The sequence below is a fragment of the Coenobita brevimanus genome, chromosome 106 (genome assembly GCF_032717465.1).
Source record: "Coenobita brevimanus isolate Jiangsu-jjx chromosome 106, ASM3271746v2, whole genome shotgun sequence".
Classification (NCBI taxonomy): domain Eukaryota; kingdom Metazoa; phylum Arthropoda; class Malacostraca; order Decapoda; family Coenobitidae; genus Coenobita; species Coenobita brevimanus.
Window position 1 is genome coordinate 563,606 of NC_137059.1, and position 72,089 is coordinate 635,694.

Sequence of the window (72,089 nt, forward strand, 5' to 3'; positions counted from 1 at the left end):
ATCTGAAAAGTTTGGGAAACAGAAGGTGTAACTCTAGGATATGTACAGTTCAAGAATCCCACTCTTCTTTGTTTTACTATACATGGTTTTTCAAATGACAAAGACCCATAACCCCTTTTCAGTTTAGCTGATGGCCGTGTTGTCAAACTGGAGGATAAATTTGACTAGTAACTAAGAAGACTCATTCCTACCTCATAATTTAGGCTTATCAGATTTCAAGTACCCACAACTTACTGCATGTATTCATTATCAGTTCCATAAGGCGAAAATTGGCTATAGTTTGCCAACACAGAATGCATAAATAACATACAGTATATGAGAATATCAACATGCTATAGCTATACAAAAACAAACTGGTCAGAAGAACATGCCTCAATCCCATATTTTCTTTTCTATTTTATTTTTCCCATCTCCAGATGGTTTTATTATTATTAGGAGAGCTTTTAAACTGGGTTGGCTATAACTTTAATTAAAACCTTCAGTATTAAAGCTCTTTCCTAAGATGAATAAAACTGTTTGCAGACAGAAAAAAAATACGAAAATACAGGTTTGGGTACAATGGAACTAACCTGCCACAGAGGAGCGTTGAGCTGGTGTATAACGACGACCACTTGGTGTAGCCGAGCAAATGCCACGATGCAGTCATTGCCGGCATATGTCCCAAGTTCGGCAAGGTTGCTCACTGCCAAAGAAATGTTTGTGATATATTATGGATCATGGTATAAAATTTCTAATAGTACAGTATAACCAAGTAAATGAATAGGAGAAAGTGAAGTGTAGAAGCTGATGAAGCTATGGAAATGACCAGGGATCAAATTAGTTGGCTGGGCTGACTGTGATTTTTGGCAGGTGTGAAAACCTGTGAAAAGAAGCCATGATTCCAATCCATCATCATCCAATCCTATGTTACCCCATGAGGAACGTAGCAGCCCAGGGCTAGGCAAGTTGGTCCTGACATTTAAGATGAGAGTGACCAGTCTCACTCATCCCTGAGTGGCATTACATGAGCAATAAACCCCAACCATCCCTTGGATATAAACCTTCACCAGCTCAATCTGACTGGAGCGCAATAATTACCCACTAAACCACCAGGCGCCAAAATTTGGCTATATGGTTACCACCAAGCGTAGTAAATGGTTTCCTGGTGTACAAAAAATCATATGGCAGATGTGTGAATTATTGTAAGGCTCATTTCACTGAGTATAATGCTGATAAGCCTACACTAGCTCCCCACTTCTGTACTTTCTCTTTCCTCGTCCTTGGATCCTATCTCACCCTATCCTTTGATGGGAAAAGAAAGTCAGAATGATGGTGACAATGATGATGATGACATCCAACACCACTGCACAACTGTTAAGCTACAGAAAGGTCATAACATACAGGAACTCCTGGGAGTCTCACAAAATAAATATGGTATATCACATGACAACTGGTTAAGCAAACTCACGGTGCCTCTCGAAGGGTACATCATCTTCTACAAATGGCTCAAAGTCGTTGCGGTGCTGCCTCATGTATGCCACCACATCCTGACGGTGCTTCTGGTGGGTGTTGGGGGTACCATCCAATTGGTCTCCCAGTGCACGGAATAAACAGTTCCTGTAGGGGAATTGACGTAGTGGTTATTATGATCTAAGTACAGATATAACTACCAGTACTGAAAATTGAATTGTGCATATGTTACACAAGGGAATACTTTATCAGTGTGCAATTTGTATGTAATAGGTACTGAAGAGGGACACCAAAAGCTCCACAAACTGGGTAGAGTCCTTCAACAATGATAACCCTATCCCTCGAAGGAGGATTGTGGACTGCTGGAGAACAACTTCAGCCTGTGGTCCACAGGGTTCACATTCAAGATAAACCTGGGACTACAACTATTACTACTACTAGCTACTTCATACCCATCTCCTGGAATGAGCCTAAGTGTCAGCCCCATGGCCACCAACTGCTGCTTGAGGGACACGAAGTTCGGATCCTGTGCACCCTGGCCAGCGTTGGCAGCCTTCCTCGCTGCACGCTGAGCATTGCGGATAGCACGCTCTTCCCTTTTTCGCGCCATCTATGGAAGTAATGCAAGAAAATCAAGTTATCCTCCCTGTCACATTAACTTGGCCCAGTTCTCTGTCCTTTTGTGGCTTATTTCAAGTAGCTCAGTAACAAAATAAGACACTATAACAGCTCTACATACCTTACATGACAACTTTTCAATACTAACATTTTCTGTCTATCTAGCCTATGTATCTATTGTCAGAAGCATTGATCACGTAAGTGGTGACCACAAACAAACTTCCTCTACACTGTTCTATCCACTGCCATTTGGCTGCCCTCCCTCCCAATTTACATACCCCTCTCTCACATAGCCGTATCTCTCCACTCCATCCCTCCTTCTCATCCTTGGTCTCTTCCACCTCCTGTCTCCCTGTGCCTTACTCACATACATTCTTCTTGAGTGTCTCATTCTTCATCCTCTCCACATGGCCAAACTGAGATGTGGGCACCATCCAGCCCTCTTAAGTTACCAGAAGAGGCTGGATGACTCCATCACTGATGCCTGTCCAGAATGCAACACAGAACCCCATACTATTAGGAACATTTCGGAAGACTGCATTGTACACAATCACCTACGCCAACAACACAACATTCACTCCTTGAGAGCTCTGTGGAAAAGCCTGGTCTCAGCCGTGGACATCCGTAAGGACTTGGGGCTGTTTGGCCAGACTGCCTAGGGAACAACAGCTACTACTACTACTACTACCATCCTGAAGTATTTCTCCTAAAACTCTCAATCACATCTACATCAACAAAACAATGCTTCTTTACCTCTTCATTTGTCTGTTTGTCTCTCCACACAAGAGTTTAGGTGTTCAAACAATATTCTAAACACTTACCGGTGCCATTAACTGTATTGAAAACATTATTATGAATCTTAACAGTCATCAATACAAGTACAATACTGTACTTTTTCATGGGGTTACCATACAACATATCACTTGTTTATGACAAAACACAGTCAGTATTCTTTTCAAATGCACATTATGACCCTCGCACATACCAGGTATTCTTGGGTCATCTGAGTTATACAGTTCATTTCAGATACCGATATCACCAAAAACCTGAACTTTCCACAATACAGTATCTTTCATGCAATACGAGGTGTCTGATATCATCTGTCCTTACACAGTGAATGCATATTTCAAGACAAAGTTTATTTGTTGACAATGTTTTTCTCAAAGTTGTTATGAATCAACTTTCCAAAATACTTCATTTTCCAAAAACCCTTTTGCACCAAGCATTTTGAATTTGAGAGTTTTTACTGTAAACCTGCATGTACAGTACCGGGTGGAGTATTTTTTAATCGCATGTACACAATGTTTCTTAACTCCGAAACTATGGTACTGTATTTTAATTTCTCACCTTTCTAATGGTCCACAAAAAACACCAGTTTATCAAATTTATCTTAAGCCTGCTTTACTCCTTTGATAAGATTGGGAACATGATAAAGTATAATTGTGCCTAAAGTATGTCAAATATCTTTCATAGTTTAACTTACACAGGTAGTACTATAACCCTTGCCATGCTGCAGATCTTAGCCTATATGAGGCACAATGAAGGTGAGCATTGGCGAAGCTGCAAGCCTCATATGAGATGCATTTTAACATTGGTTATACAAAAAAAAGAAAAAACAGAAAAAAAAATACACAGGAGATGAAAACTACACCACATCATAATGAACCAGCCCAGCAGGGGTTAAATTATGTTCCAGGTTTTGTACCATGATGTAAAAATATCAGTATGCAATTTCATTTTCATCTGACAACCAAGTTTTTCTCCTACATTTAGGTTCATCTGAGAATACATCTATGTTCATTTGAATGTTTTCTCCTTAATTTGGGCATTTACTGAGGTTCATATGGTTCAAAGGTAATTATACAGGTTTGTTTGGGTTTTATTATTTTTAATCCTTTGTCTGGATATTTATTTAGGTACATTTGGGCTCTTCTTCATCTGACAATCTATTAAGGCTCATCTACATGTTTCCTCCATTTGGAAATTTATTGAGAATCATCTGGGTGCTTTCTCCTTCAGTTGGGTTCTCATTTAGGATTGTTTGTTTATTCTTCTTCATTAGGGTTCTTCTCAGTCATAAATAAAAGTCTATCTATCTATTGCTATACACCTTAATCCCGTAAGGGGTGTCTACAAACAAATCGCTTTCATGTCGCCCTGTCCCCTGCCACTTCACCACCACCCTCCCCCCAGCTCACACCCCCCTCTCTCATAAACGTAAACAAAAGTACCAGGTTGTGTTAAAAGAACATATTCCTCTCCCTTTCAAGAAAGTATAAAGCAGTTGCCAAAAAAAAAAAACTTTCTGGAGAGTAAGTTGCAGTTTACAGATTAACTAAAAACATATATACTGTTGATTTTTGGAAAAAGTAATACTTGTCATGCATTAAGTGTGAAGACAGTAGACATTGATGCTGTGGGAAATAATGCTTACTGGTGTCTTTGTTCATGCACTTGTTAGTTTTGTTGAGTACATATTCACAAAACAATTATTAAATTACACTTTCCCCGCCTTATGTCTTTATTAAATACAAATATCATTTAGCAACCTGGAAATGTTACCTCACTGAAACTTACCCATACCACAGTTCATCTCAATTTTTGGGAATACTTGTACAATTGTTCTCTATTTCCACACAATGAACTGAACTAAAACCGTAAAACTTCCCATCCACAGCCATTAGAAAAAGATTTCTCGGTTTTCCTCGAGTTATTTTTACTCCATCATCAATGACCTTTACAACGTCTCCATGGTCTCAAAACTGCAGGAATCTCATTTACTCACCTATTTCAGGATAATTACGGCGTCTAGTTGATAGCCTGACGGAATTAGAGGGCCACACACTCCTGCAGGCAAGGCAGTGGTGGAGTTTCCTCTTATTCACCCACGAAGAACCACGGACATCAGCTGACGGAGGCCCAGTGGGTTCGTATACCAATTTAATGGCCACTCCTCTACTCCACCCCTTATTTCCAGTCTTCTTCGTTCATGACACACTTGATGAACACTTTATGGTACTCTAGCTCGAAGAAGGAAGGGGTAAAATTGGTAAACTTTCACTCGAGGGCCAGACAATTGCACCAGGGTCGAACTTGCACAATGTGAGGTTCATAAACAGGAAGTGACGTAATGCATGTAAACATAATCCCCATGTCCGCCCCAATATTTGGCAAAAAATATATACTTGTATATATATACGGACGTCAAGTTTCCAATATCAAATAATAACAGGAATATCTCAAAGCTATACATTTGATTATATAAATGCTACATTTGAGCTAATCTTCATGTCCGTTCTGGTATTTTCCCAGAGAGAATAATAGTGGCTTCTCCAAGGCATGTTACATACAGTGTCTTCTTAGAATAATCTGTAACTTGTATTATGCAATTGATTTACAGGTATACAGGATAATCTTCATGTCCGTCCCAGTGTTTTGCTGAAAAACATATTTTTAGTACCTAAGTTCACCACAGTGTGAGTGTGATATACAAAAGCCACGATCGGCTGGGGTTGGTGGCGCTACCCTGCCCTGAAGTCAGCTACTTGGCGGCTTGGGGTGAGGATAGCTGCTGGCCAAAGAACTACACTGCTTCTTATGTTCACTCTACTTGATTATTCGAAATGTTTCCCTCCCTCATTTTCATAATAATAAATACACCATCTCGCTAATGATGGGTGGGAGACAGACACAGGTTAGAGCTTGAATTATCTTCCTTAACGTTTCGGACGACACAGAATCCGTCTTAGAGAAAATAGAGAGAAAATAAGGACCGGAAGCTGCGACCTGTGCTTTCTCACTCAACATTTCCACTTGTTGCAATTGACTAACTGCCTACTTCTGATGACCATTACTTATTTATTCCTGCTACCTCCATACGTCCTTATTAAATTCTAGGGAGGATCTAATTTAGTCTTACAGGTCAAATTAAGTCAATATTTGACCTACCCAGTGCGATAAACTCTCCTGAGGCGAATAAACTCGTCTGGAGGTAACAAAAATAAAAAGGAAAATCACCGAAACGAAGGCAATATAGCCGAACTTCCTGTAATAACATTTAGAAATCAAGATCACAAAAAAATCAAAGGACCAACAAGCACAGCGAAACTTCCAGCAAGAACACTAAGAAATCAAGAAAACAGAGAAATCAAGAGTACAAACAGGGACCACAGAGACTACCGAATTTCATGTAAGAACACAAATTAAGGCATGGATAAGCAAGAAAATGTTGGACCCGGAAAACTCTGGAAAACGATAGGGAGGTTGCATGAGTTTGGCGTGCATTATTCCAAGGTACATAAAAACAATATAGTTTTGTTCAGAGTAAATTGCATTGCAGTGAGTGAACGCTGTCACGTTATTTTTGTTGCACTCAGCTGAATAATATTGTCTGCTATGTACAAAATCCCTCTCTCTCTCTCTCTCTCTCTCTCTCTCTCTCTCTCTCTCTCTCTCATGTAGCCTACAGTACAGTGGCGTAGCTCTCGACACATGGGAGGACAAGGTAGGGCCAAGTCCCTCCCCCTCCTGCCTTTTTTTGTATGGGGGGGAGGCACAATGCAGCACATTGTTTACAGGGCAAGAAATGGCTCTGCAGTGTTATCAACCAAAATTGGTGGACCATACTTAAACCCCATAATACATGAGTTATACTTCAGCCCCGTAATACTTGAGTTATACTTAGCCCCATAACACTTGCGTTATATATTTCACAGCCTCATAATACTTGAGTTATACTTCAACCCATAATACTTGAGTTATACTTACAACAGCCAGTATCATGAAACAATGGTTATACGAATTTCATATGCCTAACTCTTGCTAGTTGTTAAATTTAGGAGCTCTCACAATGAACATATAAACAAATGAAAATGATGGGAAACGGAAGGGATGAATAGTGGTACATATGGCAAGAGTGTAACTGGAGAAGTGGCACCAATGGGACTGTTGTCGTCAGTCAGCTGACGAAGGTCGAAAGGGAAAGAACATTGCGATATTGGCCGACTAAAAAACTTGAACATTTTGGGTGTGATAAGGTGTGAAAGTGTACGGTAACAGTGATTTTGAAGGAGAACAGTTTATATAATCCCTGCATATTGGAAGAGACGACACAATAGTGAGTTGCAATGGGTGTGACTGTGGAGGTGCCGTGACTTGCGAGTCGGCCTAGTAACTACCAGAGCTGGGGCTTCAGGTGTACTTGGTTGCCCCCCGAGCCCGTCTGTGGGCGGCGGCGCGGGCGGAGGCGGAGGAAATGTGGAGTCTGAGGGCGGTGGTAGAGAGCGCGGTGCAGCACGGGCGGCGAGCACTGCAGCAGGTGCAGCAGCGGCAGGCGTCACTAGCACAGCAGACACACACACGCCCCCAGCACCACGCCAATCACAAGCTGAGCAAGGTAAAGTAATAAATTAGCCTCTCTGTGCATCATTACAACTTCCTGAGATAGGTACGATTACAAGAAAATAAGGATGAAACTACCACACTGGTGCATCAGTACCACCAGTCTAACATTCTCATATTCTTAAGGAAAGTCACTCTAGTACGATATGCAACACATAACTGCTTGTTGATTTTTGGCAACAAAATGTATATTGTGTAAAACAAACTAATTTCCCTGTTTTTTTGGTATGTAAGGAAGCTGCCTGTACCCGTTTGGCAACTTGTTTACTGACGATCCTGCCAACCCAACTTAACTGGAGGTTTTCCCCCCAGACCATACATGATTTTAAGTGCCTGGGATTGCCACTACACCTGATGTTTGAAGACCCAGTTCCTAATAAACCAAAACTTTTACCCTAATCAACCCATGAAAGACCTATTTGAATAGGAAATTTGGAAGACCTGTGCCTGTGTGGTAAAACAAATCTATCTATCTATCTATATACCTAGGCTGCTTCCCCCAAGGAAAGGGAGGTAGCCGAGACAGGACGACTCACTCTCCATTTACTCATCCATTCAAACACATTCATTCGCATCTTAGCCCCAAAGGGGAGAACGGACAGATCCTCACCGCATCACACCGCACAAGGGTCAACTGAGCATAAATACCGGTAAAATAAGGTGTAACACACACATGGTGACAAGCTTAGCAAGTATTCATTTGGTATAGGTGAACAGGTCTATATAGTGATTACACAAACAAAGTATAAGTAGTGAAAAGGCACAAACTGCTTTTCTTTTTGTATTGCATTTTGTCAACCATGAAAGAAGACAGCCTTACTTTGCCCTTTTTTAGGCTAGGTTATTTGGTTTCATCTTGCAAACCCACTCTTGGAATATACTGGTAATTTTTTGCTTCCAGTAAACAGTATTCATCAATATAAATTAATTCTTTATGGCATTTCCTCTGCAAAGTGGTTTGAGATTACAATAGGTACATGTATTGATAAACATGGGGAGGAAAGCCCCTCCTGTTAACTGTCACTTCCAATAGAAAAGAATGTAAAAATTGAACGAATACAGAACATGAGTTTTAGGCCAAGTAACAGTTAAAAGGATGAAAAGCAGATTAAACAAATAGAGCTTTCCTCTCCTCATTGTAAAGGACACATGGCTGTATCATTGACCAGTGGTGAAACTACAGGCAGTTACCTTAGTTTTCACCACAGTGTAGGTGCTGAGGCCTTTGTTACTGCTGTCCTGGCACTCTGATCACTTCATTTACCTACTAACATGGGTTATGGTTGTGCATTTTTAACCTTTTTCTAATAATATAAAAGTTTCCAAAAGAGAAGTGTCATATCTTGACAGCTAACAAAACATTACCAGAGCCACTAGAAATAACAATGATATTTGGAAACAGTACCGGGTATCAGTTATTTGAATTACCCAGTGCAGTATTTGACTTAGCAGAGGTCAGGGTGACTCGGAGGTGATATGTCTATGGCCTCCCCTTGTGGGATTAAGGTGTCAGGCAATAGATAGGTAGATAGATACTGTGTAATGATCTGAGCCTCACTGTAATTCACCAGATTTATGTATTGATTTATTTGTGTATTGACAGTGTGGAAGTGAGAAGCCAGGCGGGGGGGTGCGGCAAAGGACTGGTGGTGGTGCCGGGCCAAGTGTTAGTTCCAGTGTTGTTCCAGGTATGATTTAACAACCACTTTTGGTTTTGTCATTGGACAGAAAAAACGGAAATATTTTTAAAACTGGGTTAACAAAACTCAGGAGAAGCACTAATATTTTTCAGTAATTTCTGAAGCATATGATGGTGATAGAGCAGGTCTGATATTTTTGTAGTATTGCTGATTGCACTCTTTAATGTGGGATGCAGGCTTATCACATCAAAGAATTACAGTTGTTCCATAAATTGCTGTTAGAAATAAGAGGAATGCTTACAGCTATGCACTCCCAGTTTATAGAATGTGTTTCAAAGTTTTTTTCTGATAATTTTCTGGAACTATGTTATTCTTACAGTTTTTAGATTTGCTGCAGCCGCAAACCTCATCCATAGCCCTTTTGTGACTAGTAGCATATTTTTGTATTGTTTCAGTTCAGTAGTGAAGATGGAAAGATGGCAATTTTATGCCAGGTTAGAGTAAAAAGAGTATAGCTCCAAAAAGTATTGCACAGGAAGACTCCAGTGATGTCTAAGTTAATCGGTACAGCACATAATGTCTCAAAAAGATTAAAACTTTATCAACAGAATTATTTTTTTATAGTAACTATTGAGAAATGTCACAAGCACAGAAGACAGTGCATCCTCATAAAAGCAGGCTTACCATCATGGGGCAGAATCATCAGGCATGTTGCAGTGGCAGCCACTTTTTCCATTAGAATTTCTTGCATAAAGGATACAGTGGTATTTTTTGGAGCAAGAGTGCAGGTCAGTCTTACTATATGAATGGATTATGTTCATGAAAAAAAATCAGATAACGATGCACTGTAGCTGTCACTTATTGAAGATAGGTTATGTTCATGAAAAAGCACTCAGCTAATGACGTATCATGTGTAGAAGGTAAGGTATTGGGGGTGAATCAGCCAGGAATATTGCTGGGAGGGATTGTTGCCATAGCCTAAGTTGTTTTGGCTGGGTAGGATAGGTGGATATGGGGGTGTGGGTGTGTTGGTTTGGGGAGAAAGGGTTGGAAGATGTCATGAATGTCACTGGTATGAGAGTACTTTAAGTGATGGGATTATAGTTGTGAAAATTTTGTTTGGTGGGGGTATCAGCATATGCTCCACAGGCAGGCTTGGATGAGATAGAGAAGGATAGATTTTGGGATGGTTTAATACATGTAGTAAGTGGTATTGGGGATGATGAGATTGTAGTATTAGGGGGGGATTTAATTGGTCATGTAGATGAAGCAGCCCAAGGATATGAAGGAGTATATGGGGGATGTGCATATGGTACAAGAATGAGGAAGGTGAAAGGATACTTGAGTTTGGGGAGGCAGTGAACATGATTGCAACACACATTTTAGGAAAAGAGAGAGTAGGTTGATTACATATGAGTCTGGGGGAAATAGCATCCAGATAGACTACTTCCTGGTCAGGAGGGCCAACAGGAGGTTAGTAAGGGATGTTAAAGCTATAGGGAGTGAGGAGTGTGTGCAGCAACACAAGTTATTGGTATGTGACATGGTGCTTAAGGTGAGGGTGATGAAAAAGAGGACCTGTGTACCTAGGATGAAAATATGGAAGTTGAAAAAACAAGCAGTAAGGGATGCCTTCTATAGCGAGATGAGGAAAGTGGTGACCGAACAGGGAGAAGTGGATGGAAGTGTTAATGCACAGCACAGAGCCCTCAAGACCAACCTCTTGAGAGTTACTGATTCAGTATGTGGATGGACAAGAGTCCCACCAAGACATAAAATGACTTGGTGTTGGGATGAGGGTGTAGAAGCTGCAATTAAGGAGAAAAAGAAGGCTTTTCCAGGGATGGAAGAAGGGTGGTAATAAAGAGGAATACTTGGCTGCCAAGCATAGGGCTAGAAAAGAGGTTTACAGGGTGAAGTCTTAGTCTACGAGACTTTCATTTGATAACCTAAATCATGTGGAAGGGAAGAGTATGATCTGACAAATCAGATGAAAAGGGAGAATAGGGATATCATAGGTGAGCAGTGTGTGTAGAATGATGAAGAAAGGGTTGTGGTGAACAGTGGGGATATTAAAGATGCATGGAGAGAGCATTACAGCTGGTTGTTGAATGAGGAGTTTGACTGGGACAGGGAGGGTTTGGAGCCAGCAGATCCAGTGTTTGGACCTTGGCCTTTGATTGACATGGCTACTGTGAATGGCAGGATGCAGGTGGGGAAAGCAGCAGGTGTTTCTGGGTTGACTGCTAAAATGTTGAAAGCCTCAGGAGATATAGGAGTGAGGTTAGTCACTGACGTGATAAATACGATACGAGTGTGTTTTCCCAGATGATTGGCTGAGGAGTGTAATTGTAAATGTGTACAAGGGGAGGGGTGATGCTCTAGAAAGAGGAAATTATAGAGGCGTAAAGCTTTTACACCTGATATTGAAGGTAATAGAGAGAGTACTAGAAAGTATGATTAGAGATGGAGTGAATATTGATGAGATGCAGTTTGAGTTTATGCCAGGCAAAGGGACCACTGATGCCATATTCATTGTTTGACAGCTTCAGGAAAAAATACAGGAAAGAAAAGAGAACACTACTTTGTTTTTGATGATTTGGAGAAGGCCTTTGACAGAGTCCCTAGAGAGGTGGTGAGGTGGGCAATGAGAAAGCTTGGGATTGAGGGGTGGCTGGTTAGGGTCGTTATGGCCATGTATGTGGGTGCTCACACCCGGGTAAGGGTGAATGGAGATTTGAGTGATGAGTTTTCTGTGAATGTTGGTGTGCATCAGGAGTCAGTCTTGTGCCCCTTGTTGTTTATGATGGTACTTGAAGCCCACTCACATGACTTCAGAAATGGACTCCCGTGGGAGATGTTGTATGCTGATGATTTGATGTTGGTTTCAGGAAATGAAAGGGAAGCAGAGGAAAGATTTAGGAAGTGGAGAGATGGTATGGGGCACAAGGGCTTAAAAGTATATGCAGATAAAACAAAAGTGATGGTATCTAGGGCTGGGAGCAATACTGTCAAAGAAGAGGGAGAGTGGTCATGTGTGATTTGTCACAGGCATGGGAAGTAATTCCATCTTGTGCAGTGTTTGTGATAAGTAGGTGCATAAGAGATGTAGTGGTATTAGAGGTAGACTGCAAGATAATGCTGATTTTATGTGTGTGGTGTGTTGGGGAGAGCATGTGGATATTAGCAGGCGTGAAAGGATTGAACTTGCTGGTGAGTCTCTTGAGTGTGTGTGTGGAAGAGCTTTGTTATTTGGGAGACATGTTATATGCTGGAGGTGTGGCAGGAGCTAACTCTGTAGCCAGAGTGAGAAGTGGTTGGAAAAAGTTTAGGGAGTTGTTGCCTCTCTTGACATTGAGAGGGCTCTCTCTTCATGCAAAGGGATCTTTGTATGCAGCATGTTTGGTAGTGAGACCTAGGCAGTAAAGGAAGAGGATATTCACAGGCTCAGACATACAGAAATGGCAATGATTAGGTGGATGTGCAGTGTGTCCTCGAGTGCAAGGCCTTGGGGGGAGGGGGCTAGGTTTATGATGGAAGAGTTTAGAGGTAGGATGGGACTGGAGTGTATTGGTGTTGTGATTAGGAGAGGTAGATTGAGATGGTCTGGGCCTGTGGAGAGGATGGGGGATGATATTTGGGTACAGAAAATGAGAAGTGTTAATGTTGGAGGTAGGGTAGTGAGAGGTAGACCGAAAAAGACATGGGACGAGGCCATTGAGTGTGACCTCAGGATTAAGGGACTAAACAGGGAAGCTGCCAGAGATCGAGCAGCATGGAAAGCTGTCATTAGGTGACCAAGGCCGACACATGTAAGCATGTTGGGGCCTTCAAAAACGAAAATGAAAAACGAATGAACGGTAAGGATTTTAGTGATCACATAACCAAAATTGGCAATGGTATATTGAAAAAATAGGGCTTTATAGCGGATCAAAACAATTGTTTAAGATAAAGTGGAGATTGTGTATAGGAAAAAAAAAAAAGGTGCTAAAATGTTAAGATCATAACGGTCAATCAGATAGCAAGACTGACTTGTACATAATGAAATAGTCATTGAACATACCAAAACTGAGTGCCCATGAAAAAAAAAAAAAAATTGTTTTCAGCCGTCCAGAGTAATGTGGTAACGCGCCTGGTCCAGGGGTTTGTCCGCAAAGTATCCGCACCCCTCTGGACTGAAGCCAGACGCCGTGCCACCAAACGGCTGGTGTTTGGGGAGAGTGCACCATTTTTTGCCCTGGTTGGTGTGACACTGGTGTCAGAATCACAGCAGGGACTGGTTACCAAAGAAGATGAACTGGAGGCACTTTGCTGCAACATAAGGGTGAGTACTGGGTAGTTATTGTCAGTTTGTTTGTTTGTTTTGTATTTAAAGGCTCCAACGTGTTGGTATGCGTTGGTATTGATCACCTAATGGTGGCTCTCCACACTGCCCAGTCTCCTGCAGCTTTTCTGTTCAGGTCCTTTTCCCTGAGGTCACACTCAGTGACCTCATCCCCAAGTCTTTCTAGGTCAGCCTGTTTTCAGCATTTACATCTCTGACCCTCCACACCCAGTTGCCATCCTCCATCCTCTCACAGTTAAATGATGCCATACTTGCTGTTAAGGAATTCCTCATCTGGAGGATGGCCACGGTGCATGATGAAGTTTTATCTGGGCTGGAAGCTTTACCAAGTGCCAAAAGCTGCATATGACTTTCCAACAGTTGCTGGAAAATGTCAGGAAAATCGTATCTCTAATGTGTACAGTACTATGCTGTAATAAGGTTTGTCACAGTATAAGAGTCTCAGCTTGCACTTTAGCATTTTGTACTTACGGCTGAATGTTTCCTGCTTGTGAGTGATGATTATTCAAAAAAAAAGAAAAACTGCAGGAGAGGTAGAATTATATCCTGAATAATCAATACAGCTTGTGATGTCCCCGAATGATTAATCTCCTGTATTATTATCCGAATGTGAATATGGTTGCTAATACTGAGTTGGATATGTCACAAGCAAGCAGTATATGACAACCCAAAGAATGCAGTCTATTAATGTGGGGTTGGGTCAGTGGGCATTTTGCAGTTATTGTTGTCCATGGTGTCATAGTGTTTTGTGTGTAATTCACTTATATACGTACACATTGAGGTTGTTTGGCCGTGTGGAGAGGATGGAGAGTGAGAGACTGATGAGGAGAGTGTATGTGAGTGAGGTGGAGGAGGGGGGGAGATGGAGGGGGAAGCCAAGGATGAGACAGAGAGGGATGGAGTGGAGAGGTATATGAGAGAGGGGTTGTGAGCTGGGAGCAGGGGAGCGAAATAGCGTTGGACAGGGTGACATAGAGGGGATCTGTTTGTGGCCACCCCTTATGGGATTAAAGTGTCTGGCAATATATCTATCTATCTATCCATATACCTAGGCTGCTTTACCCTTTGTCTTTTTCTGTTTTTTCTTGCTCATTGGACCCTCCCTCAACCCATCCTTATAAAAGATTGGGAAAAGGGGTCTGGATGATGATGATGGATCTCCATTATTTGTGTTGTGAGACTACCATGCAAAATAACCAGAGAGAGAGAAAAAAATTATTCTGCCTTTTCTTTTCCATTCTCATTCCTCCTGTATATCTGTGACTTGATCAGATAATCAATGTTTCCCCCTGTATTGCAAAGAAACTGTGCAGTAAGCAGTGTGTGTCTTGCCCCCCCCACCCCACCCCCGTCCACACACAGTCATTGTTTTTGCCTTCCTGCTACCGCGTACTGTACATCCTTCCTCCATGGAATCCTCTCCTTTCCTCCTTCCCTCCCTCCACTCTTCCTTCTCACCCTCCCTCCACTCTTCCCTCCCACCCTCCCTTCACTCTTCCCTCCCTCCCACCATCCATCCATCCACCCAGCCCCTCCCCTCCCCACCCCCCTCAGTCCATCCATCTACTCATCTGTTCCTCCTTCCTACTGTCCCTCCTTGTCATGTGCATTTTTTTTTTTTTTTACCTCCTTTAGGGTTTAAAATTAGACTGAAGCATCCCTCTTCTGACTTTGTCCCAAGATTGTTTACATCTGAAGGTACGTAACAAGAGAGAGAGAAAGAGAAATGGGAGGGATGAACAAAGAAGACTTATTTCACTGGCTGTGCATAAAACATCTTTCTGCCTTGTCATCTCTTTTGTCCCTCCCTTGACCTTCATCTCTCTCTCTCTCTCTCTCTCTCTCTCTCTCTCTCTCTCTCTCTCTCTCACACACACACACACACACACACACACACACACACACACACACACACACACACACAGTAAATCATACAGCACATTTGAGAGAGAGAGAGAATAGCAGGAAAAGGAACCCAGATATGATATAACAGTCACCATTTTCTGGGAAGAGTAATAAATAAGATAGCTCTCTCTCTCTCTCTCTCTCTCTCTCTCTCTCTCTCTCTCTCTCTCTTTCTTTCTCTCTCTCTCTCTCTCTCTCTCTCTCTGTTCCCTCTAAGCCTACAGGGATACCTGCCAGTGCTTACGGTAAACTGGATTGATCTTGCCAAAACCCGTACACACACACACACACACACACGCACGCACACACACACACACACACACACACACACACACACACACACACACACACACACACACACACACACACACACACACACACACACACACACACACACACACACACACACACACACACACACACAGCAGGAAAACTTTACATAAACACAGTAACTATTTTTGTAAACAAATGATATGCTTATCTCTCTCTCTCTCTCTCTCTCTCTCTCTCTCTCTCTCTCTCTCTCTCTCTCTCTCTCTCTCTCACTCACACACACACACACACACACACACACACACACACACACACACACACACACACGTTGTCAGTGCACTCTTGGCAGTGTTTTTGTGCAGCAGTGTGTGAGGTTTTAATATAATCAAGCCCATGAAGAACAAAACTAGTGAGTGTGAGAAAGAGAGAGAGAGAGAGAGTTTCCATGACACTGCAAAGGTAGGTGACGTCCCCAAGAATACATTGACATAATCAGAGAGAGAGAGAGAGGAAATATGCATCTGTTATCTGTTAAAGAGTTCGAGGGTGGTGGCATTATCTTTGCCTAGCGAGATCAAGAAATCTTATCAGCTGTCGTCCTATCGTTATCAGTCACTCTCTCCTTTTTATCTATTAGTCTGTCTGTCTCTCTGTTTATTTGTTGATCTGGCTACTTATTTACCTGTCTATCTATATCTTTTATGTTTATCTGTTGCTTTATCACGTTTGCTATTAATCTAATTTATTTGTACCTGTTTCTGTTTATCTGTCCGCCTACCTGCCTATCTATTTGTCTGTCTAAATATGTATCTCTCCGTCTGTCTTTATCTGTATCTCTCTCTATATATGTATCACTTTCTCTGTCCATTTATCTATTGCTAAACACTACGAGGTGTAAAGGGTGTATTTCAACCCTTTACAATATAAGGATCGGATAGCATATAGGTACATAGACTAGGGTGATGAACAAAGTGATATTTTGAGATCAATTAAATAATGAATAGATAGACCTACAGCACCAGTGGATAGATAAACCATAGATACAGTGTAGATATAGAGGGAGTATGTTAAGGAAAATTAAAGTACAGTAGCAGATAGAAATATGTTGGGATTATAGGTTTAGTAGATAGATTGGTAGATAGATATACTGTAGATATAAGAAATGGTATAGTTTAATGGCATCAGGTAGAGACAAGTTGGCTAGTGAGAACAGGGCTAAAAATATCTGTAGTCACACAGGTGGCAACACACACACACACACACACACACACACACACACACACACACACACTCCACTGGTTAAGGTAATTACAGATGACTCACGTACAAGCTTTCTAGCGAGAGTGAACAGCAAGTAACAAAAATGATATTCCAGGAAATATCTGAAAATGTTACTAGGACAGGATGAAGGGTAACGAGTGTGTGTGTGTGTGTGTGTGTGTGTGTGTGTGTGTGTGTGTGTGTGTGTGTGAGAGAGAGAGTGTGTGTGTGTGTGTGGTTTTGTCTTTGTATGTGTTTTTACCTCACTCTCTCTCTCTCTCTCTCTCTCTCTCTCTCTCTCTCTCACACACACACACACACACACACACACACACACACACACACACACACACACACACACACACACACACACAATCCTAAGACAGTTTTACACAGCTTTCAAGAGACTGGACTCAGTCACCTTGTCTAAATCTCTCATCGTGTCAGAGGTATGCGCTCTAGTGAACATTGTCTCTAGTTTAGGTATTTTCAAGCAGTTTGTGGTGTGGCAGACTTGTGGATGGCAACCTTAGTGTGTATGTTTGTTGACTTGTGGAGAATGAGAGACTGACCTGAAGTGTATGTGTGAGGTGAAGGAAGGGATAAGGAGAGACCAAGGATGAGATAGAGGGATGGAGTGGAGATATGTATGAGTGAGGTGAAGGAAGCGATGGGGAGGAGCCCAAGGATGAGATAGAGGGATGGAGTGGAGATATGTAAGGGAGGGGTGTGTGTGAGATGGAAGCAGGGCAGCCAAATGGCAATAGATAGATAGATAGATAGATAAAATTGGGGAGAGTCAATTGGGTAGTTTCTTTATCATTGACTTTTAGAGATTTTTTTTTTCTGTCCACCTCTGCATTGCCAGATGTCTTAATCCAGTAATGGTTGATCTCAAACAAATTCACTCCACGCTGCCATTTCCTCTGCCATTTAGGCTGCCCTTTGTCCAACTCACACCATCCTCTCCCATATATCTCTCCACTCCATCCCTCCATCTCATCCTTGGTTTCCCCTTCCTCTTCTCCCCCTCCTCTCCTAGTCAGTAATACTGTGATTCTACATCCTTTCCATAGCACTTCTTCATGACTAGCTTCCTTTCCTAGAGTTCATCTGTTACAGCTCAGAATTCAAGATGGACAGATGACAATTTAGTTAGAGGAAAAAAAGGGTATAGTGAAGCCAGACGTTCATATTACAGTCTAAATGTTTACTTTTTGGTGGCCAGCGTTCAGGGTCGCAGGAATCACCGCACTCTTAAGTTATTCTTAGAGTTACTGATCCATTCTGTGTGGTGGTGGGGGTTATGATGATGATGGTGGTGGTAGCATGTGATGATGTAGGTACCGTATGTATGTAGGTACATATGGCAACTATTGCATCGCTAATATGTATGGTACGTATATATGTAGTAACTAACGTGTCACCACGTATGGTGATGTAATTAAATGCATATCGCAAGTTTCACCCGTTGAGATATGCTTGTAGAAAAATTAATGTTAATAAAAGACTGAAAGAGTTCATGGGAGAGAGAAAGAGAGAGAGAGAGAGGGGGGGTGAAAATAATTATCCCCCACCAGCATTGTAACCTTGATGATGATGATGATGATGTTACTGTGAGTTATGATAAGCGTCAGTGTTGTGTAAAATGACACACTAGGCACTGACAGGGTGTTTTTATCAGGATGTCATGCATGCTTGTCAACAGGAGTAACTTACATTATTGTACCATGATCTGATTTTGACAAGGAGTATACAGTCAGTAATAATAATAATAATAATGAGAAGAGAAGAATGATGGTGATGAAACAAATCAGTTATAATTTTTCTTGTTCTACACCTAATGAAGAATACATATAAAGTGTGTATAGTCTAGGAAGCAGGGTAATAACTTCAGCCTGTAGCCCACCAAGTTCACATCCAACAACAACAAGAGGCAAGTTAGAAAATATTTTTCATTTCAGGAAGCAATTTCCCGGGCTGGCTGGCTACACAACCCAGAGTATTGGAAAGAGAAGAGAGTGAGTGAACAGCAACAGGCAACATCACTTGACTTACAGGAAAATGAAGAGGACAACACCCTGTCTCTGTCTCAATTCAAGCTGGGTCCAGTCATTGGCAAGGGTTGTAATGCCGCTGTGTATGCTGCTAGATGGGCATCAGGTGGGTTGCTCTGTATGAGGAGAGAATAAGTATTAAGTGTCATTGTTACTACACATATTATTGGAATCTTATTATTGGACCCAAGTGGCTAATGAGCTTTTTGTTTCTCTATTAAGATTCAGGAGATGGGCTACACTCACCCCCCCTGAAGCGACAGAGGTCCAAGTCCCCTGATGAGCAAGAGGCATCAGTAGCTGAGGAACTTGAGGAAGACGACGAACTCTTTGTCCTAGCTTCTGAGGAACCAGGGGACTTAACATCTGCTGATGACAACCAGCCTGGGGTCTCCAGTGGCCTCGCTGCAGCACAGAGCCTAGAGGCAATTGCACAGACATCAGAGGGGCTAGAAGACATATCCCAGACATTACACACAGCAGCACACAGCCTGGAGGACATCACAAGGCGACTGGGTAACCTCAGGGACTCGGACACTTCAAGCACATCTCCTGAATCAAAAGAGGAACAGAGGAGAGTGACATTCAGGGTGTCGGATAGGAGACGAAAAGATCACTCCACGAACGACTCGACTCAGGACGAAGTTTCAAGAACGCTGTCCCATACCAAACACGAAAATGGTGGGTTGGAATGTCTTTTTCATTTTACTCTTGTCATCTTCAGAGATCTGTATATATTTTAAGGGAGACTTTTCAGACTGGGGGGATTAGATATAGTCATCACCATTGTTGATGTCTGTCCTGCATCATTTGTTCATTTCCTACTCCAACTGCCATATCCACACTCTCACTATCATTCTGAGTCATCCCCATAGCTCATAAGATGGCACCAGATGAGTTTCTGGTGGAGTGCTGTTTACAGTCCATCCTGTATATTTCACCTACAGACAGTGGCAGTGACAGGAGCCTGCAGGAATACCCTCTGGCGATTAAGATGATGTTCAACTATGAGGCGGAGTCCAATGCCCCAGCTATACTGAGGGCCATGTACAAGGAACTTACACCAGCCAGATGTGTACAGATGGATGACGAGCAACTTGCATGGCAGGAGAGGTATTCATAAGGCAGTAATTTGTATTCATAGGGTGGTCCATATATAACACTTCCTTTCCACTTCAAACGATTTCTCAAGTGTTGTGGGAACTGCTCGGCCATCGATATTGGTGTCTGTCAGGTATCATTTTATTAATTTATTCATGTACTCTATTTCCACACCCTTTCCCACACCAGCAGACTGACTGGTCCCACAGCACCATAGGTAATGCCAAGGGAGTAACTAATGGTACAGGCTACCTGGTATTTATTTTTTATTGCAGGATTGATTTTATGCTTCCTCCTCCATGGATTCTAATGAATGTGTCTGCATTACTTCCAGCACAAAATATAACACAAACAGTTCATTAGGCACTCACTGCAATGAAACCCCCACATCACAGTTCACCTCCCATCACCCCATGTATTGCATTATCATCCCAAAGAAATTAAAGTTTCATGCTAATTTTGGTTTGTATAGACAGTTTTACATTGAAGAAGTTAAGTAATTTCACCATCATCTCCAGTGCCTTGCTTATTCCTGGTAACACCTGAACAGGAGATGGCTGTAACAGAAATGCCTCCACGCTATATTATCTTCTCACTCTCTCAGACACTCTTCTTCTTCTTTCATTTCTTTCACCAATATAGAATTTCATACCAATTGTTATTAGTCCTCTACTGATCAAACAGGCCAAGGACTATTGGTTTATTTGGTTACATCAGTACGTCTGTCGGTCCATCCACAGTTTCGTGTCTGCTCTGTAACTTTCACATGTGTGGACAGATTTTGGTATAACTTCACACAGTTGTTCCCCATACCATGACAGAGTCTCTTGCGCAACAACCAGCCATCTACTCCCAAGGTCAAGATCACACAAGGTCAGGTGCTGTCGTACTTAACAACCATACCTACATTTGTGTCTGCTTTGTAACTTCCACGTGCATGGACATATTCTGATATAACTTCACACAGTTGTTCCCCATAACATGACGGTGTGTTGTGCGTAACAGCCAGCCGTCTACTCCTAAGTTCCCGGTCTTTACATACTCATTGTGTAAACAGTATGTGCATATTTATATCATAGCCACATTGCATACACAGTACATATATATGGTTATCATCTAGTGGGGGACTTTATATTATTGGGCAATACTTCATTCACTTGCTTTTACAGGATATGTGGGGAGCTGACACGCCTGCCTCCCCATCCGAACATTGTGGAGATGCCGTTTGTGTTTGTGGATCGAGTACCCCTGCTTGAAGACTCAATGAACCTCTACCCGAATGCTTTACCCTCCAGACTTAACCCCTATGGATATGGCCGTAACATGAGTCTGTTCTGTGTTATGACCAGGTGGGTGAGTGATGGGATAGGTGGAGGGAGGATAGGGCAGGAAGGAGAGAGAGGAGGAGGGAGGGAAAGAAGGGAAGTAGGGAGGAGGAGGGAAGAGAGGAGAAGACAATTTAGTAATGTGCAGTATAAGAAATGAATAATTTAATGATGTTAGTACATTAGTTACTGACTGTAGCAGAGGTAATTATTTCTTCCATTGATAAAGAAAAATTGCAAATTCATATTGCACTGTGTTGTAGGTACGACATGAGTCTGCGAGAGTATCTAAACCAGCACCGTCCATCCGAGCACACATCGCTGCTGCTACTCACTCAGCTACTGGAGGCTCTGCTACACATTAATAGTCATAATGTGGCTCACAGGTATGATGTGATACTTGTTTGTTGGTCACTGTTGTAGTTCTGCATCTTTAGATTACTGTATACAGTATTTCTCATATTTTCACAGTGAACAGCATTACCATATCTGTTTAATTACTCCTTTTGAACAACTCACATCACTGAAACCCAGACAATTTGAAATTATTGTTAAATGCTTCAAAACCTTAACTTACAGTATTTGTACAGCCCGTCTAGTAAAATATTGCTGCATAATAGAGCATTTGTTTTAACCTGAGGAAGATCAATAACCCTTTTCAGTTCAGTTGATGGTCAGTTGTAGTCAGATGGGAGGGTTGAGTTGACTAGTACAATAGCCGAGGAGACTCATTCCTACCTCACAACCGTGACAGTATTTATTTAAGTTGTGGGAGTGGTGTAGTTCCATCAGGTGAAAACAAGTCCACTATACAGTCTTGTTACTGCTTTCAGGGATCTCAAGTCGGACAACATCCTACTGTCTCTGAGTGAGGGTTGGGAGTATCCCCTGCTGGTGGTGACAGACTTTGGGTGTAGTGTTGCTTCAGACTCTGCCACCATCACTGTGCCATTCCCTTCACGTGAAGCCGACCCCAGGCAGGGCAACCCAGCGCTAATGGCTCCAGAGGTTAGTGGATGTGAAGGGAAGAAGATTTAAACATATACAGTTCACCCTCATTACTGTATATGATTGCTCAGTATACCATAATTACTTACATTATATGATCAGTAAAAGTTTTGGATATTTTTCGTTTTACTTTTTTCAGTACGATTGCTGTGATGTCCATATCCCGTGTTATGCAATCTTTTTTCGCACTTTTATGATTGTTACGGTGTTAAATCCATAATATAACTGGTTTTCAAAAACAGGTTCCAGTTGTATAATGAAAACATGCTGTACAAAGATTGCAGTACATTGGGTGCCCAGGGAAGCTTGTGAAAGTGAGACAAGGTTAGAGTAAAAAGAGTATAACTGGTAACATACTTATCTTGGCAGGTAATAACAGCAGTACCAGGCCTGCTACGGTCTGTAAACTTCACACACTCAGACCTTTGGGCAGCAGGCACACTGGCCTTTGAAATTTATGGTCAAGAGAACCCTTTCTGTAGCACCCAACAGGAAGCACTGAGAAAGAAACCAAGGACTCTGGATTCAGCCACATACAAAGAGTCTCAGCTGCCTCGTTTACCCAAGACATTACCTCCAGCCGTCAGACGTCTCATACACGATCTTCTGCGCCGAAACCCAAGAAATGTAGGTTATTTTAGGTATTGAAGGAGGGTGGAAGGGGAGGGGGGAGGTATATGAAAAAGGGTGGTGTGAGTTTGAGGGAGGGCAGCCAGCTGGTGGAGAACAGGGGGACATGGAGATTTGCTTGTAAGTTTGTTTTAATAATTTAAAGAATGTGGTGCATATTTCATGGTAAACACTGTTTAAGGTTGTGAAGATGTGATGAAAGGTATTGGGTAGGTGAGTAAGATATTCCTAAAGACATTGGTAGGGAATGTAACATCATAAACATCATTTATATCTTCATAACATTATTTCTTCATTCATTTGGGATAAGGAGGTGCAGAGTATTATGGTAAATTTATAATTTTTAAAAGTGAATTGTACAGCACAACTAATTTTTGTTTCTGCAGCGGCCAAGTATGACTGTGGCAGCCACACTGTGCCAACTGATATTGTGGGCACCCAGCAAGTGGCTCAGTCGACATGCTCTGACCCTACCCACACACACTGAGGTAAGCCCACCAGTACCATACCCAACTCCTTGAATTATATGGGCCAAATCTTGTTGAAACCCCTTAACTCACTAGATCACCTGGCAACTTTAAAATTGTATGAGGGCAGTGGGACTTGTACAGTACATCACCACACAGCACAAAGACCTGCCTTTGATCTCCATACAAGCACTAAAGAACTCTGCCATGTAGGAGAAAGTACTCAGATGCAGCAGGGGTGGAGATAAAATTATGAGGAAAAAATGGTATCATGAGGTATAAATTAAGTTTCCTCCTACTGCTGAATATGGGTGACTACACTGAGTGACAAGCCAAATGATTTCCTTTACACCAGGAAACCATTTACTATGCTAGGTGGCAACCACATAACCAAATTATGGCACCTGGTGGTTTAGCGGGTAATCAGGGTGGCCCAGTCAGATTGAGCCTGTGTAGGTTTATATCCAAGGGGTGGTTGGGGTTATTGGTCATGTAATGCTGCTCAGGGATAAGTGAGGCTGGTCACTCTCATCTTAAATGTCAGGACCAACTTGCCTAGCCCCTGGCTTCTATGCTTCTCTTGGAGCAACACAGGATTAGATGATGTATGTATGTATACATAAATTGAATGGTTTTACCATGCTCACATCCATGCCATTGGCAGAGAAGCCTCCATAGTTTATCATCATTATCATCCAGACCTCTTTTCCCACCCAAGGATGGGGTGAGGTAAGGTCCAGAGTTCTCCCAGTTTATTATAAAATCTGTCTGTTTTTATCTGATAGGACCAAGCCACTCCCCCTAAATGAATACTAAGTCATGGTTATATAAAATTCATTGAGCCATAGTTTTAAGGAAGGAATTAGTCTCCTTGGTTACTGTATAGTCAAATCATCCCTCCAATCTTGACTACATGTGGCCACCAACTGGGTTGAAAAGGGTTACAGACCTGTGTCAGACTAAATATGCTGTATATGCATGTGACGTTTGCAGATTATGCAGTGGCTCCTGTGTCTTACCACGAAAGTCCTGTGCGAGGCAAGGCTCTCAGGCACAAAGGATGGACACAGTAGAGCAAGTGGGGGCAAGACCAAGAGGCCAGAGGCGAGAGATGCGGGAGTCGGGAGTGGAAACAGAGACCGTCGAGGTGGACAGCTGGAGTATGAGCTGGTCTCTACTTTCCTGAGCAGAATTCACTATTCAGATATTATTCAGGCCATCAGGTGGAATAGAGCTTTTTAAGGAATAACTCATCCATCCTTATACTCTGTCAATTTCATCTTGGCCTAATATTGCCATCTCTGTTTCTTGAATGTTGAGCTAGAATACAAAATTAACACTAGAATATGGTACTAGCCATCTGCTATGGAGAGAACATAGAGCTGTAGTATTGTCTTCTGCCATTGAGCTCTAACAAATGATGAACACTAGAATATATTGCACATCACAGAGAAGTACTGTGGATGGTTGTAGAACTGCAGCAATGCCATATTCTGCCATTGGGCCACATGAAATAAGCTGTGAAATTATGGAAACCTCTGCCAAGTTAAGGTAGACAAACTATAGAAAGAACAAGCTTCTCGTAACTTGTGATGCCTCAGTAAATGATAAGTTGAATTACATAAATTTCAAGGACGCAAACCTGTAATAGTCGTCAGCAGTATTGGTTAGAATGTTATGTTACCGAGGTATTTTTCCCCTCAGTCTAATGATGTATTTTGTCTAGTGGCAAGGTATAGAATGTCATTGGTGTGAGTAGGAGGGAAGACAACCTGATGGGAGGACAGGGTGGCATGGAGGCACTTTTATGGCCAGTCCCTGTAGGGTTAAAGTGTTTGGCTATAAATACATAGATAAATACATTCTTGCTACATACAATTTTGTGACTTGAGTAAGGACCTATTCTGAAAGGGTTAATGAAGGCTGTACCTAATCTCTCCAGTTCAAAATCTCTCCTAAGCTGAATAAAATCATTTAAAGGTAACAAGAATAGAATTGCTTGGACCTGTGGTGAGGCACTTTTACTAAAGTTGTCACTAGATGGTGCCACCTTAAGTGTCAGTTGATGGCAGATATGGATTTTCCATGTCAAATTACCTTCTATGGAACCACTTTTATGTCTTCAAAGGCATCCTTTTAACAAATCCACCAGAAGAAGAAGAACGCTGGCCACTTATTGACCTGTTGGCTATCGCTGCAGATAAAAATATATTATTAGAGTGAAGGGGTTATTGTAGAAGTTCATTATCGTGCTACTGTAGTGGAGCTGTATTAGTCTTAGGAATATGTTTGTTTGCTTTATTTTTGTTACTGCATGAAGCACAAACATGAAATAGCTTGGCATGTACAAGGTGGTCAGTAATGAGCTTTCCACCAGACACTCTTCTGGTAATATCTAGTCTGTTGTGGGGACTGCTCAGGCTGCTGGTGTGGGGGTGGCAGTGGGGCCTAGGCAACGTAGAAATGATGCAGGAGAGACATTGATAATGAGCCGTCCCTGCAACTCACAAGAAATCACCCAGCAGAATGGAAGAGGAGTGTTATAAATGAACCACACTGGATTAGTTTTGGTAAATGAAAACCTTAAACTTGAAGGGCATATATTTCTTAAGATAGAAGTAATGATGTTTGTGTTGTCCTAATACAGTACTCATATTAATATTACAATAGTACTGACAATGTTAAGTATTATTTCAGGATACAGTACCTCAGAATATATTGTGAAAGTATATGAAGTTAAATATTTCAAACCCTCTTTTCAGGATATTTTGTCATTCACATAATCCAAGCACTACCAATGCCAATGAAATGTACTGGTTGCTTCCCTTGGACCAAAATTAAGATTTTTATCATATGAGAAAATACTTAAAATACTGTATTACTGTATAGTTTATCATTGTCAGATAGGATGTATATGTGTAGAAGACCTATTTTTGTAAAGCAGTAATGACAACACATTAATATACCATACAAAGTAGCTGATTTGTGAGATGTTTCCGTCTCTTGATTTGCAGGTTCTGTTAAGACCTTTTATGTTTCTGCCTGTGTTATATACAGATGTGTATTTCATGATATTCCTCAGGTGGATTCAGTACCCTTCACACTGGTAGTTATTTTCATTTTAATCACCTTACTACAGTAACAGACTCATTTAGTCACCATAGGGTGGACCTGTTATTCTCTTTTCATTCTAACTTGGCACAAAATTGCCTTCTCTCCATTTTGAGTGCTGAGTTGTAATGTTTGATTAACACTGGAAAATGATGCTAGTTATGAAGAATTGCTATGGAAAAGATGCACAGCTATAGTAATGTCTTTTCTGCCTCTGAGCTACAAGAAGTAAGCTGCAGAAAGATGAAAATCTTGGCCAGGTTAAGTTAAAAAGACTAGTAAGTGGATTAATGTTGGCTGTATCAAACCCCAAAATTAAAAGCCATCTGAGCTGAATAAAATCATCCTGAGATAGCAGGTATCACACAGGATGTGTCATAAGTCTGAAGTCGTAGGGAGGAACAAGAGACTGAGGAAAGTGAAAAGAAAGACAGGGAGGGGAGTAGGGGTGGATGCAACAGGAAGGAAACAGAGAAGCCGGAGGATATGAGGGACATGAAGGATACACTAAACAATTCTTTGAAGACAAAATTTGAACCAAAATCCCTGTGGTTTTAGACATCAGATAGCCTGCATAACGCTAATGTGGATGAAGGGGTTACGAAAGCTATTCACCTCATTAAAATATTGTCCTTTGATGATGGTGAATTGGAAGCCATGATATGTAGGGTCTGACCTGTACAGTATCATACATACCCAACTTTTTTGTTACTGTGAGGCTAAGTGGTAATATTCTGGAACGGCCTTATTTTGTGATCCTGTGTAGATTATATTAGAGTTATGCATATCTATATATTCATCAGAGAATAAATTTAGGCAATACTTTATTTCCTTTTTAACACCCATAGTATCCTTCGTCATCCAGTCCAGTGTTACCCCATCAGGAGCACAGGACTCCTGAGGCTAGGTTGTGGGCAATCCTCGCATGAGAATTGTTCCAGGCATGATGTAGTGCCAACAGTTTTTACCCTGAATTTTAAAAAATTGGAAGAAGGTTGAGGGGCAGTGACCTTGACCCTAAACCTGTTCCAAAGAAATTTTATAGGAGAGAATCTACTGCCTTTCATACAAATACCAAAAACAAACTAAGAATCTTTATTCACTTCATACATAACATTCCTGGACTTGGTGCTAGTCCTTATTACTTACTTCATACATAACACTGTATAGTACAGTACTGGCTGATCCCCCCCCCCCCCTCCCCAAAAATGAAGGTACAGCCTTAAGCAAAAGTTTACCAATCCTTCCATGCAAGGTATGGCAATGGTAAATGTCACAGGATGGCAATGGTAAGTGTTACAGGAAACATATTTAGGTGACAGCAGCACCCCTTACGGGATTATGGCATCTGGCAATAGATCGATAGTATGATGCACACAACAAGAAAGTATAAGAAGGAAGGATGCTCTCTGATGTTCAAGGAGGAATGAGAAATATGGAAGATCACAATGCTGGCAGGAAATTTGGTAAACTTCCTCATGGGCTGTACTCCACTAATGCATCCCTTGTTTATGCAGTTTCTCAGTTCTCACTACCCTACACCATACACAGTCAAGGTTGAAGAATTTGCCAACTATTCCACTGCATCTACCACACACTTAGGACACACCTACCATTTTCCTCCCTGAAGAATCATATAAAAAACATCACTTATAGGCAGCAAAACATAATGAACCTCTCTCTGTCTAGGAATAGCAGCCATCGGAGAGGTGACTAAATACAGGAGGTGAAATATTAAGTGGAAGCATCATATCAACAAGAATCATCTATGGGTAAAACATTACCAAACTTCTCTCAGCTTAGGACTGTTAGGCAGCAAGGAAAAGTGAGAAGTAGATGAGATGAAACAGTAGGCAAAGGCATAAGGGAATCACATATGGGCACAGCACACCAAACCCCCCACACCTTAACATTTGCCAGCAAAGGAAAGTGAAAATCAAAGTGACTAGAAATCGATCACATCATACAACTGTGTCTCACTAAAACCCTTACTCAGTAATACTGCACCATTCTCTCGTAGCTACCTCTACATGATATTTATCACCTCTAGGACAACTCACAGCTCTCACTGGTAAACTGCACTGGTTTTTAAACAAACAGGAATGAAACTGCATACATTTCCTGATTTAGCAAAACCTAGGGATTAAATACCATAGCTTTCTTAATCCAAGTCTTGTACTCAAGCATCAGTTGCACTAGAAGTTCAATGACGTATTTCCCTTACATAAGTCAGAACATAACTTATGTATACTACAGCTATTTAACATATCTGATTATACTCATGCAAGATACAGTATCAGTTGTACCATATCCTTTAGAAACATTGCAAATTACTTAATAATCTGATGCAATAAACAGTTCTAAATATTTGTCTGTGAGCATATGTCTTAGGTAAAAATTACTTTTTCTACCTCCCTGGTTCCCACAGAATTGAAAAGGTACTGTGATGAAAGACCAAAAAGAAAGAAAGAAAAAAAAAAAGTGATGGCTGTATTCCAGGTGGTCTAGACTTTGTAGCACCTCTTCCCTAGTTAATTAATATGCATATTATACCTTAGCACAGTCTTGTATGATCTTTATATCAATACAGGGATTGAACAAAAAGGCTGCTAGAGATAAAGCAGCATGGACAGCTGCCATTAAGTGACCTGGGCTGACACATGCACACATGCTGGAGCCTTTATAACTGAAACGTGCAGAATACATCACTAAGGAAGAGGTGTTATGAAATCTTCACACCCATTTGGAATACAGGCCTAAGCATGTCCATTAATACCGATATTTGTCAATCAATGTGTGTCTGTCAGCTGGCTTGGCGGTGAAGTAGTCACACTGCTCCTGCGAGTATCGCTCCTTGACAGGGATAATGTTCCGGAATGACCAGTCCTCCCAGTGGTCATTGTAGCGCTTCAGTAACTCTGCAATCGCTGCCTCACCCTCCACCATCTCACTGCAATTGTACATCGTCATCACTCAGTGGTACCATACAAAAAGATTAAAAGGACATCACAATACTGAACGGATTTATCCTACCAATGTTACTCAGCTTTGAAGAAACTTTATGAATTAGACATGTCAACTATAGCCTTCAATAACCTTTCCATTGCAAGACATCTTCTGTAAGTTGAATTTATTTACTAACGATATCCATCCATCCATCATCCTATTTTTTTTTTTTTTTCTTTTAAATCAAGCACTTACAAGCCCAAAACAAGTCTAATTAGCCTTGAAAATTAAGACTGAAGAGAGCAGGTATAAAATTAATTGACATCATCAGATTGAATTATATAAGAATATCCAACCAGTGATGCCGTCAGTGGGGTGGACACCCCAAGTTTCCAGAAGAACACCTTCAAACCCTTCTGAAGAGTAGAGCCCACCCTAAAGGTGGATTTGGCCACCCCATTTTAAAAACCTATCCTATGCCATGCATTTTACCTCACCTTGGTAATTTTCTAGGCAGATGAGGGCAAGTCAGTGTGGTAAAAATAGCAACTCCCCTCAATGCAAACCATCCACCATACTCTGGGTGGATGCAGACGCCATACACCTTCTTCTCAGGTGGCCAGTGTCCCTCCCCTACATCCTTATGCTGGTAGTATCGTACTGCCCCAGACACATGCCCTGCCGTCTGCATGGGAATAGTTATGGTCAGTTGGTCACCTTAACCATACTTGTTGAGTTTTGCATCCCTCTTTGGTCAAAAGCCTGAACCAGGCTGCAAAAAGATGAAAAATTAGGCCAAGTTTAAATGAAAGAACTGCCATAACAAAGAAGACTCATTCCTATCCCATAACTACGGCTCACTAACTTCATGCAACCACAACTTCGTATTCGAGGTGTGGGAGTGGTTCAATTCCATCATGTGAAATGAAAACTGACTATACCTGTACAAGGATGCGTGGCCGCTTGTTGGGGGTCAGCTCAAAGTCGTGTATTATTTCAATGTCAGTGTCTGGGAACTCCTTCTTCATGTGGGACAAACTCTGTACCATGCACTGATCTAGAGGGTCCAGGCTAGTTCTGCCACAGTCCATGGTCCTCACATATGGAATAAACGTCTTCTCGAACATACTAGGTGTGCTGATAATGACGAAGGCCACTGTGTCAGGATGATGTGGCAGGAGGAAGTGCTTGGAAACCTGTTCATTGTACCATCCTAACTTGAAAGGGTGGCACTCAAAACCCAAAGATGTGAGAAGTGAACTGAGACGCTGGTGCATCTTTTGTACCTCCTCCACACTGATGACACTCATGGTGAGATTGGTCCTATTAATAATAATAAAAAAAAAGTTATTAACCCAAATGAAGAATACACATATGTACCCAAGTAATGAAGAAAAACACAGGTACTCAAATGCAGAAAACCCTCTTATGTACCCAAATGAAGGGGGAAAAAAAAAGTATATACCAATACATTCCCAAGAAGAGGAGAAATACACAAATTAGGGGGAAAGAACCCATATGATCCTACTAAAAGGCACAATTAACCTATCTGAATGTTGTTAAGTGTCAAAACTGTTGCACTGAGGTGTATCCAGATCCAAAACAGGTCACATCACATACGATATTAGCCAATATCACCCTGATATGTTGCCTGGCAACTTAGTTTTGGCATGGCCTCTGTGAAAGTAACAAGTGCTCTCCCATCCCTCTGGTTTCTCCAGGAATACAGGACCAGTAACTGTGGTCTATCTATCTATCTATCTATTGCCAGATGCCATAATCCCGTAAAGGGTGGCCATTCAACTCCGAGTTATTTGTTTTACAGGGAGGGGCACTAACCCTCCACCAACCCACTTGTTGACAGGTAGGGAGCACGTATGGATTGGTTTTATGGTTACCACCCAACGTTGTAAATGGTTTTTTGGCTTACAGGAAACCATTTGGCTTACACTCAATGTAAAGCCACCTGTAACAGAAAGAAAAGCAATAAGAAATGACAGGAAAGATGGGAAAAATAGGATGAGAGGTAAAGGTTGGATATGTTTGGTTACAACTGAACTGCTTGGGATGGTTAAGCTGTAGCAGCTTATGATACCTAAAATGGCTTGTAATTCATCTATTTCTGGGGAGGAGGCCATATCTCAAAACTTGATATCTGACGGGAATGAGGGTAAAATCAAACAAATCCTATCAAAAAAAGGGACAAAAATGGCTGATTCATCTCTGTCAACTTTGGTCTGAAAGGAAATTACGAAGTAACAACAGAGGCAGTCATAACAATCATGTTTTTTAAAATGTGCTTTCACTGATTTCCCCCCTAAATGTAGCCTAACTATTGGCACTATAAGGTGGTGAAGTGGCAAACAGATTAAGCAACAATGGAACTAACAGGGATTTTCTCTGTAATATCCTAGTTATATGCAAACAGATTGGGAAAAAAAAAAAATCGCTACTCATGATGAATACTGTACTTCTATAGATTGTTCTCGTTGTTAATGTAGGGATGGCAGGTCCACGTTGGTGAATGGTCTCCCGGCATATTACTACATCATTCACAGCTGTTCTTCCTACCAGTGATGCCAGATGCAGTAGTCTTTGGAGACGAAAAGTGGAAATACATGACTGGTATCTTCATTGTTGTAAAAGTGTACTGAATACACATACAACAAAAGGAGGTGGTGGGTAGTAGCAAATATTGTTTCATACAGTCAGCAGTTTGGTTACTACTTTGCTTGACCCAAAACTGCCATCTATCTTGAATGAATATGTGCTATTCACCAAGTGCTATGGAACGGATAACGTAAAGCCATAGTATTGTCCCTCTACCATCTAGCTACATGAATTAAGGTGCAAAAATTCAATGAAAGATATCAAGTATATTCGCACAGCAGACGACCGTAGCCCTACCACGACCTTTGACTCATCACATGGCCCACTAACTTCATAACGCCTCTTCCATAGAGATTTATTCTGTATATTACACCTTAATATCGTCCCGTATGTTGCTGATGCAAATTATGTTCATATTAAAGCCACATGAGCCGCCAGTAACCTCCGAACGACAGCCCAGCCATTGTTACCAATGCCTACACTTCAAGAACCTGTAAATTCTTGTATGTTAATTATATATTTTTAAATCACATATAATTTGCATAAGTAGCATCTTTGAGGAAAGCAAGGAGTAATTAACAAAACTACGAGGTACGAAGCCAAGCTAATGAAACATGTCAGCAGAGTTGCCATATTGGTCTTCTGTTCGACTGTAGGTCTTGATAATTATATGATTAACATTATTGACTACTGGACCAGCTATTGAATATTAAATAGTTACATCTTTATACGTTCCCATGTAATATATTAAGAGGCTTAAGTCAAATAAATGCTTAAGACAACAGGGTAATGTGGCCGCGGGGGTTACCGAGGGATAACCACTGAGCTCTGCAGGAACAACGTAAACAAACAGACAGCCAGACGAGTAGAGTTTGTGATGGTGTGATCAGTTACCGATTATGAAGGGACACTGGCTAGCAGTTGCATTAGTTTACATAGTTGCCGGATTTTTTCATTAATTGTAAACTGCTGTCTTGAGTTCAGTGACAACTGTTGTCATTCAGTGTGTATATATATTACTTGTCGTAGATCTAGTGTCATCACCACGGCCAGTCTGGAGACCCACCGCTTCCACAGCTCTAACCAACCCTCGGGTATTGGAGCTGGTCAGTGATTGAATTTGATGTAACTCCTGTGGGTTGGGCCGTGTGGAACTGGAGGCTCAACTGGTATGGTTACCAGGAATCTGTCCAGCCTCCTATTGAAAGCTTCTGTGCTGCACCCTGTTAGGTCTCTTGATATCTTGGGAGGCAGTTGAAGAACTTGGGTCCTTGATTATTGAAGTTATTTGCTTGGATTGTCTTTATCTGTTGAGAGACAGCATTTATTGTTTTCTTCTTGTAGGTCTTGCCCATTTTGGGGTGGTATTGGCTCATGATATGATCCCTTCCTCTTGATGATGGGTTTGGCACTGTGCCTTCAAGGATTTTCCAAATGTAGCTATATTATGATATATTGTTCCCTCCCTTCTCTCTTGGGGTATTCTCCGTCTGGTGTCATATTTCTTTTTCTGTGGTTTTGTTTCACACACACGTCTTCATATACTGTCATAAGGAGGTTTAGCATTTACTCAGCTGTTCCGAGGTCATTCAGTATAGTCTAGTTTATCTTTAACGTATCTTCATTCAGTGCTTCCCAGTCTGCCCTGTCACTGTAAAAGTTTAATGTTTTAAGATGCTTTTCTGGTGGTATTTGGGTGATGGAAGATTGAGGTGGTGACCTTGTTTTATTTAACTTAACTTCCACCAGATTTTGGTTAGACATACTTGCTTTAGTTACTAGAACACAATGCAAGGAGTCACTGTTGTTCAGGAAAATTAGATCTAATACATTGTTAAGTCAAGTTAAGCTTGATATACATAATGACATAATTACTGCTTTTCAGACTGGAGTTACTCTTCAAGACTACAGTAGTGACGATAATGTCCCCAAGGATCATGGAAAAGAACAAGTACTGTAGTAACATATGGGATACATTGTATAATACTGCACCTTACTGTGACAACATAGCAATCCTTCACTAAAACCTTAACCAGAGGTGTCTGGGAGCACCTAGCTAAAATGACCAGTTTTCTACAGTCCACCAGGCTCATGTCCGGACAAACCTAGAACCAAGACATCAGCAATAATAACTGTGCTGATATTTCTGTCTTTATATATAAGATCTTATCAACATAAGCTGTATTACTTTAGTGTGTATTGGTAGCTATATGAAAGTGTTAACTTATCCAAAATGTCAAGTCCTACTCATATACATGGCATTGAGCAGGAGATGGACAAAGACTTATTAAGCCAGGATCTCGTAGGGAGAGATATGATATTTGAGAACGAGAATGTTAAAGAAATTGATGCATTGATAAAACATGAACCGGGAGACAGTGATTTAGAGGTAGAAAATGAAAAAAGAGATGATTGCAGCCTAGATGAAGAAGAACATGGCTCCACACAGCATAAAATGGTTCCTAATTGTGAAGACAAAGATGAGGAAGACATGTCATTTAAGGATGAACATATAAATGATTTTGAAGCCACTGATCCTTCTTTTGTATGTGAAGGAGGACGTGGTTCTAGGCAACGCAAAATTGTCCTGAAATGTGAAGACAAAGATGACACAGGTATGGTGTGTAAAGACGAAGCCATATGTGCATCAAAAGACACTGATATCCAGTCATTGTATGAAGAAAAACAGGATTACATACAAAAGGAAAAGGTTACAGAAGCTGAAGACAAACATGAAAATATAGAGACTGGTATGGTGTTTAAAGAAGAGCAAATTTGTGAACATGAAGAAAGAGATACCGCAGAATATGAAGAAAAACGTGATTCCATACAATATAAAATTGTTTCTAACTGTGAAGACAAAGATAGTTGTGTAAAGACAAATTTGATATTGAAGAAAAAGGATATATGTGAACATGAAGAGAGAGATACAGCTCAAGAAGGTGAGGAAAAACTCAAGTCTGTGGATAGGGAGACGGTGGTACAATGTGAAGACAGAACTGAATTATCAGAGTGTGTTACATATAATAGTGTGCAGATAGAGTGTGAAAATAAACTTAACTTTGTAAAAAGGGGAAAATCTGTACGGTGCAAGAATAGAAGATATAAAGGGAGCAGTAAAGAGAGAGACAAACAGAGGTCCAAAGGGAGAGATAAACAACCGGCAATTGAAGACAGGCAAAAGTCTGAAGGGAGAAATAAATCATTGAAAAATGAAGACAAGCAGAAATCTAAAGGGAGAGGTAAACAACTGAAGAGTAAAGACAAGCAATATTCTAAAGGGAGGGTCAAACCACAGCTGAGTGAAGACATACAGAACACTGAAGAGAGAGATGAACCTTTACAGGGTATAGAAAAAAAAAATCCTAAAGGGGGTGGTAAGGTATCACAGTGTGAAGGCAAATGGAAATCTGGAAAGTGTAACAAGCGATCGCAGCGTAAAGGCAAACGTAAATATGTGAGGAAAGGCAAATCTCAGTGTGAGGACAAACAGAAATCTGATGGGAAAACCAAACTCATGCAATGTGAGGAAAAACAGAAATATAAAGGGTGTAAAAACAATAAGAAATCTGTAAAGACCAACATACTTTTGCATAGTGAAGGCAGAAGAATGTGTCTAAGGAGTGATAAATTACTATCATTTAAAGACAAAAAATCTGTAGAGAGTGAAAATCTTTTACTAAGTGAAGAAAAACAATCTACAAGGAGTGATGAAGACAAAGAAATGATAAGGAGTGATGAAAAAATTAAATTGATAGGAAATGATGACAAAAAAACTGTTGGGAGTGATAAAGCCAAAAAATCAATAGGGAGTGATAAAACATTGAAGTGTGAAGACGAGGTATCCATTGAGATCGATGAAGGAGGAGGTGAAGACAAAGCATCTCCTGGTATAGGGAATGAAGACAAGAAAACAGTAGGAAGTGAAGGGAAAAATTCTGTAGGGAATAATGAAGATAGTAATTCAGTAGGGAATGAAGACAAAACACCATTGGGGATTGATGTAGAAAAAAAATCAATGGGAAATGATGAAGACAAAATATCAGTGGGAATTGTTGAAGACAAAATTCCTGTTGGGGGTGCTCAACCAATTCCGTTTGAAAGCAGACTTGAAACTCTAGAAACTGGTAATACAGTGTACAAAGACAGTGCTATGCCTAAGGAATTAAACTATGATCGTAACTCATTCCCTTGCAAGTTGCCAAAGACTAATTCTAGTGACATTATGGGAGGGAACCTTGGATGCCTTGTTAGAGCTCGGAGGGTAGTTTCAGATTCAGTCCAAAATCGTGGTACAAGAGACAGACATCCTCCCACAAGAGAGGCTTTTCACGGTCTTGCTCGCTTGAAAAGAACTCGTGTAACTGCTCCAGTGAAGAAGAAGAAAAGGCTGAGCATAGAGGATGATGGTAGCGCAAACCATGAATGCAGCAGTGAAGTGAATGTAATGCAGAAGAATGTTGAAGAGCCTGAAGCACACAAAAACATTGAATTGAGTGATGTACTTAAGAGCACTGAAGCGAGTGAAGCACAGCAAAGCAACACAGACCAGAACCCCTGCATGGTGGAAGATGGTACTTGTAGTGCTGAATCAGGAAAACAGGTGGGTTGGCCATGTAAGGTTCACGTATGATTTCACTGTGCCAGCTTCAGACTTGGGACATGCTCATCACTTTTCTCCTGGATGCATCATATCAAACAGAGTCATCAGTGGGTGGTGCTGGAGAGGGATGCGTTGGTTTGGTGGCACTGATATTGCTAACCACGCAGCCCCAGTGCCCAGTTATACAAACACCCTTCAGCTCCCTTCCTATCCCCCAGAAGGAGCATGATAGACTGCAAAAGGACAACATGAGCTTACAGTCTACTAGGATCATGTTCAGATTAGCCTGGAGCCACAACAACAAAAACACCAAGACAGATACAATAGGCCTGTGAAGTTTATCACCTTGGACTGACTTCCTATTGTCTTACTGTGAACTTACTCTCAGTATGATCTTATTTTGGTGTTTGCTTATTATAGGTTTCATTCACACTACATACTTGCTGGTGCAGGCTGGAGTTCAGCACCTCTATAACCCATAGCATAGACCTTTGTGCCTGCATCCAGTGGGGCCACTTGTATGAGTGGCAAAACTCCCACTTGCACCAGCAAGTGGTTGGTGTGGATACAGCCTTAGAGTAAATGGATCTTTCAGTTGCCCATGGCTTTGTCTGATTTTGGGAGGGGCATCTCATTAGCTTTTGAGTGTACAGTCAGGCACAAAAGTTTGCCTATAGTTCCACTGCATCTACTTCACACATAGGGCATGTCCATCACTCTTCTCCTTGATGCATCATATCAATAAGAATCATCTATGGACAGAGAAACCTACCAAGCCTTTCTCACTTTAGGTAGCCTATACAGTTTTATTTGACAAAAGAAAGTGAGAGGTAGAGAAAAATAAATAAATAAATAAAAAAACTTGATTACCAGGTAGTTGGGAACCTTAGTTTCCGCTTACCTTCTGTCCTTATCACTGATGGATAGGAAGTTGTAACCAGGGCTTGCACTGAACAAATGTCTGTTACCCATACTGTAGATTTAAAGATAAAGGAAATTATAGTCCTAAGTATGAACTGACTGATAGTTATCTGTGAAGTTGTAAGCATTAACTAATAGATGGATGGATAAAACTGAACTCCTAAAATGAAACTTACGTTTAGTTCCCACAGAACTGCCAGAAGCCAGTCTCCCAGTGGCATCAAGAGAGTCCCAGCCGTAGTCCCCCTAGCCAGCACACCCCTTCACATCCCAACCGCTCATCTCACTGCAGTCACTCGCTTCAGCTTCACAGAACTTCCCCTTTACAAGATGACCCTCCTCAGCACAGCCATTGCCCTTCATTTGGCAGACTTTCCTTACACTGCAGCACCAACAGCTCAGATCACCACATACCCCACAGCCATGGTTCTTCATTTCAGAGCACCTCATATTGTTATACTAGAAGCAGGAGTAGGAGTCCAGGTGGGAATTGTAGCTTTACCCGGAGCAGAAGCAGAAGCGGATCAACCCTCAGAAGCTGTAGCCCAGCCAGGGGGAACAGTCAGAGTATAAGTCCAACTCATTCAGTGAGTCAAAGTCCCACCTACTGTTTACTTCAGGGCAGAAACACCTGGAGTCAAACGTACAATGAAGGCAGGAATAACAGTGAAGGAAGCAGTAGGAGAGACTATTCTCACAGCAATAGCAGGAGTGCTACCATTTCAGGGATTATAAATAGGCATAGCTCCTCCCTCTCAAGTAGTGGAAGTCCTCCTTACAGCAACAATGCAAGCAGAAGCCCTCAGCATATTGGAAAGGCTAGACTGAGTCCCACTTTTACCAAAGAACTCAGTACTGGTATGGGCTCTGTACATACCAGCAACATCAATGCTAGCGTTCAGGACATTAATCTTACTCATGGTACAAATGTAGAGAGTACAGAAGACATGTATGCAGATATTGAAAATGACCTGGACTACTTGCTTGCTGATCTTGACCATGATTTAGATGAGCTGTATGCAGATACTGATAATGACAAGACAGTGCCATCAACTACCACAGCAGAGAAACCTGACCAAGACATATCTACCTCTCGAATCCAAACTCAGCAGTCAAACACCATCTGTACCCAAGAAATGCTTAGGCTAATTAAGGAAGCATTGAAATCACATGAACAAAGTAACAAGGAGAAGGAGAAGCAAGATGAAGCATTGAAGGTACACACAGGAAGTTACAAAGTTCAGGAGGAATCAAAATGTGAAGCACTGAAATCAATCAAAGAAAGTTACAGAGATCATGAAGACTCAGAGGAGGGTGGACCACTGAAGTCATACAAAGAATGGTACAGAGATCATGAAGAATCAAAGAAAAATGATGCATTGAGATCGCACAAACAAAGTTACAGATCAAAGAAAGCTCAACGGATGTTTGAACTTAAGGAGATTGGAAGTGAAGCAGATGACATTTTTGCAAAGTTATATAGCCAGAAGGAAAAGAAATCATTGGAGAATACACCTGTGGAGAGTTTCCTGAGCAAGAAACGGCAAGAAAATAAAGCTGAGACACTCCTTTCTACTCATAATGATCAGCTATTAAAGGAATCCATGACTGCCACATTGTCACCTAATAATCCACTGCCCATCAAGATCTGTGATATCCCCTTACCCATCAATGTCTGTGATATCCCCCTGCCTACTAAAGTCTGTGATATCCCCTTGCCACCAGTGGGGCCAGAAAATCACAAAGAAGATGAAAGCACATCATATAGTGGCAGGTGAGATTATCTTCATCATCATCATCATCTAATCCTGTACTGCCCCATGTGGAGCATAGGAGCCTGGGGCTAGGCAAGTTTGTCCTGACATTTAAGATGAGAGTGACCAGCCTCACTCGTCCCTGAGTGGCATTACGTGAGCAGTAAGCCACAACCATCCATTGGATATAAACCCGCACAGGCTGAATCCGATTGGAGCGCCTTAATTACCCACCAAACCATCAGGCACTGTAATTTGGTCATATGGTTACCACCCAGCATAGTACTGTAAATGGTTTCCTGGTGTACAGGAAACCATTTGGCCTGTCACCCAGTCTAGAGTCACCCGTAGGCATAAGGAAGAGGCAGGTGAGATTATTACTGTTATTATTATTGTTATTATTATTATAGGTAGGTGGGGGACACACCAACCACTCACTCGATGTAGTGCTCATCTTGGGTGACTGCCCTTTCCTCTCATCCTTCCTTCTTTCCCCTTCTGTCTTTCTTTCTTTCGTTCTTTCTTCTTCCCTCTGTCTGTGGGTGACTCTACACTGAGTGACAAACCCAATTGTTTCCTCTACACCAGGAAAGCATTTACTACGCTGGATGGTAACCATATTACCAAATTAGGGGACTTGGTGGTTTAGTGGGTAACTAAGGTGCTCTAACCAGATTGAGCCTGTGTAGGTTTATATCCAAGGGATGGTTGGAGTTCATTGCTCACATAATGCCACTCAGGGATGTGTGAGGCTGGTCACTCTCATCTTAAATGTCAGGACCAAGTTGCCTAGCCCAGGGCTCCTATGCTCCTCAAGGGGAAACACAGGATGAGATGATGATGATGATGATTATTGTTATTACTGTTATTATTAGCTCTCTGAGATGTGTATTTTCCCTTCAGTTAAAAAAAAATAAGGTATAGAGTACTGTACTATAGGAGATACTGTCGTAGCTACAGAATAAATACCATAATTCATCTATATTACAGGCTTATCCATTTATCTTCTTTTGTCCAGTGTTTAGTTTTTATTTTTGCCATACAATTTTATTCAGTTTTGGAGTTTAAGTAACACATAAAACTGTAGGAGGTAGATACAGCCTTCATTAACCCGTTCTTTACAAGACCGTTCTCATAATGAATCAGGTCTTGTGGCTGCATCAAGAACAAAATTAAAATTATATCATGTGGTTGATGGCGTTGATATGCAGGATTACCTTTGATCTGGTACTGATGAGGAGCCTACAGGGGGTGGTGCTGTGTACCCTGGGTGGAACTAAGCAGCTGCAGCCTCCAATTGAGAGCCAGACCTCCTAACATTTACCTGTGCCTCACTTTGGGGAAGGATCCATCTTTGACCCTGGTGAGGTGCTGTCTGCATGTGGAGGCGCTGCATCCCTATACAGTACTTTGTATTTACTGTACTGTATATACAGGATGGCCCCACAGAAGCAGTTGCTTACCTGTGGTTGAAGGGTCTGGCCGGCCAGACAGACCACGGTTGAACAACAACATAACCTCTTCATCCTTCATATCCTTGTGATATCACTACAGTATAGTATGTATGTTTATATTTAGACACCATTGACCATGCTAGTTTGTGTGGAACTTTTAATTATATGGCAGGTCTCCATTTTTTGTTATCTTGAGCCATTTCCCTATTCAGTCCTCTTTCCTGGTGTCCTCTATACAGGACCTCATCCCCAGTCTTCCTTGAACTTCCTGTGTGTTCTTCCCTCCACATTCATGCCTGTGACCCCCCTTCAACCACTCATCCTCTCCATGCCTTTCAACATGTCAAAACCATCTTAACCAAATTTAATAAATTTTCCAGGCGAGAGAGTAGTCATTCATTGGGAGAAGTCAGCAACAGAGAGGGAGGTGTGGCTTGTCCTCTCTTACCAAGTACATCAGCTGCCTGTGAAACTTCATATAAGGTGGGTGAGAAGAGAAAGTTGCTGGCGAAGGGCACACATCATAGTGAACTAATGGAAAAATTCAGGAGAGAGATCTCAGATTCAGACTCCAATTATAGCGATTTTGGTAAAGGAATGGAAGAAGAGAGAGAAGACGTAGAATGTTTAAACAGAAACATTGAGGAGCTCTTGAAGAAGAAAGAGTCTCTCATGAAGGTTATGAATTTGTTGCTGGAACAGAAAAACATAGTGCTAGATCAACAGCACGATTTACTTAAGAATTTTGATGGTAGCCAAGGAAACCTCAAAAACATCCTTGAGCAGAACTCATTTGTTGTTAATGAAGTTGGGAATCAGATTGGAAAAATAAACAGGAAAGTTGAAAAAATTAATAAGAGAATTAAGAACACGCAAAAAATGTCAGGGCAGAAGAGGAAGGATATGTCCGACGTTTCTCATCATGTTGGAGAAGATCGGATGAGTGAGCCTTCACCTGAGAGCGACAAGTATAGAAAACCTTCTCGATACAACCATGCAAGCATGTCATCAGAGAGAGAGAGCTGGTCAAGGTCGCCAAGGAGGAGGAAAAAAGGTAGCTGGCCAAGGTCACCCTGGAGGAGGACAAGAGACAGTTGGTCAAGGTCACCCCATAGGGAAAGAGATAGTTGGTCAAAGTCGCCCAGGAGGAGGAAGAGAGATGGCTGGTCAAGGTCTCCTCGGAGGATGGAAAGAGATAGCTGGTCAAAGTCGCCCTGGAGGAGGGAAAGAGATAGCTGGTCAAGGTCACCCCGACGAAGGGAAAGAGATGGTTGGCCAAGGTCGCCCTGGAGGAGAGAAAGAGATCGTTGGTCAAGGTCACCCCAGAGGAGAGAAAGAGATAGATGGTCAAGGTCGCCAAGGAAAAGGAAAAGAGCCAGTTGGTCAGTGTCACCAAGGAGAAAGGAAAGAGACAGCTGGTCAATGTCTCCAAGAAGGAGGGATAGCGAGAGCTCATCAAGGTCGCCCAGGAGGAGGGGGAGAAATAGTTGGTCAAGGTCACCCAGGAGGAAGGAAAAAGACAACCGGTCAAGGTCTCCCAAGAGGAAGGAAAGAGATAAATGGCCAAGGTCGCTCTGGAGGAAGGAGAGAGACAGCTGGTCAAGGTCTCCCAAGAGGGAATCATTTCATTCTCTGTATAACAAGACATACATGAGAGAGGACCTGTCCACAGAATACACTGAACCACAACAGCTCAGTAGTACAAATTCTTCAAGAGTGTCTGGAAGTACAAAGAAGTCAAGATCTCCAGACCTATATGTTCCCCAAAACAGTACCTTAAAGTATGTGAAGCTTGAGGACATTTCGGAGGAGGAGGAAGAGGAGGAGATCAATTATGTTGAAATGTTAGACTTGCCACTGAGGATTGAGGCTATTGTTAAGGAACAGAATTCCGATCCATCTCTGTCAGCTATGAGAGAGCATGCGGAAAACCAACGTCACTTTCCGTGTGCGAAGAAGGTGTTCAAGTACATCATCATGAATTCAGCGTTGTATCGTCGTGTCACATTCTCCCGTGGGGAAGTACGGGACCAGTTCGTTGTGCCAAGTAAATACCGTTGGCCAGTGTTCAAACTGGCACATGAATCACCCCTAGGGGGACATTTTGACCAGAAGAAATCACTTAATAGAATCCAGGGTTACTTTTACTGGCCGATGATGTCAGAGGATGTCATGAAGATGTATGAGTCATGTGAAATATGCAGAAGAAAACCACCATCAGTTTCCACGTCCCCACTTTCACAGACAGGTGCTGCTGATTTGTTTGCCAGTGTTGGTATGGAGATCTTGGGGCCATTTCACCCCAAGTCAAGTGATGGTTATGCTTACATCTTGGTCCTTTTGGATTTTGAGACTCGCTGGGCAGAGGCAGTCCCACTCAAGAGCATCAAAAGTAGAACAGTGGCAGAAGCTGTAATGGGAATATTTCTGCGCTTGGGAATACCAAGAGAGTTGTTCAGTGATTACACAACTATCATCGCTTTGTCCATGATAGATGAAATACAGAACCTTCTGTCAGGTAGAGGGCTCAGAACAACTGTATACCGGTACCTTCCTTTGTGTGAAGGTTTAGTTGCAAAGTGTATCAATACACTAAAAAAGATGCTGATTAAAATGACGCAGGAAAAGCCTGAGGAGTGGCCACGTTTCATTGCCCCTGTCTTGTATGCATACCAGCAAGCACCTCAGACCAGCTCAGGATTAGCACCAGCAGATACTGTCTTTGAGAATTCAGCTGTGGGGTCCCTTGCAGTCTTGTATGAGCTCTGGGGAGGCAGAGATATTCCCTCCAGTATAAAACACAATTATTCCTTCTTGCTGAATCTGGACCACCACTTGCCAGATACTTGTCTGATTGCTCAAGGACAGCTACCCAGTGCCCCACTAGTTGATAAGAAGTATTCACATGAGCCCAGAACTCTTCAGAGGGGCGATCAGTGTCTTATATTACAGCATGTGAAAGGAAACAAGCTGCAGGTTCAGTGGGAGGGTCCATACTTTGTCGTTGGTGGAGGTAAGGACAGGTTACATTGGCAAGTGGGGAATAATAAGCAGTTTAAGGTGTGCCATATTAACATGCTGCAGAAGTACCACAAACAAGTCACTGATACAGATGTCCTGCATTCTGGCTTGTCTGAGGAGCAGCGTGACTGTTTGTGCACTGTCATAGGGCATTATGTTATCTGCAGAAAACCTGTCAGTTCCTCAGGTTTAGATGGTACTTCTCCAGGTTCAAATCCGTCTTCTTCAGGTTCAGATGCTACCACTTCCATTTCATCTGCTACCTTTGACAGCAAGAGATCTAAACACACATCCAGAGATCCTGTTAATTCCCCAAGTTCTGTTGTTACCTCAGGAGATTCATCTGTTGCCTCTGAGAGCAAGAAGTTGAAACACATCGATAAGGTGAAAAAACCTGGAGAAAAGGAGATTAAGGTAAGAAAATCTGGTAAAAGAGAGCTTACGGTGAAAAAATCAGGGGAAAAAGAGCTGATGGTGAAAAAATCTGAGAATACTGAGATTGAGAAGAAAGGAAATGTAACAAATGATGAGGTGCAGAAATTTGGTAACAGGAAAGTAAATGAGAAAGTCAGTTTAATAATCAGTCAGGTAGTGAGGGAGTTGGAGGAGGGTGAGTCAAAGGAGGGTGAGTTGAAGGAAGGAGAGTTGGAAGAGGGAGAATTGGAGGAAGGAGAGTTGGAGGAAAGAGAGGAGGGAGAGCTGGACGATGAGGTTGAAGAGGGAGAAAGTGCTGAAGAAGGGGAGAAAGAGGAAGAAGGGGGCCTTGGAAAATGAAGAGGAAGAAATTGTTGGAAAAAGGGAAAAGAAATATAAGAGTAGAAAAAGGAAGAAATTGCTAAAGAGGGAAAGGAAGAGAAAGAAAGAGCATGAGAAACAGAAAAGTAGAATAGGTAATGGTAAATGAGTAAGAAAAGGCAAGAAAAAATACAAGTGCTCATGTAAAAGAGGATGAAAAAGGAAGAGAAGCAGAAAAGAAGAAAGGGTGATGTTAACTTTATGAAGAAGAAATAGTATGAGAAACAGGTAGAAAAGATAATGCAAAGGAGGAGGAAAAAGAGAGTGAAGCAGGAAACTAGAAAGAATAATGTTGAAGAGGAAGAAAAAGCAAGAGATACACAAATGTGGAAGAAAAATGCTCAGGAGGAGGAAAAAGGGAAAAGAAACAAAATCTAACAAATGGTACTGTTAATTTGAAAGCAAAGAAATGGACGTACTGTTAACAATTAGTCCAATATTATCCCTTTTGAGGTGTAGGGGTCCAAGGCAAGGTTGCTGTAGTTCAAATCATTTAACCCCTTCACTCAGATGGCTTTTATTCAGGGCTGGATTTAGGCAGGTGCTAAAGATGCTACAGCTTTGGGCCTCACAGCCTGAAAGGACCTCTCAGAATTTGATTTGTTTCATTTGTTTGTTTTTTAAAATTTATGATTACAGTTCGATATGATTTAAGTAATGATTTACCCTAATTTGCCCATTCTGGACGAATTTGTTATCCGTTGTTACAGAGCCTTATATTTTGTTATTAATTGCTAAATAGGGCCTCTACAACTTCCCATAACTTAGGGCCTCACCATGTCTAAATCCACCCCTGATCATATTTTAGTCTTGCCAGAGAGGGACACCTTCCCACAGTGGCAGTCATATAACTGACCTGCTTTTCTGCCTGGTTATACAAGCTTCTGTCACTTACCTGTCACCCCGAAAAGTAGTGAGGTGGACTGCAGGAAATGGGAAATTTCATCCTACAATCCACAGGGTTCACATTCAGATGAACCTGAGGCTGTAGTTCCTGCTACTGGTGCCAATCTTCCCATTTGCAGATGATTTTATTCAGCTTACGAAGGATCCTTAGTAGTGAAGGGATTAATTAATGCTATGTATAACGCTCCAGTTTGAAAAGTCACACCAAAGCTGAATAAGATAGTTTGGAGGCAGCAAGAATAATATATATAAATTTTTTATACACTGTATCTCATTAGATTAATATGGTTCAGGTTAGGTGTTTTGGCCATACACCTGGTGGCCTGATTCGATTGGAAAGCCTCCACCTACCTCTTAGGGATTTAAACCCGTGCATCAGCTGTAGTATGCTTGTTTTTATCTGATGGAACTGGGCCACTCCTGCTTCTTAAATACTGAGCTCAGATTGCATGAAATCTGATGAGCCATACTTATGAGGTAGGAATGAATCTCCATGGTTACTGATCAGACTGACCTTCCAGTTCAGTCTAACTACACTTGCCCATCAACTAAATAGGAAAGGGTTATGGATCTTCATCAGGTTAGAACAAACTCACTATAGCAACCATAATGAATACTAGACCAATAGATAGGTATTACTGTATGTGTAACTGTAATTTCTTTACTTTAATTTGGCCTAAAAGTGCCATCTCTCCATCCTGAATGCTACCTGTAAGTTGTAACAATAGATTAGCACTAATAGATGAAGCTAGTCAGGCAGAAATGCCATGGAAAGGATGTAGAGCTGTAGCATTGTCTTTTTCTGCTATCTTCCAACTTGAAATAATCTGCAAAAAAAGACAAAAATCTGGGCCAAGGTAAAGTGAAAAGAGTATAGGTAACTGCAGCCATAACTACTACAGTATTCTGATTTATACTGTATATTGTGCAAATTTTTCTACGGAGTATTATTTAGTACATGCACTTGGTACTTTCAGTACAACTATAAATATAATACAATACAGATTTGTTTCTTTTACCAGAATTATTATTTTTTTTAATATTGCCTTTTTTTTTTTTTTCATCCTTGGATGAACTGTACACTCAGATACTATTGCATATGTTGCAGTACAGAAACTCTTGACTCACTGTACATGAAGGTAAGGTTATTAAACACACACACACACACACACACACACACACACACACACATGGCAGTAGCTTATTAATGTATGTAGTTAGGTAGCTAAAAGGTCTCTAAGCAGAATTAGCCTCAGACCCGGGTACTCTAGTCTATACCTCCAATGACTTTATAGGGAGGTGTGTTGGTATGTTGGATCTTTCCTGACCCCTCCCAAAGGATTTGCTGTTACCTATCTATCTATCTATCTACTGCCAGACGCCATAATCCCGTACGAGGTGGCCATTTGACTCTGAGTTATTTGTTTTACAGGGAGGGGCACTAACCCTCCACCAACCCACTTGACACGTAGGGAGCACGTATGGTTTGGTTATATGGTTACCACCCAGCGTTGTAAATCGAGAAAACATAGATACAATCTATAGGGTTGTGGAATAAATTACATTCTTGAAGTTGCGAGATAAATGAGGACATAAAGGAGTGTTGTGGTGTTTAAGTGGATGTGATTGAAAGTGTTAAGAGAAATACAGTAGTCTGAGATAGTTTGGCCATGTTGAGAGGATAGAGAATGAGCCACTAGTAGAGTGTATGAGTGAGGTGTACAGTAGACCAAGGATGAGATGGAGGGATGGAGTGTAGAGATATAGTGTATGAGAATGGAGCGGGTGAGTTGGAGGGATGGCACCCATATGGCAGAAGACAAGGCAATTTGGAGGTGACATAATTGTAGGCATCCCATGAGATCACGGCATCTGACAATAAATAGTTAGAAAAAGTCCATGTAGGTTATGACCTGCTGCAGGCAAAATTTTTCAGTGGTTCCCCCAAAATAATCCCCTTAGCTGCCCTCTGCACCTACAACTCTCTTTGGTCCCCAGTGACTATTTTCTCCTGAGAGTTGGTTTGAATACCGTGACTGCATCTTTCAAAATACCCTCCAAGAATAGAGATGGGTAGGGGGTGGGGGAGAAATGGGTATAGGCGAAAAAAATGTATGAGAACATGCAACCGAGTGGTTCAGATGTGAAGTTCGTGAACCCAAAGAACTGCAGGCTGAAGTAGCCGTTTTCCTGCAGTCCACTAGCATTCCTTCGGCGTATAGGGAGTTAGTTAATACAGTTTAGCTGTCCGGTCATCTAGCTGCCACCACATGAAGGCGTCCCTGTCCTTAACCAGAGTGAGTCATGGGACTGCAATATGACGCGTGCCGTTGCTCACCCATCAGTGCCGGGGGCGCCATCTACGCAGGTAAACAATGCTCGCAGCTCGTCTGCTACCACTACGCTTAACCTTGCCTGTGATCAGCTCAATGACCCTTTTTGACGTCACTCACAGGCAATGAAACAATTGTGAGTGCCCATTCCACCCTGTACTATCACACTAAGATATGTAATAAGACATGATGACCCTAGACTTGGCAAACAGGCCGTGTAAACATTAGGAATTTATGGGTGCTTGGAAGTTTGTGAGCAGTTGCGTGTGCATGCAGACCTGAGGTAATGGAAGAATGTGATAACATACTGACACAGGTTACGCAGGAATTTGATAAAACTACATGATAAGGGCCTCTAAATAATTGACTTGGAAGCTTAATTTTGTCAAACGTAAAATAGTTCAGTTAGGGATAGACTAAGGAGTTCATGGGTTGCATCAGCTCTGACTGGCTTGGAGGACCTATTCTGGTGGCTGCTAGATACAGTAGTAACACTCATGGTCAAGACAACACTGCTTTTCTATTCCAGCCAATACCAGATGATTTCATTTAGCTGAGAGTCATGGGAGGTTTAGGGAGGTACTGCAACCAATAAGCTAGTGGTAGCTAACTATTAACAATATAAGTATCCCCTAGTTAGGCTGAATAAATAGTTTGGCATTAACTAGAATAGAATCTTAGTTGTCTCAACCATGAGCAGGTTAATGACACTTATCTTTTCCTGGTGTGGTCACCTAATATTCTCCAGCTAAGTATAGACAGTTGTAGTTGGCTGAGGATGAGTCATAGGATCCTGAGTTTTAGAATATGAGTATATTCTAGCATACAGATTGTTAATGGAGAAATTTAGATCTGTAGTTGAGTTCTTGAGGGAACTTAAAGATTTTCCATTAAACATTTGGACAAACTGGAGGAGTTTCCATTAACAAAAACTGAAAGTTTTATGACAAGGATTGTCTTTCATAATTGCATAATTCATTGAGTGTCAAGTGGGGTTGGTGGAGGATTAGTGCCCCTCCCTGTAAAACAATTAACTCTAAGTCCTTGGCCACCCCGTTTGGGATACATGGCGTCTGGCAATGAATGAAAAAAAATAAAATTGATATCATCCAGTTCTGAAGGAATAACATTTAGCTGTGTTACTAAGAGCACCAAATTAGGTTTGTTAATGCTGCCAGTGACATCCTACAGAGGGCAATAGGTTGATTCAGATACAAAACTCACTGATTCCCAAATAGTTCTGGCCAGTTAGGTTGGTTGTGTTTGGCTAGGTTGTCATGTTAGGTTAGATTAACTCTAGAATATGATGCTGGTCATAAAGAAGTGCTATGGAAAGTATGTAGAGCCAGGGAGATTCACAATGGTTGTGAAGGGGTTAATAATGGCTGTATTCAACACCTCCAGTTCAAAAAACCTGTTGTAAGTTGAATGAAATATAACATTTCAAAACAAGCAAAAATTATACCAGTAATAAAAAGGAAACTTATAGGAAGTATAAAACAAAAATTAGCAAGAATTAAATAAAAATTTTAACAATAAAACAAAAATTATAGCAAGAATAAGAAAAAAAAAAAAAGAGGTTGCTTATTATGATTAATGTATAGTACTGTAAAACACCCTAACTTCGGACATTTTTTAATGTGTTTTAATGAATAACTCTGTGTAAAATGGTACAATTTTTATCCCTGTTGGTGTCATGTGGTAGCCAGGGACAGTAGCTACTGAATCTATATAATAAAAAAAATTAACCACGCTAAACTCGTGTTTTTTATTTTTTTTTTCAAGTGTCCGAAGTTAGGAACAAATTTCCTTACTTCGGACACCTCTTCTAAACTTCGGACATCCAAGTATTTGCCCTTTAAACATGAGAATGGTTAATAGCACCTGTCTGGACACACTGGCCAAACTTTGGACACTTTAAAGTTTTTTTAAAAATGTCAAAAAAAATACTGGGCACTCATGGCCCAAGGTATACATATATAAAGAGAAATATCCAAACATATCTTCTTTTTTGAGCACATTATTTGAGATCACATTAAGATGCATCATATCACATTGTAGTCAGGTAATCTGGCCATAAATATAACTAAGAACTCTTCAGAAACTTTTTCAGATGAAAAAATTATATAAAAAGGCATTGCATATTTTCCAAACTGTAAGGGGAACTGATCTCTTTTTCCTGAACAAAACTTCACTTAATTATCAAGTAGCTACCTCACTGACTCAACAAATGCATACTGAAATAACATAATATAATGTTAAACACTTCTTACTGGTTCCAATGACACCCACACACCCACTAACACGCGCACAAATCAGTAGACACACGCACACTCAGGCACATGTTATGAAGGCACCATGGAATGTATTAACGAGCTACACACTTTAGTCTTATACACACACACACACATACATACACACACACACACACACACACACACACACACACACACACACACACACACACAGAAACAAACATCCCAAATAGGCCTGTGGTTGTAAACACACACACACACACACACACACACACACACACACACACACACACACACACACACACCCCCCTCACTGGCTCAGTGGTAGCGTTTTCGCTTGCCATCTGGTAGACTAGAGTTCGCGCCTCACTCAGGGTGCAAAAAGTTTCACTGACGAAGTGGATGGTTACTGTCCCCATTGAGCAAGGGGACGGGTGTGTGCGTGTGTGAAGGTCACAGCCTTGCCCTTAGATCGGACTATATGAGCTCTCAGCTCCCTTCCGGGAGGGTAAAAGCTGACAATCACGACCATCAAGCGATCCTGACCCACCCGGTGAATTACACACACACACACACACACACACACACACACACACACACACACACACACACACCTATTGTCTGTATTTTTCCAGTAATTTGGCTGTCCGAATTTAGGATTTTTTTTTTTTTAAATACAGAGTTATTCGTTAAAACAGTCATAGCAAGGTGATGCATGTATATATTTTTTTAAATAGTTTACTGCCCAATACTTACAACACTTTTCCACATATAATCCTACTAATTATGTTCTTACAATTGAAACTGTTTGTTCTGTGTGAACAAAGTTTTGCAGGGTTAAAAAATGTCAATTTTTTTACCATTTGATTCATAAATTTTTTTCACCCACACATATTCAAGCTAGTGTAATAAGACTTATACATAATAATCTTTAAAGATTACCCTACCTACCCATATCAATATTTTTTGCAAATATCGCACTCTCTTCCAATAAACTTCAATTATTACATTTTTTTGCAAAACGTCCGAAGTTTGGGCGCTGTCCGAAGTTACGTTGTTTTATGGTACTTAAGTATGGCTCTTAGTTTGTCTCTCTATCTGTTTTCCTTTAGGTCTGTCCCTCTGTCTGTCTGGCACACTTTAGGGTGCCCTCTCTCCAGTTCAACTCACACTTCCTTCATGTATCCCTCTACTCCATCCCTCTGTTTCATCCTTAGTCTCCACCTCTCCATCTTCCTGTCCACCTCACTCACATGTACTCTCCTAGTCAGTTTTTCAATCTTCATCCTCTCACATGCACTTGCCTAGTCAGTTTTTCATTCTGCTTCCTCTCACATGGCATTGATAGATTTAATTAGGTCAGAGAAAGATACAGTATCGTCACTTCCTCTGCTGCTAAATCCCCTGTGCATCACATTGCAAGCCCCATACAGTAGGTTGTCATAGTACCATAAGTAATTTGCACTGATTCTTTTTGGCTAGTAACCTCTCCATTCTAATGATGGCTAGTATTTTCATGTTTTATTCTTGCTAGATGGAGAGAGTGAAGAATAGAAGACTGACTAGCAAAGTTTATGTGAGTGAGTTGGAGGGGGTAGGGGGAGGGGGAGATTGAATGAGGTGGAGGGCATACTGTATTGGTGAAAGAAAAAGAGTAAGAGAGTGAAAGAAGTGCATGAGGATAAGGTAATCTGGAGGAGTTTCTGTTGCAGCCATCCCCTGTTTAAGATTCCTGGGAGAGAGCAGAGCATCGGAGATGGTGATGATGATAGCTAATGAAAGTAATACAGTTATGTGTTTCAGGTTTTTACGGCAGTGAGATGGCGGAGGAGGGTGAAGGGGGTGGTGGGGGTGGGGGTGGGGGTGCGCTGCCTGATATGGTAGCACAGGTCTACTACCGCTATGGTCTCATGGTGGCAAAGCACCCTCGGAAAGTTATACTCCTTGCTGTCGCATCCTTCTTCATTGTATGGTGAGTCAGTGCTTGCACTCTTACTTTTTCTGTCTGTATTTTCTGTGTGTGTGTGTGTGTGTGTGTGTGTGTGTGTGTGTGTGTGTGTGTGTGTGTGTGTGTGTGTGTGTGTGTGTGCACATGCCTTGTAATGCTTTTGTTTATTTATTTGTCCTTGTACAGAATCTTGTAGTAGGTGTTTATACTTTTCAGGGGTATACATAACAGGGGTTGCAACTTTTTTTCATATGAAGGTCAACAGAATGGTTTCAGTTGCCATTGACATTACAGTAGTAAATAAAATGTATAAAGCAGATTTTTATATATGAATTGTAACTTGCAAGATGGAAAGGTGTTGAAGGTTTGAATATGTGGTTTGTTTCAGCAGACACGGCAGATAGTGCTCATCTTTTGTGTTGTAATTTTTCTGTTTGTGTATCGTATTGATGGTTAAGGTATACAAGACCTTATTACTGTACTTTAGTATGGTATAGGTGAGAAAAAAGGTACGGTAATGACAGTGATAGTGATAATGGTGCTGGTAAAGACGATTATTTCATTATTTTCAGCACCCCACTGTGGCATCTGCCCCTGCCTGGATATCTGCCACAGGACTACGTGACATCACTGTCCAACCACAGTGTGCCACCGCCAGCACCAGAGGGCGGCATCAGAATTGACCCATCGCCCACACCAACACCCCTGTGGTATCAGGGGCCTCCTCGTGCATACATACAGCAGGTCAGTTGGTGGTGACAAGTGGCGATGAAGAGGAGGAGAAGGAGACCAAGAATGAGATGGAGGAATGGCATGGAGAGGCATAAAAAGGAGGGGGGGGGTGAGTTGGAAAGAGGGCAGCCAAATGGCAGAGGACAGTGACATGGGGGCAATTTGTTTGTGACCCCCTTTAGTGGTATTAGAGCATCTGACAGTAGATTGATAGATGGATTCACAGGGCGGGGATGATGATGATGATGATTGACAGGGCACACTGATCTCTAGTTCGACATGTGTACTTTGATTTTAGTTGTTTCTGAGGGTGTGAATGGTGAGTGAGAGTATGGCTCATTTAACTGGGCAAACGTTTGATGAGTTTCTTTTTCTATCAGGACATCTCTTTCTCTCTGGACCCTGCCTCATCAAATTGTTGGGTAGGAAAAGAGGTCTGGCTGATGATGTGAACGATGATGTTATTGTTTCTGGATTCTGCTTCACCCTTTCTTTTTGGTAGAATCTTTATCAAGGAAAACATATGTAGCATTTTTTTTTTTTCCAGGTAGGCTTTTTATTAAGGCAAACATTTAAACTTTTTTTTTTTTCTAGATTGTGGTTAAGAGTGGAGTGGTGCCATGGAAAGAAGGGTTAACAGTGAGCGACAGTTACCGAGGCCCACTGTCGTCTGTGTTCCATCTTGCTGAGACTATAAGCAACTACCAGCTTAGCCACAAGTAAGTATTGGGTCTCTCTCTTTGTTTGGGGTGATTTTGGCTACTGTTAACCCTGGGAGGTACTGCCATGAGAGTGAAACTTGGCTCTAAGCTTGGTAACTAAAATTTGGCCCGGTTTTGTGGCCTATTACAGCTTATTTTACGTAACTCGGTGACAAAAAAAGATGATACTATAACTTTACAGCATTTCTATATCAGTTCTTGGTGACTAGCATCATATACTAGTGTTCTCCAATTGATACAACTCAGCTTTCAAGGTGGAGCATATTATGGCTCTCCCAGCAGCTGCAGTGTAATCCTGGATATCGAGAGTCTGTTAATCAAGGGTGTTCATGAGACAGTTGAGGTGTTGGCTGGATGTGATGTATGGATGTATGAGTGGGCCATTATATTGTATCTTATTTATCACATCTCTCTCTCACAGCCATAGTGTAACATTGGGTACTGAGTGTCTGCTGATTGAGGGTGTTGTTAAGAAGGTTGGAGGTGCAGGCCAGGTGCTGCCTCACTACAACTGCCTGATGCTGTCCCCAGCAGACCTCTGGGCACGCAATCAGTATTCCTTCCTCCAGGATCCCCACGTCCTCCTTACCGTTAATTCACTGATGGTACGTACATAACCAAGTCCAGAGTGACACTCACCCTTTGTTACAAATCTTATTGCACATCGTTGATTCCTTTTTTTCTCATCCGTTCCTGGCAACTGTTGGGAAGTAATTAGCTAGTTTGGGTACTTCGATTAGCCTCCAGTCCATAGAAAACATCCATGGCTAACTTCATGCTGAGGATTACTTAAGAGAAACATGGTGTCATTTCATTGAGTGATTATTTTAATGAATTACATTTGATTAATATATGGCTTATGATATCCAGACACTCTCTACCCTTTTCACGTTAACATTACCCAGATTCTCGTCCCTTTGTAGCATATCTTATGTAGATCAGTGCCAGAAAAAGACAGCACTGTGGCTCTGCGTTCTTTTCATAGAGCTTCTTCATGACTGGCACCATATTGCAGTGTTAATGTGTTGTTACAGCTAAGTAATAAAGATGAAGAGATGGTAGCTTTAGGCCAAGTTGAGTAAAAAGGGTATGATTATACAGGTCCACCCTGCTATACGATTCATTGCTATATGACACCCTGCCTGAGCGATATGAAAAAATTAACACCCTTCCCCTTCCATTGATGGCCAGTCTCTGGTTGTCCGATGGGTTTTGTTTTATTGAGTCAATTTTGATGATACACCTCTCCCCCACTATTCAACAGGGATGCATTCCATAAAAAGTGGTTGAATAACGAATTGATTAAATAACAAACCTATTTTTGCCTTAAGATTATTAAGAAATAGGGGGGTTAGATTCCTGACCACCTTCATCATTCAAAGAATATTTAAAAAAGATGGAAAAAAATACCGGTAAATATGAACAAAAGTGATACAGGAATTTGAGCTGTTTTCTTATAGACCTATGTTCTCAAGGAAAACTATTTTAGTGCTACATATATCTCAGATGATTGACATTTGATTTTCAGTCAAAAAAATATTGGAGAACAAACAAAATATACCTACATAGCGATAATAAAAAAAGCCACCTGAACACCTTCGATAGCATGTTTATTGCCTATCCCGCTGACTGGATGTGACGTCACCACACCAAATAAACTCTAATGTATTCAGTTTAAAACCATAAATACCAGTGGAAGCCTAACTGGAAGTGCTTAACCCTAACTGCGGGGCTTTGCCTTCCGGACCCCCCAATGATTATAACCTACCTAATGTAGTGCAAACTAAGATGTGCATTAAGTAAAACTGGTGTCAAAACAGCATCGTGCGTTAAGAGTATTCTTTAATCATTGGTGCAATCATCACCTGACCATGCGATGACGAAACATTCACTCAGGTCGGTGAACACGTGACTGCGCTTGACAGGGGTGATAGTAGGGGTCGTGGATGGAGCCATGGTGGTGCTGTAGTATTCCACGAGGCTAAATACAAATGCAAATGAATGAAAAGGCAACCAATCAGCAGGGCAGAACGTAAGAGAGGCAGCTTAGCCGGTCTGTCTGGCGGCATACGGTTTGAATTGTCGAAAATGGCGAGGATAACCTTTTTAAACAACGAGAAAGGGTATAGATTTATATATGTCAAAACACTGTCTAAAAACGATCAGTCAACAAACAAGGGCTTGGTGTATTTTAGACTCAAAGTTTGTGTTTAGGTTGATTTATAAACTTTTTAGACTTAGATTAATGTGTTTTAGTCATAGATGGGGTGAACACTGTCATTTTTGTTACAGTTTGCTAAGTTTGAGTTTTTCCAGACTTAGTTTTGATGATTTTCAGCTTTTTATTTTTGGGTTTTGGTGGGATAAACTGCTGTTAGGCTTACTCTAGCTTGTTTTAAAGCTATTTGGGGGTTTAGGTGAGCTAGAAACTTGTTTTTAGACTCACTTAGGTGGATTTTGGACTTGGTTGGGGGGGGAGGATAACCATGGCTCCCAAACACATCCCTATACTTGCTATGTTATGGTGTCCCTGTTTAACGATACCCAGGCTCAACAATGGATTTTCCCCAACGCATCTCATTGTTAAAACGGGGACAGCCTGTACTGTATTCCACTTTTCTGTTAACTTTTCAGGCCAGCTATGAAGGTGAAACCAACGTAGCGGACATCCTGTTTGGTGTGCCGTCCAGGGAGATTGGGTTCAGACGCAGCCGCAACCCAGAACGAGTCATTACTTACGCTGTCACACTGGCACTGAAGGAGTATAATGAGGAGTGAGTACTGCAGAGTTTCCTTGACCCTGGTTCCTGCAGCCTGCCATCCTTCTTTTGGGGAATAAGGGAGTTGAATGATATATAACCTGGCAGTGAGGATATGCAGTTGTATTGGTGTCACCACATGAAGGTATACTTCACTATCATTCCTCATAGTATTAGCCTGTAGCACTTTTCTTTCCCTAACTTTACATATCGAATTGTGTGGTAAAAATACCTGATAGTGTGGAACATATTACCAACATACAAGAAGAAACAACTGAATTACAGTAAAGACTGCAGTCCACCTTAATTTTCTGTGCTTTGGTGCTGGAGAAGAACACCTTCATGTGATTGCACCAATGTACCCAGATGGTTTCACTGCCTGGCAATGCAAGCATCCCCCAACTCTCATCCCATACCCTCAAATGAAGGATGGTGGACTGGAGGAGGGCAGCTTTAGCCTGCAATCTGCCAGGTTCACATTTCTGGTGAACATGGGGCTACAATTGCTACGTGTGTGTGTGTGTGTGTGTGTGTGTGTGTGTGTGTGTGTGTGTGTGTGTGTGTGTGTATACCATATATAGATTTGACATATGGAAATCTGAAACAATTTTTGTCATTGCAGGTTTGTAAATGGGTTGGAGAAGGAGCTGGCATCACGTTATCCAGTGCACCAACCAGTCCATCCAGGGAGGGAGGAGATCACACACATCTACTTCCCGTCCCGCCTGTCCTTGTGGGAATTCCTTCTCATCATCTTCTACTGCATCCTCTTTGTCTGCATCTACTTCTCTTTCCTTAGGTTGAAGAACTTTAAGAGTAAATTTGGCATGGCTGTCAGTGTGCAGGCCACATTCATCGCCTCGCTGTGTATGTCTGTCGGTCTGTGTGCGTATTTTGGCCTTCGACCTCTGCACAGTAAGGGGAAGTTTGTATACCCTGTACTAGCTGGCCTTCTGGGGTTTGAAAATAGCATGGCACTTATTCGTTCGGTCTTATCCACACCCCCAGATCTGGACATCAAGATCCGCATGGCCCAGGGACTTGCCAGGGAAGGCTGGACTATTACCAAATACTTCCTGACCATGATAACCATAGTGACAGTATCCTTCTTTCTGTTCATTCCGCTGGTCCAGGAGTTTTGCATTTATGGGAGTGTGGTGCTGCTGTGTGATCTTTATATGCAGCTTATTTTCCTGACCTCAGTTCTTGCCATCGACCTGCATCGCTATGAAGATTCAAAGGACCAGAAAAAGCAGACTGTAGCCAGCATTGGACCTTTTTCCAATTTGTTCAGATACCACAGCCAGAACCTGAATAACGGAATTAGACTCCATGTGAGTAACACTGAACGTGGTGGATCTCTGGTGCCCAATTTGCACCGAAGAAATGCTCCCTCTGAATCCTCTGTTAAGTGTAATGGGCGGGACAGAGTTGCCCACCCTCAGAGTGCACCCCAGAGTGCTGAAAGAATGCCCAAGAGACTGCGTGTGGCCTACTTCTTTGCCCAGAGGAGGATGTTTCAGCGTATGTTTATCTGTGTGTTTGTGGGTTGGATCGCCTTTATGGTGTACAGTTCAGGGCTCATTGACCACTTCTCCGAGTCTGTGAATGATTTACAGAAACCAAGGGACTTGCCGTCAGTCATATTCTCACTCACAAATCGATCCAATTACATGTACGAGTCAGGGATGCCGCCACCAACATCGAGCATTAACCATACACAGGTGTCCAAGTCTGTTTCATCGATGGTCCCACCTCCCTTGGCTGCAGCAAATGCATCAAAGGAATATGATGGACTGAAACAACTGAAACACCGTACACGCTCCATCCTACGCAAACTTCCCCACTCCCACTGGCCTACACTCTTCAGCTACTACAACATCAGCCTCACTGGACACTACCTCAGCATTCTCCCGCCTATTTTGCTGTCCCTGCCCGTCACCCCAGAAGATGCACTCAGTGTCCACAACCCCAGTGATCCCAATGGTAGTCCCTGGTTGCCCGACATATCCCAGTCAGGTAGGGTTCTGCAGATGTTACATTATCTCTACCCTTTGAATAGAGCGATGCATATTTATTTATTTGTCCTCCCTCCAAACAGCTTATTAAGATTACCAGAGTGCTTCTGTATTGGGTGAGTTGGAGGGAGGGCAGCCTGATGGTAGAGGACAGAGTGACATGGATGTGATTTATTTGTGGCCACTCCTTCCAGGATGAAGGCATTCTGGCTATAGACAGATAGATAGACACATAAACGAGTCATCAGAATCTCTGAGGTTGGATTTGAAATGACTGTAAAACATGTCATTGGAATCTCAAAAGGTTAACTATTGCTGTTTTTACTCATATAATTATATTACCTCTCCAGATTCCAAAAGCATGGACGATGAGGCAGTGGGAGAGTCGGCATTTGTGCCATCATCGTCGGGTGAGCTACTGTTGACGGCGGTGCTGGTGATTCCTGCAGTACTGTTTTTAGTGTATGCCACAGTGACACTGTACCACTGTGTGTGCTCCAGGAACTATGCTGAATGGAGGGCCTCATGGTGGGGTGGCAGCCATGACCCTTCACGTGATGAGACTTCACAGGTGAGGAAGATAACTGTATGGGAATGTACAGTAGATACTTGTGTGTGTGTGTGTGTGTGTGTGTGTGTGTGTGTGTGTGTGTGTCAGAGAGAGAAAGAGAGTCCCACTGTACTGTTCCTGGTGTTGGCACTGTATCATTGTGTTTGCTCCAGAAAGTGTGTTGAGTGGAGGGCATTGTGATAGGGTGTGGGACACCACCCTTCAGCAACGAGACTTCACAGGTTAGGAGGAATATTGTTTGGGATTGTTGGGGCACTCACCACCCACTCACTCAGTGTAGCGCTGCTCTTGGGTGAGGAAGACAGGAAAAAAGGGAGGAGAGGGTAACTACCTGAGAGCAGTGAGTGGATGGTGAGTGCCCCCACCTACCATCATGTCAGAATATGGTAATCCTTCAATTATCTGATGTAATAGAGCCAGAGGCATGCACGGATAGTGGATCTGTCTGGATAATGGACTTCTCCCATGAAATCCACCGTAAAAGGCCACTACAGTACATCGTACAACACTTAGTTCTGGTGTTTTACACTATCTGGTGAAGTATACCTATTAACCACAGCCAAGCAATTACCATGGTCAAGTAGACCCATCAACAATAGACAGGCAATCACCACTGCAGGGCCATACCCTGCAGTGACAAAAACCTTGAAAAAATATCCCAGCCGGGTGAAAATTTTCACACGTCCATAATTTCCACCTGGACACAAGCAGTTTGTCTGGATAAAATGGAAAAATGTACAAAAAATGGTTTTGAACAGCCAGATCATAGCGTCCAGATAATGGATTGTTCAGATAATTAACGTCCAGATAATTGAGGGATTGCTGTAATAATGTCCTTCTCTGCCCCAGCCTGGGATCAAACTGATGGCTTTTTGGACAGCAGGTATTTATATATGTATGCAGATATGTGTGTGCATGTGTGCATATGTATGTTCTTTTATTTATTTTGATATGATGTCAAGTGTACATTTGGTTAATAACATGATTATTCTCTGACACATGTCTAGATCATTGGTGACGCACTTCCACTGGTGTTGACGGGGCACCAGCATGATGTTGAGTGCATGTGTACTGATGGGGTGCTGCTGGTGTCATCATGCTTGGCAGGGGTCATACGAGTGTGGGACCCGACCACAGGAGAGTGTGTGGCAAACATTGACAGGCGCAGGTCAGTCCATGTGTGGCTATTTTTGCAGGTGATGTACTTTGTGAGTGTGCAGTCCTTCCTATATGTCATCTTTTTTTTTTTTTTTTCCATGAATTTGTTTTAAATGGCAGACCTTTAACCTCTTGAATCTGATTGATGTAATGTTTATTTACTTATTTATTTATTTTTTGTCGCTAATTGATTTTATTCAACTTGAGAAAGGTATCTTGTACTAAGGGGTTTTGTAATGCTTTATTTAACCTCTCCAGTTTGAGAAAAATGTGCAAAGATGAGTATGGCAGAAATTATTTGAAAAAGGCATTCCAGGGCTCAGTGAGTTAGAAGCAATATCTCATTACCTTAATCTGGACATAATGACAAAGAAAATATAAGAAAAGATTAGTTGCAATGAGAACTTTGTGCATACAGTGCATCTTGGCATACTTCCAACAGCCCCACAAAACCCGATGTTCGCACTGGGTCACCGGACAACGGGGAGGAGCCCCACTCCGATTATGAGTCTGGTTCTCCACGATCGCAGCCTGGCGATTATGCTTACTTTAGGAAGATGGGAGTGGAGGTGGATAGAAGGTAAGGCATGCCAGTGTTGTCGTAAAAGTGCAGATCAACCTTGTTATACAACCAGGTTACATTCATGGAGAACTGATTGGATACTGGGTCAGGGTTTAAAAAACAAATTGCCTGGTGGCAGGTATATCAACACTGCAGACAGTGCTTCAGTGTGGGGGTCTTTGTGATCCTTAATTTGAACCATTGTGTATTTTAAAGCATTTCTAAATCAGTTGTATTATTTATGCATCACATACACAAAGTAAACCTACATACAACAGTACCGTATTATATTGAATAATCCAGTTACTTTGCATTTCCTTTATCATTCACTGGTGCTGTTTATAGTACGGTGTGGTATTAATATGCACAGCCACGGCCTGTATGAGTACGAGAGGGACGACAGTGACTGCGAGAATACCGAGCCATCGATAGAAACCTGCAACAGAAGTAGTCAGCACCGAGGCAGCACCTCCAGCACTAACCTCTTCCACTCCTTCCCTGACCTCAGCCCTGCCATTGACCTCCACTTCCGCAGCCATTCGGCAGAGTCGTACCAGGGAGGCGGGCACTTTACGCACTTTGAGAGGCTATATGAGGAGCACCGGAGGCTCCTGCAGGATGAAGAGCAATATCGGCAGCAGTGCGTTAGGAAGACATCAGATGCCACAGACCAATATCGGCAACAGTGCGTTCGGAAGACATCCGATAGCTTAGAACACAGTGCTAAGATGATGGCACGTTCCCCCTCCTATAGTTCAGAACACAGTGCTAAAGGAATGACCCATTCTCCCTCCTATAGCCAAGAACAGAATGCCAAGATTATGACACGTTCACCCTCATACACAGAGAGCACAGGACTCCCCCAAAGACACACACAGCATATAAGGAACCTTAGTGCTGGTAATATTCCTGTGGGGGCCCTGCAGGGACACAGTGTGGGTGGTGAAGGGGGTGAGGGTGTGGTGGTGAAGGATGATGGTGAGGAAGAGGTGTCGCCCATATGGTGTTTGGAGTGTCAGGATACATTGGTCATCGTTGGGTGCGGATCTGGAAGGGTGGAGGTCTGGGATGTCTATAAAAGTTTGCTCAAGGTGAGTGCATTATTATTATTATTATTATTAATATTATTACTGGTATTAATAATAATGTTTTGTGGCAGGTGTGGGCACTCACCATCCACTCACTGGATGTAGTGCTGCTTTAGGTGTCTGCCCTCTCCTTTCTTCTCTCCTTCCTCTTCTGTCTTTCTTTCCTTCATTCTTTCCTCTTCCTTCTGCCTTTGGTGACTTTACACTCCCTCTTCTGTCTTCCTTTCCTTCATTCTTTCTTTTTCCTTCTGCCTGTGGGTGACTCTACACTGAGTGACAAGCCAAATGGTTTCCTGTACACTAGGAAACCATTTACTATGCTGGGTGGTAACCATATAAACAAATTATGGCACCTGGTGGTTTAGTGAGTAATTACAGCACTCCAATCGGATTGAGTTGGTTTAGGTTTATATCCAAGGGATGGTTGGGGTTTATTGCTCACATAATGCCACTCAGGGATAAGTGAGGCTGGTCACTTTCATCTTAAATGTCAGGACCAACTTGCTTAGCCCCAGGCTCTTACACTCCTCTTGGGGCCACATAGGATTGGATGGTGAATAAAAATGTTATGATTATTTTTATGGAAGAGGAACAAAGGAAGGAAAGGCAAATTTAATATAGAAAAAATATCCAAATATCAGACTACAATTGTCTTCCATTCATTGTTATTTTATTCAATTGTGGTAGGTGGAGGTATTTACCATTTACTCACTTGATGTAGGATAGCCTCAGATGGGAGAGAGGTCAGGATGAAGATTATAGAATATACCATAATCGCTTGTATTTACCTGACAGAACTGGGTCTCTCTCACAACTTAGATACTTTATATTATATTGTGGTTGCTGGAACTTTGACGAGTCATTTTTATGAAGTAGGAGTAATGGGCTCCTACACTCCTTCGTGGGGCAACACTGGATTAGATGACAAATGAAAAAAAGGAATAAGTGTCTTTGGTTACATGTTAAATTGCCCTTCTGCACTGGACCATCAACTGAGCTGAAAAGGGTTAGGGAACATTGTCGAGTTAAATGCACTGTATTAAGTAGAAATTAATCTGGTTATTAGTGAAACTGACTTCTCACTGAGCTGAAAGGGGTGAGGGATCCTCATCAGGTTAATACAAACACAGTGTGACATATGCTATGGCTGGCAGTGTGTTTACGAAGAGGGCGTGAAGTCTGGGGTTACCTCGCTGCGAATGTCTGGGAGTCGGCTGATGGTGGCACGGCTGAATGGTGGTGTTGATATGCTGAGGCTGGAGGCTGCTGATGTTACGTCATACCCCTATCATGAACCATCCCACCACTGCAAGCAAGGTAACTAGTGTATGTGTTATGCAGTAGGTACAAGATACAGTACCGGTATGTTTTATACATGGTTGTAGTTAGTCCCCTACTTTGGTCCATCTGCCTGAGCAGACTCATTGACTGCAGCCAAGCAGACAGATCTATGGTTTAAGCTGATCATAATTCATCTGTTTATTCTTAGATACCTCAGTCCCACAACGATTTACCTTCATGGCACCTTATTCTCCACCATCAAGCTTCCTTGTTTTCAGTTCAGACAAACTTCGCTATTCTAACCTTCCACCCCATCCATCTGTCTCATCCTTCGTTACCTCCTCCACCTCACACATGCTCTCCTAGTCAGTCTCTCATTCTTCATACTCTCCTCATGGCCAGGTATGAAATTCATTTACCCTGACTTAAAACTCAATCACATACACTGTCCTAATCAGTATAGCTATTTCTCCATCCTCTCCTTATTGTCATGTTTGCTGTTCACTTAACCTTGACTCAAACTTGCATTCACATTTCCTCCTAGGTCACAGTCGAGGAGGCAGTCATGACTTGAGCATGTGTGGGTGGGCGACGTTTGGGTATGATGATACCCTGCGTCTGGTGAGGTATGCAGGGGTGAGGGCGCACCAGCAGCCCATCACCATAATGACTGGGGACCATGTACGGCTCGTTACGGGATCACACGACCACACGCTAAAGGTACTGTCATCATCAAAACTTTACTTGATGTAACTTACACTATCGCTTATTTCACCATTTCTACTTCTCACTCTCCTCTGCTGGCGAATACAATATAATAAAAGTGGGAGAGGCTTGGTGAATTTCTTTATCCTAGTAGTTCACCTTGTTGCATTCCACATTCCTCTGCAGGTGGTTTAGGAGAGGCTGGGTATGTTTTTGTACATTAATATTTTGCCACCATTACTCTGCACTTTCCTCTGTTGGCTAATATTCCTTAGTTGGGAGAGGTTAGATATGTTTCTTTGCCCTAATATTTCACCTTGTCAGTTTGTCACTTTCCTCTGCAGGCAAGTATTCCTAAGTTAAAAGAGGCCTGGGCACCTAGGAAGTGAGGATAGAGTGATGGTGTTTAGGATGATGATGGTGATGATGCTAATTGTGTTTTCCAGGTATTTAACATGATGGATGGCAGTGCCCTGTTCACCCTGCATGGTCACTGTGGCCCCATCACCTCTGTCTTTGTGGATGGCAGCCTGGGCACCTTAGGGAGTGAGGGTACAGTGGCAGTGGACCTTGGGGTGGGGGCCATCATCGGCAGCGGCTCACAGGATGGGATGTTGTGTGTGTGGGATGTGTACACGGGGGCTTGTGTTTACAGGTATGCACATATGACACTCACCTCTGGTTCATAGAATAGTGAAATAAACTCTCAGATGGTGTGCCATAGGGAGAGGATGGAGAATGAGAGACTGGCCAGAAGAATGTTTGTGAATGAGGTGGAAGGGGAGACCAAGGATGAGATGGAGGGATGGAGTGGAGAGATATATAAGGGGGATGGGTGTGAGTTGGTGGAAGGGCAGCCACATGGCAGAGTGACATGGAGTCAACATAATGAGAATGGTGACCTTGTTTATTTTTTATCTTATTTATTTATATATAATATTTTACTACTCCTCTTCTGTCTTTCTTTTCTTCACTCATTCCTCCTCCTTCTGTCTGTGGGTGACTCATCACTAAGTGACAAACCAGATGGTTTCCTGTACACCAGGAAACCATTTACTACGCTGGATGGCAACCAAATAACCAAATGAAAGAAAAGCATTTGGGAGCTGAATGCTAATTGCCTGCAAGAATATGTTGTTGGCCAAGTTACAAGTGCGGCCCCCCCTGGGGGGGACGGGGGATGGTGGCCCCCACGAGGAGCACAGGATGGGCAGGGGAGTGGGACCCCCCTGGGGGACCACAGTACAGAGAGGGTTTTGGGCAGCCTCCCCACTCCAGAGGGCCAGGGGGGGGTGGCATGACCCATGGGGGGACCAGGGGAGTGGCAGCCCCCCAGGAGGGGCAAGAAGATTTTGGCCATATCTTGATACCCTGAAGGATTCATGTTGATAGCTCAAGCCGTTCATGAGATTTAATGGTGCTAAAGGCGGACGATAAAAACTTGTTGACTTGGCAGCCATTTTGGTGACCTTGACCTTGACCTTGACCCTGAGTCTCCATTTTTGAAAATGTGCAAGATTTTGGCCATATCTTGGAACCCTGAAGGTTTCTTGTTGATAACTCAAGCCATTCATGAGATATAATGGGAACACACACACACACACACACACACACACACACACACATCTTAAATGTCAGGACCAACTTGCCCAGCCCTGAGCTCCTATGCTCCTCGTGGGGCAACACTGGATTAGATGATGAATGAATAAATGAAGAATTTCGCTATTATCTTTTTCTGCCACAGAGCTATGTAAACTACAAAAGGATGAAAGTCTGGGCCAAATTAGATTAAGAACAGGATAATTGTGGGAAGATAATGGTGATGAAAATAAACATGTAATTTTGTTCCAGTGTGCAGGCCCATGATGGTATGATCACCACCCTGACATGCACCACCAGTTACATCCTGTCACTGGGCGGAGATGACAAGCTGTGTGTGTGGGAGCGCTTTCAAGGGCACCTGCTAAATACTCTACAAATGGTGAGAGGAGGGGTGGCTGAGTTAGTAGGGAAATAGACACAGATTTAAATCTCAGCTGATGCAGCTAGCAGTCTAAAGGATTTGATTGGAGAGTGGCCCCAGAATATGGTATTAGTCATGAAGAAGTGCTGTGGAAAGATGAAGAGCCATAGTATTGTTTTACTCAATCACCGATCTATGGGAAATGAGTTACAAATAGACAAAATTCTCCTCATGATAGAAATGCCTGGAAGTTCTCTTGTTGAGGTCACTTCTCATAGATGTGGCTTCAGACATCAGAAAGGTAAATGGTAATATTTTTTGTGGTATTTTCCACATTGTAAATATAAGTAGCCAACAGATTTTTTTTTTTCTTTTGTGCTATTTATCCGAGGTGTTAATATAAGTAGCTTACAAGAGAACATTTGGCAGAATTGATTAGGAATACCTTTATCCGTAACCCATATTTTTCTGCATTTTTCTCTCCCATAATTGTGTTAACGTGTCTTTATTGTTTTATTTTCAGACCCAGATGTATTGCACTAGTATGGTCATGCTCACAAATAAACTTCTCATCACCAGTAGACAGGTAAGAGGGTTGTTGTTATTCTATCATGCCAGGCACCTTCATCCTGGAGGGAGTGACTGCTGGCAGATTGCCTCCATGTCACCCTGTCCTTACTGAGGTGCCCCCTCTTCCTCACAGTACCCTCATTCATATGCCTCACCACCCCATCCCTCCACCTTATCCTCAGGCTCCCTCTTCCCTCATCCACCTCCACCTCACTCACATAAACTCACTAGGCACTCTTTCACTGTTCTTATTGCTTTCTGTATTCATCATCATCATCCAGACCCCCTCTCCCACCCAAGGGCAGGGTGAGGAGTAGCAACGTCCAGGCAGCCAAAGTTTGCCCAATTAAATGGGCCACAGTTCCATTCACTCATCAATCAAGCCCTTGAAATCCTGGCTTCATCTATAGTTGTAAGAAAATGACCCTCAAAATAAATTCAGGAGGTTAGTTGGGTCTGTGAGGTGGAGCTAGGATTCTAGGAGCATGAGTGACTTTTGAGTGAGTGTCTGGCTCATTCCACCGAGGCACCAACATTGATGTTGATAGTTCTCTCACTTTTATACTTTCCCAGTTTTCTGGATTTCACCTCACCCTGGGAAAAAATGGTCTGGGTGATGATAATTATGCTGGTGACCTTGATGACTTAAGTGGTTCCTTGCAGGGCTCGCTAACAGTGTGGGACATAACCTCTGGGATGCCTGTGCGGATCGTTCGTCTGGGCGATAGCGACGATTCTGTGTTCATCCGCCATCTGATGCCTGTTGCCGACACCATCGTGTGTGACTACGGCAAGGAGCTCAGAGTCGTTAAGTTGCCTGTGGCTGAGAAGTTAGAGTGAGGTGACAAATGGAGTGAGAGGCAGTCAAGTTATTGTTGTCATTTTGGGGAAGGAGGAGAAACTGAACTATTTACCCTTTCACTACACTGCTGGTTTATATTCTCTTCTTGCTCTCTCCAGTTAGGGGCATATGTCTTATTTAAAAAACAGATTGGACTAAGGGTTCATCATCATCTCCAATGCCCGTCTCCCTCCTGAGAACCCCGAGACAGGGGATGGCTGTGACAGAAGCACCTCCAGGCCACCTTATCCTCACACACCTTTATTACTTTCTCAAACACTCTTCTCACTCTCTTCAGTGTACTATTTAACTCTTATCTAGCACACCACATAAGGTCTGCCTCTACCAGCACTGGCCTCTATATTTCTTTCACATGCTTTCTTTGGCATTTGATCTTAGGTTGGTCAAGACTGATTATAGAGTGGCCAAAGGTGAACTTTTCAGACAGTCCATGGATGCACCCTTGGAAATTTAGGGTCGCCAGATGTGTATCAGGGGCAGCCACTTCCACCTTGGCCGCCCCTCTTACTATCCCACTGTCTCCAGACAATTATTTAGCTTAGGATTGATTTTTGGGAACTGCAAGACTAGATATTATGTAGCCATCATTAATCCTTTCCCTGACATAAGTCCCTGGTGCTGGAGAGGGATGCCTTCATGAAATGGCAATGATATAACCAGGCACTGTTATACAAAGCCCTCAAAATAGGATGGTGGACTGCATAAGAAGAGTAGGTCCAGTCTGCAGTCCACTGAGTTCATGCTTAGCTGAGCCTGGAACCACAGCTTCAACAACATAATTAGTCCTTATATTTTATTAAAAAATTGGAGATAGCAAGAATGAAATTTAAAATACATAATGAGACAGAAGAGGATACAATTTTCACCATTATGATATCTCCGTATATTATTCTTCCCACTTCCATTTTTCTCTTCTTATTTTCTGTTAACCTCTCAGAGTGGAAGGGTTTGAAATAGTCTCCATTAGTTCCTTCAGTATGGTGGTTTGTGTGTTAAATTATATTTTGCTCTTTCTAGACAATTTAATTCAGCTTAGAAGTTAGGTTAGATAGACCTGTTCCAAGTTTGATAAAATTGTCAGGAAATGGCAAAAGAAAAAAAAGGCTTCCCCACACTAGTCTGTTGACTTTTTTTTAAGGCCACCATAATAGTGTGTTTGGTTTCACCTGATGGAGCTGGGCCTCTCCCTCAACTTGAATACTAAGTCATGATTGCATGAAATTCTTTGAGCCTTAAGTTTTGAGGAAGAAATGAGTCTCCATGGTTACTAGTCAAATTAATGTCTAATCTGACCATATTTGGCCATCAGCTGAACTGGGAGGGGTTGGGGATATATGTCAGGTTAGAGTAAATGCATTGTAGTTAACCTAATTTACTTCAAGACAGTTCCCTTGAGTTCAGTCCCTTCAGTACTGAGTTTTACCCTCAGACAAACATACTTGGGATATTTTTTTTCCATATCCAAATTGGAGGGGTTAGATAAAGCCTTCAGTAACCCCTTCAGTATGAGATTACCTGAATGAGATTGTCTGGAGTTAGCAAGATTAACTAATATAAAAAGTGGTCATTAGTTTTCTGGTATTGTCAAGAATAAAATGTACAGTATGTCGCCAAATTAGAGAGGCTAAAAAATTGAATAGGATGTAGGAGAAGGAGAGCAGAGCTTAGCAGTAGAAGAACATTATGCCAAGTGTCCATTGAAGTAGTGTTAGCCCAGAGATACAGGTACTCCTTAGATAATTGTGTGTGTGTGTGTGTGTGTGTGTGTGTGTGTGTGTGTGTCTGTGAACTGGAACTGACCCACCAAGAGATCAGGAAATGGTGCTGAAACAGTTTGATATTATTCAGTGCTGTCGTATGTAGTGCTGTACACGCAAATGGGTCAGATAGATGGATAAATTGATAGGTAGGTAAATAGATAAGTAGATACACATACATTGGTGGGTTGTACATTATTGTGAAAATGTGTACACAGAGGTACATTAGAGAAGTATGAGTATTAATTTCTAGCAGTGTAATGATATCCTCACCTGCAGGGAGGAAGTAGCTTTATTTGTATTTCTTAAGATACTGTATTGTGGTTAATGTGTAGCACAGGAAGAACAAAAGGAACGTTAGGGTACAAATGTCCTGTGGAGTCCTGTCTTGAGTGACATAGCAGGCTGTGTAGCACTACTTCCTTAGTTGTTTATGTTGCATTTTATGTCATTGTCATCATCACCATTGTCATCATTTCCAACACTTTGCTCCTTCCTTGGATCCCCCAGACAGGGAATGGTCATGACAGAACTGCCTCCAGGCTACTGTATCCTCATATACCTCATCCACCCTTTTAATCACTTCACTTATTTTTCCTTCTCTCTCCCTAATGAACTCCTATTGCTCTTCTTTCTCTCTTACCAGTGTCCTCCCATCCCTTTCCTTGTCTCTCACCAGTGCATTCTCTACTGTCTTCACATCTAGTGCTGGAGAGGGATGCTTTCATGTGGTGGCACTGACATAACTGGTTGTTCTGCTTCATGGATATATAAACATCCCTCAGTTCCCTCCCTCTTCCCCTGAAAGGAGGATAGTGGACAGCAGGATGAGGACATTTTCATCCTGAAGTCCACCTTGTTCACGTTCAGATGAGCCTGGAGTTGCATCCATCCATCACCTATCCTGTGTTGCCCCATGAGGAGTGTAGGAGCCTGGGGCTAGACAAGTTGGTCCTGACATATATGATGAGAGTGACCAGTCTCATCCCTGAGTGGCATTAAGGGAGCAATAAACCCCAACCAACCCTTGGATATAAACCTTCACTGGCTCAGTCCGATTGGAGCGCCATAGTTACCCACTAAACCACCAGGTGCCATAATTTGGTTATATGGTTACCACCCAGCATAGTAAATGGTTTCCTCATTTAGCTTGTCGCTGAATGAAGAGTCCCCTGTAGAGAGAAGGAAGAGGAATGGATGAAGGAAAGAAAGACAGAAGAGGAAGGAAAGGAGAGAGGAAAGGGTAGTCACCCAAGAGCAGCACTACATCGAGTGAATGGATGATGAGTGCCTCCATCTACCACTGCTACTATTATCATCCACACCACATGTCTGCCATTTCCATCTTTACCCTTATTCTCACCTTCAGAGACCTTAACTGCAAGGTAGACAAACCAAGCATACTTTACACTCACTGGTTTCACAAATGAGGCATATTGAGCCAAAGGGACGAATGTACAGTCAAAGAAACAAGTATCTTCCCAGTTCTGTCTGAAGAAAACAGCTGCTGAAATACAATGAAAACTCTCACCTTATTAGTGCATTTCAGTCGGTCCGATTTATTTTTGTTATGTATTCATCAAACTTTGGGAATATACCTGTGTTTCTATATCAAGTCATTGTTTTTAGCATGCAGATCAGAAATGTTGCCCATTACTTTGAGTACAAATTTATTATGCAGTATATAGGAATGTAAAGTGCTGTTAATTTGTTGAAACTTTAAGTTCAGTGTACACTAAGGTATGATTTGTTTGTGGCTACCCCTTATGAGATTGAAGTGTCTTACTATAGATATATAGATCATTTGGCACATTTGCTCCTATGGTCTGAAGCATTTCAGATAACTGTCTCTTAACCTGCACTTGCCAGCGTCTTTACAGTCTGTTTTTATAGTACAGTATTGGTGTGTGTGTGTGTGTGTGTCTCATTAAATATTTGTAGGTGTTGCAGTATTGGGGAGTTGTTTTAGGTGATAATTTAAGTCATGATGGACCTGAGTGTGGGTCATTACAAATTACCTTTCTGCAAGGGTGAGGGGTGACCATCCCCTTTGTGGTACCGCTTAAACATAGAGAGAATACAGGGGTAGTCATTTCTTTCACCAGCCCTACAGATATGTGTATTGTTGTTGTCCCAGGTTCATCTGAACATGAACTCAGTGGAATTCAAGCTGAAGCTGCTCCTTTCCTGCAGTCTTCAGTCCTTCTTTTGGGGGAGAAGGGAGAAGTTGAGGGATGCCACCTGGTTATATCAATGCCACCACATGAAGGCACCCCCCTCCTGCACCATCTGAAGTAGTTAAAGGATTAATCAGGGCAGTATCTACCTCGTATAGTCCCCATAGTCTCTCCTGAATTGAACAGAATTGTCTGAGATATCGAGAATTCATTTTAAAGTGTTCTTGGGTTAAACAAGGGACTACCTCACACCAGTGATGTATTTTCAGGCTCCTTAATCCTGTAAGGGATGGCCACGAATAAATTGTCTGTAAGTCACCCTGTCCTCAGCCATTTGGCTGCCCTCCTTCCAACTCACACACCCTTGTCATATATCTCTCCACTTCATCCCACCATCTCATCTTTGGTCTCCTCCTCCATCTTACTCACATACACACTCTTCTAGTCAGTCTCTCATTTTCCATCCTCTCCACATTGTCAAACCATCTCAAAGTATTTCTCTTAACTTTTTCAGTCGCATCCACATCGACATCACAATGCTCCTTTACTTCCTCATTTGTCACTCTGTCAGTCCATTTAATTCCAAATGCTACCTTCAGATTTTTCCTACCTTCATATTATTTTATGGAGCTTGGGAGAGACATTCAGCCGTAGGGGTTAGATGTAGCCTTCATTAATGCCTTCAGTACAAGAGATCTTTTTTAAGTTCAATAAAATTGTTTGGGGATAGCAAGAATAAGTTTAAAATGTATTAGCAGATTGAAGAGGTTAAGAGAGTTGAGGAGTTTGTTGTCAGTGAGATATTATAAACCTTTTAGCATGTTGGGAAAAGATGATTGCCATTTTGAAGTCGCTCGTAGCATGTACAGTAAGTCCTCTTTATTTGTCTCTAAAATCTTCTCTCTTTATTAACCAACTCTGACTGGAATGGCTTTTTTTTTCTCTCTCTCTAAGGTTTTATTCACCTTAGGAACATTTTTGGAACATGAGGGGTCACATGCAGCCCTAATACACCCATCCAATATGCAA

At 42.0% G+C, this 72,089-nt stretch overlaps 4 protein-coding genes across 4 annotated transcripts in view; 2 read left to right on the top strand and 2 right to left on the bottom strand.

The window, feature by feature from the left end:
• Positions 1-2,059, bottom strand: part of LOC145416535 (OTU domain-containing protein 3-like) — a 7,841-nt gene extending 5,782 nt beyond the window's left edge. The window contains exons 1-4 of the mRNA XM_080285502.1: positions 1,902-2,059; positions 1,448-1,596; positions 570-682; positions 1-2 (exon numbers count right to left, since the gene is read on the bottom strand). The exon at positions 1-2 is cut by the window's left edge and continues 307 nt beyond it. Of these exons, the coding sequence (XP_080141628.1) occupies positions 1-2; positions 570-682; positions 1,448-1,596; positions 1,902-2,059 (422 nt within the window). The remainder of the gene's footprint in view (positions 3-569; positions 683-1,447; positions 1,597-1,901) is intronic.
• A 4,974-nt stretch (positions 2,060-7,033) lies between these two features.
• Positions 7,034-27,406, top strand: Pink1 (PTEN-induced putative kinase 1). Its single transcript, XM_080285488.1, has 12 exons — positions 7,034-7,462; positions 9,071-9,155; positions 13,214-13,431; positions 18,855-19,053; positions 19,170-19,628; positions 19,895-20,060; positions 21,218-21,397; positions 21,637-21,759; positions 22,207-22,381; positions 22,751-23,008; positions 23,398-23,499; positions 24,472-27,406. The coding sequence occupies exons 1-12, from the start codon at positions 7,322-7,324 to the stop codon at positions 24,718-24,720; spliced, it is 2,355 nt and encodes a 784-aa protein (XP_080141614.1). The 5' UTR covers positions 7,034-7,321; the 3' UTR covers positions 24,721-27,406.
• A 392-nt stretch (positions 27,407-27,798) lies between these two features.
• On the bottom strand, positions 27,799-32,061 carry LOC145416408 (cyanocobalamin reductase / alkylcobalamin dealkylase-like). Its single transcript, XM_080285355.1, has 4 exons — positions 32,007-32,061; positions 30,477-30,858; positions 30,033-30,220; positions 27,799-29,539 (listed from the first exon to the last, which is right to left on the bottom strand). The coding sequence occupies exons 2-4, from the start codon at positions 30,843-30,845 to the stop codon at positions 29,359-29,361; spliced, it is 738 nt and encodes a 245-aa protein (XP_080141481.1). The 5' UTR covers positions 30,846-30,858; positions 32,007-32,061; the 3' UTR covers positions 27,799-29,358.
• Positions 32,062-52,007: 19,946 nt separating this feature from the next.
• On the top strand, positions 52,008-67,104 carry SCAP (SREBP cleavage activating protein). The gene is made up of 17 exons (XM_080285496.1): positions 52,008-52,159; positions 52,708-52,879; positions 53,462-53,586; positions 54,011-54,194; positions 56,224-56,363; positions 56,971-58,367; positions 58,717-58,937; positions 59,945-60,105; positions 60,538-60,664; positions 61,044-61,330; positions 61,448-61,748; positions 62,900-63,062; positions 63,571-63,746; positions 64,178-64,386; positions 65,583-65,712; positions 66,218-66,280; positions 66,928-67,104. Exons 1-17 carry the CDS (start codon positions 52,008-52,010, stop codon positions 67,102-67,104), a joined length of 4,185 nt encoding a protein of 1,394 aa, XP_080141622.1.
• Positions 67,105-72,089: the final 4,985 nt, after the last annotated feature.

Bases quoted from the DNA above. Each gene is read 5' to 3' on its own strand.
- Pink1 (XM_080285488.1), top strand. From the start codon at position 7,322: ATGTGGAGTCTGAGGGCGGTGGTAGAGAGCGCGGTGCAGCACGGGCGG. The intron at 21,760-22,206 runs GTATGATGTGAT...TACTGCTTTCAG, and splicing joins AGTCATAATGTGGCTCACAG to GGATCTCAAGTCGGACAACA. The intron at 23,009-23,397 runs GTAGGTTATTTT...TTGTTTCTGCAG, and splicing joins TGCGCCGAAACCCAAGAAAT to CGGCCAAGTATGACTGTGGC.
- LOC145416408 (XM_080285355.1), bottom strand. From the start codon at position 30,845: ATGAGTGTCATCAGTGTGGAGGAGGTACAAAAGATGCACCAGCGTCTC. The intron at 30,221-30,476 runs GTATAGTCAGTT...ATTCCCATGCAG, and splicing joins GGCCACGCATCCTTGTACAG to ACGGCAGGGCATGTGTCTGG. The intron at 29,540-30,032 runs GTGAGGTAAAAT...GTACAATTGCAG, and splicing joins CTGCCTAGAAAATTACCAAG to TGAGATGGTGGAGGGTGAGG.
- SCAP (XM_080285496.1), top strand. From the start codon at position 52,008: ATGGCGGAGGAGGGTGAAGGGGGTGGTGGGGGTGGGGGTGGGGGTGCG. The intron at 60,665-61,043 runs GTGGATAGAAGG...GGCCTGTATGAG, and splicing joins TTAGGAAGATGGGAGTGGAG to TACGAGAGGGACGACAGTGA. The intron at 64,387-65,582 runs GTATGCACATAT...ATTTTGTTCCAG, and splicing joins ACGGGGGCTTGTGTTTACAG to TGTGCAGGCCCATGATGGTA.